Source organism: Colossoma macropomum, unplaced genomic scaffold, assembly GCF_904425465.1.
Source record: "Colossoma macropomum unplaced genomic scaffold, Colossoma_macropomum, whole genome shotgun sequence".
Classification (NCBI taxonomy): Eukaryota; Metazoa; Chordata; class Actinopteri; order Characiformes; family Serrasalmidae; genus Colossoma; species Colossoma macropomum.
Window position 1 is genome coordinate 42,913,311 of NW_023494791.1, and position 64,565 is coordinate 42,977,875.

Below are 64,565 nucleotides of genomic sequence, written 5' to 3' on the forward strand. Positions count from 1 at the left end.
TAATTTTAAAAATAAGGCTGCCAAAAAGGGTTCTTTGGAGCAGATCCATAGAGGAATCACTTTTGGTTCCCTAAAGAGCCTTTCAGTGAAAACATTTTTGTAAATGAGATGTGTAAAGAACCTTTTTTGAGGCATTCCGGCCTAAAATTAGCATTTACCATGTTATTCATCACGTTATGCAGTCTTCTGGAGTGCTTTGTTTCCCTTAGCCTGATCGGTTTGATAGAATTTGTATTCTTTTTGTGTTTTCATTCATTACAGTTCACTCACTACAATACCCAGAATGCTTTTTGAAAATACATCATGCAGTCATCTGCTAGGCACTGACATAGAGGCCAAAACGTCCAAAAAACTCAAACCTGAAAGCGCTTGTAGTTTTTTAAAAGTTACTCCCACCTTCAAGATACATCGTTAGAAGGGGTTTTTAGGCTTTAAACTGGAAAACATTGTTCTAGAGATGATTGTTGCCCCACTGTAAGATGCAAGAAGGCATGTTTTCAACAGATGTAGTGATGGTTACATTTTCACTGCAGCTGGAGTGTCAATGTAAGTTTAACCTCTTATTCACCAAGGTATATTTTGGTTTTTCCATCTGAATTTACAAGAATAAATCGTAAGGCAAATTTATTTATTTATTAATTTATTTTGGTAAAAGCTCCCATCAAATGAACAGTAAATGTGTTTTATGATTATACACATATTGCTATATGCTTACAATTTACTGCTGAAAGCCAAAAATCTTAGATGCTCTTTGTATTATTTTATAAGAATAATTTTTATAGAGCAGATCACTGAAGAGACGCCATCTTGGATCCAGTTTATAGCTCAGATTTGTGGAAAAATGGGTCGACTTTCAGTAGAAAAAAAAATTGAGTTGAGCTTCTTTTATTATAAGGGTTTAAAATTACATCACACATCTATTTGACTGGAAAGAAGACAGTTGCAGCTCTTATATGACACACACCTTTATGAAACATGAAAGTTATGAAGAATATGACGAAGTGCGTTTTGGAACCACCGGTGGTCTCAAGGAGTTGAGAAAGTTAAAGAACATCCACATAATATGAAGGTTAAAGGCTTTTCATAGAATCATACGTCCAAGCCAGGAACCATTAAGCTTTATTTTTAGGCGTATGGAAAATAAAGAACAGCATTACCTTAATTGTAAACGGTCTCTTGGTTTCATGCTATGTAAAACCAACAATTGCATCTTGTTGAAGTCTAATAAAGCAAAGAATATAGCTTAGGCCTTTTGGCAGGACTGGTAGCATGATTTTCCTTAAACATACTGAAACGTCTCTATGACCAGAAATGGAATATTCATTGGGTTAATTAATAATGCGTTCAGATAAAGGGTATTATGCCGTTGCTCTATGAAGATGAGGAAGCATTATGAGTGCGTATTCAGCATATTTGTTCTTGGGAACATTTATTTCATTTAAAGATACCATAGTTTTAATTGGAAGCTCATTTTCTTTTGGTTTTCTACAGTTATTTTTAGAGGGTAATAAGTAGTGCTCTCCAAGTAAAGCACAGTTTTCTATCTCAGCTGATGCAACATGCCCATCAAGCCAGTATATGGTGTACTTTTTAATTATTCTGGAATTGCGCTGAAGTTTCCATGTTTTTAATCAGATCGTGGAACGTGTCGCCTGCTTGACCTCGTTCCTGAAGCTTGGAATAAGTTGGAAGGTTCGAGAAAAACTTTGGAGACAGTTTTAAATACAACTAATTGAAGCAAGATACACTGGGAATTTTGCCTGTCTGATTCTTGGCAACCCGGGTATTGGAATTTATCAAGAGTTCCCCAACTTTAATTAATGAAAATAAATTTGAAATAACATAGGTTCATAATTCGATCTGAAGCATGCCACAGCCCGAGAGACACGCCGTCCCTACTCAAACTGAGCGTGAGACTGAATGAAGAGGTACGGCTGCCGTAGCGTTACTGCTCTACTGTGACATGACTTGTACATTGATTTCTATGTTTAAGCTATGAAAGCTTAGCATGATACAATGATTATGATGAAATTACCAAAATAAACGCAATGTAGATGATATACAGTACTGTGCAGAAGTCTGAAACCCCCCTTCATCTACTTCATTTCCAGTCAAAACAGCCCTTAAGTTCAAGGTATTCATTTTTTCAGTATCTTTCTAAGGAGATTAGATGTAAAATAATGTACTTTCATAAGGAAGGAGAAAGTCAAAAGACAATAAGTGAGAAAAATAGGAGTTTTCAAAACCAGTTCCAAAAATTATTAGTAGATACAGTGAAAATGGGCTCCTAACAACCACCTGGAAGAGCTGCTAGATACCAAAACTGTCCCTATCAGACAAAGAGAACTTAAAGCTTTCCTCTTTGAGAGACAACCTCCGTCATTCTTGCTTCAAATCCACAAGAAAGGGATGTGTAGCTGTCAAAAAGCTGTTACTGAGAAAAGAAAATAAGACAAAATTTTGTAAATCAAACAAAGAAACTGCTGGTGTTCTCAGAACAAGTGACTGACCATCCCAAAGTCCAGACCTCAACATTACTGACTGTGTTTGGGAGTACCTGGATGAGAAGCAGAAGAGAAGCAGAAGGTATAACCAACTTCTAAGACTGAACTTTGGAGGTGCAAAAAATATCCCATCAGATTTCTTTGAAAAACTGAAAGCGAGTCTCTGTATCTTTTCATAACCGAATGTTTTAAAACAGAACAATAAAATAAAAAGCCTGGAGACGAGACGGGGTGTGTGGAGTCAGTACAACTCAGAAAATATGAATTCAGTGGATTACGGTACAGTTATGTTCCCTGACTAAAGGTACTGAGATGTACCCTTGTGGGTCCCACCCCAGTGATAAGAGGGGTGCTGCCCCAGTGACAGTTTACTACCTTTTTTCTAAAAGTGTAATATTTTCTTTTACTCAAAAAAATAAACAAAACGTGTCATTTGACTGAGGTGTACCCAAACTTTTGGATATTAAATAAATGAAGGGTGGTCTTTGACCTTTCCACAGTACTGTACATACACTGTAAATGGAAGACTGGCTTACTCTGGCACAATTTATGGGCATCTTGAACCACAATTTGCCTTAAGTAGTTGGCCAAATAGACCTTTTCCAGGCTGTTTAGATTTTCATATGTAAGTTTTTCAGCAGCCACTTTTCCTCTCCTGAAGCTGGCAACAAATTTGCCACTTTGAAACTGTGCAAGAACCCTCAACAAAAATATTCAAACTCATTTTCCTGAGAGAGTAGAGGTTAATTTTGGTGCTGTAATGAATCTTTTTTTTCTCATCTGATTAACAGTCTTTTTGTCTCGACACATCATTATTTAATGAAGGCGGCGTCAGAATAAATGACATCTTTTGTGTTATTATTCCGCGCATCTTGACAAACAAGGCCCGTGGAGTGACCTGCCGGCCTCTCTCAAGAGCGATGATTACACTAATTAAAGCGGCAAAACATCTGCGCGGGGCCGCGGACGTGGCGGAATTAAGCAGGTCATTAAATCAGGCGAGGAAAATGTCAACATCCTCACAGACGAGCAGCTCCTCTTTTCCTGCCTCGCCACCATATGAATGTAATATTCAGGCCCGACTTTAACCAAAACATACATTATTACCCAGTGGTAGTTTTCCAGGCATGATGGACCATTTCATGTTGAGTGTAACGCTGATGTCATGAGAAAACCTGGCAGCTGAACTACTTTCTTTTTTATTTGAAAACACCGTATTGCGTGATCAGGGCTGCAACTAACTAAAGTGATAAGTCATAAGAGGCCAAGCATTACAGTGATTTTATGATGGGTAAGGGGAGTTCTCTGCTTCGTGTCAGGCCTAAAACCCCTTCACCTGTGTTAAAATCACTGCCTCAAGTGACGTATCACTTTCTGACAATATAAAATATGATAAAATACACACATTTTCAGTAGTTTGTTTTAATTAACAATAATCTGTTCTACATAGAGCTGGGCGATATGGCCAAAAATGTTATCACGATAAACAAAATTCATATTGTTCGATCTCGATACATACCGCGATAAATGTCAATTATTTCTTTCAAGTTTGAAGGCTGATTTTTGGTCCCGGGGGGTTAATTGCTGTTTTAAACTAGCCTTTATGGTCGGAACACGACAAACACTCAGCGGAACATTTCACTAATCTGTCATGGGAGAGTGGGAGAAAGTGTCTGGTGAGCTGTTTTTAAAAGCATGGCTCGGCTACCCCGTTACAAATGACATCACAGTATTCAGACACCAGCTAGCGACGACTGGATTTCTCTATACTATCGTAGTAGTTTAAGGGGTGAACCGCAAAATATCAACACCAGACAGAGTCCTCTTTTTAGGTACGTTTAAACTGAAAGTGGTGCTTTTGTGTCGTGTTTGATGTACAGTATCATCAGTTCTCCGTGTTGTGTGAGTGACAGCACACTGCTTCAAGTTAGCCAGCTGCTAAAAACAGCTAGTCTGGAAAGCTAGTGCTCTCCCGCTCTCCAATGCCTCACAGCTTCCTCAGTTTACTTTCGTTTAAATCAGGGCTGTAATTTACATGAACTCACTTCTTTCTTTCACTTTCGTTGCTTGGGAATGCACTCATACTTAAATATGACTGAGCGCTGTAACAGCGCTGTAGTTGTGAGGATTGTGATTTAACGCTGCTAAAGCTGGTTAGGATGTGAGGAAAGAGGTGAGTTCGCTGTAGGACAGCATAGCTACACCACTGACCTCGTCACTCACGCTCAGTCACAGAGAGCAGATCGCCGGTCGCTCCACTCAAACAGGGAATGTGTAACTCCGTGTTTCAGCCGTTGCTAAAGACTCATCTTACTCGTGGCCCCCTTCCTCTCTAATCATGTAGAAACACTCGGAAGTGCGCCCTCTCCTGGCGACAGCCGAGTAGTGTCGCTTTCCTTGCAGTAGAAAACACCACCAAGGCTTTCGCTGAACGTGGGAGTGTGAGAGTGGTGTATTATATCGAACATTTATCGAACATGTCGTATCGCTCTATCGAGGAAAAGTTATATCGCGACAATTATCGTTATCGTTTTATCGCCCAGCCCTAGTTCTACAGTGAAGAAATCAGTCAATACATTAAGCCTAACAATGAATATTAATGGAGGTGCAGTTTAGCCAGTTAGCTCTTAGCTCTATCTCTTAGCCTGCTTAGTTGTTTAGCCTGATTAGCCTGCTAGCTTTTAGTCTAGTTTAAATAAAGCCAGGTTCTTACTTCATGTATCAGCACTCTGGTGGTCAATGTGAGCAGCCCATCCACAGCACAATGAACTTTGGGGGGGTTAAAAAACTAGCTAGCAGGCTAAGAAGGCTCAAAGGCCAAGCAGGCTAAAAGATAGCTAACAGGCTAAGCATCTCCATTAATATTCACTGTCAGGCTGCTTAGTCTGCTATCTTTTAGTCTAGTTTAAATAAATCCAGGTTCTTTACAGCGGAAAGTTTAAATCTACTAATCTATCAACTGCTATTTAATTAATCAACTAATCAAACCAATGTCTTCTATGGCTTGGCTTTATCATTTCATATCATTTATTCAATGTTTCATCTGTGCAATAAGTAAATTCTTTTATAGTGCAGTGAAATAATACTGGCCATATTGTCTCCAACGCTTCCTGCAGAGTACTGCAATCTGTCGCCATGTAAATTATGAACATTATAGAGCAGAGATCTTCAAATGTGGACTTTGAATCCATTTTTCGATCATGGGTGTTGGCTTGATCACTGGTAGGTAGGACACCAGTTGGCCAATCAGTTACATAAACACTTTTTCTGTTCCATAAGCAACACTGTAGACAACCAACTTTTGGTGACTAAACATTGTGGCCCTTGTGATCATTTCATGATAAATGAAATTTTGAAAAGCAACCATTTTTAACAGACGTTAAGTGATTTTTCATAAATATAAGGTGATGATATGCTGCTTCAAGCTCCAGATGCTTCAAGCTAGATTTGACTTGTCTAACATTTGGAACACATATCTTCTTCTTCAGCTCTGCTGTGGTGATCTCCTCCAGGTTCCTCATGTGTTCAATCCCTTCGGTTGTTCTTTGTCCTCAAGTGACGCAGGTTTCCACTGAAGTAGGATTACAAAGTACATGTGTCCCTGTTTTCCACAGCAAAAAAAAACCCTGCGTTTCCATGCGCTGTGTCCTCGCTCAAGCATTTAATAGGATTGGGTATTGCGGAGGGTGTTTTTTTATGTCATTCTCTTTCTAACAATACCCGCTTTTCCCTTAAGTGCTTCAACATGTGCTCCGGAGAGTTCTGCCTCCGCGCTTCACAACAAATCAACATGGGTCAGGGGGCAAGCCTGGCCTGCAGAAAGAGCGCTACCGAGCGAGCCGTCGCTCCACGCCAAGACGCCACAAAGCGGATTTCCCCGCTTTTAATGGCGCATCCACTGGGCTCCAGGCACTGCACCACGTTCAAAGAGATTAATAAGCCGAGATGCTATTGATAGTGGGGGGGACGGAGTCGTCGGGCGGCGCTCCGAGTGGAAGGACGCCCATGTTCTCTCGAACGTTCTGCAGCTCGTGAAATGGTTTATGTACGCCGCCTGGGAGAGGCTTTCCACATTCCTTCCGGAGAGTTCAGTAAGAGATTACCTCAAATGATGAACAGTTTAGTCTTCAAAAAGGCCAAAAAGCTAAGACAAGTTGGTCAAGGCCTCCGGTGCAGATGATATAAATTACAAAATTCATCAGTGCTGAAAGAAGAAGACAAAATTGTTTACCATGGTGACTATTTCCTCCTTATAACTCATTCCACTGCTGGGTGGTCTGAGCTGCATCGAATAATAAGACCAAGAAAGTAAATCGGATGTCAGCTGGGCAACAAGGCAAAATATTTGGAGGCTGCTGCCCAAGCTGTTGGATTTTTAAAATATGGTAGTGTGGCGGGGCGGTTGATCTTCCGATTGTCCTTTCGCCTTAAATTACACCGGTTGCTGGCAAATGAACAGGCTGATGTTTTTACAGACCAGTTACAAAAGCTTTGCTAATTACAACACACTCTGAAAATCTCCATAATGGAACCAAACAAACTCAGAGGACCGAAATTCTCTTGAGCACTTGCATGTTTAGTGTGGCTCATTTGTTTTACCATTTTTACGCAATTTTCTGTCCATTTCAGTCACGTCCTATTCAACACGCTAGCTAGGTCTCTCCCTATCACACTATGCTACCAAGCTGGGAGGCTGAAGGCTTGCGTCCCCCAAGTCATGTGAAGAGAGCGACTGCATCTTTTCAACCTGCCCCTAACACATCATTGGACAGCTCTACACACTAACTGCCAATTCTGTTACATCAACTAACAGACATTCACATTTGCTAGCATCATGCTAATGAAGTACTGGATGGACATCCCAGCCATGGAGGGCTGTGGCATCACCAGGGATCGAGCTCGCATTCCCACACCTTAACCGTGTTTTGATGAAAGGTGGTTAGTTTTACCACAGTCAAAACACCGCTACAGATATAAGTAGCTATTTTTTACATTTACAGCATTTAGCAGACACTCTTATCCAGAGAGACTTACAACAGTGCTTTGTTGTCAACTCAGAGAAAGTATCTTAGCTAGAACTAATAGGTTAGAGTAAAACCTAGTCCTGAGCTCAGATATTGCTCAGCCGATGTTAATAACTAGAGAAAAAGGAACAGAATTAGACATAGTACAATACATTTCAATAAGTACTTATATTAGTGCTCACTTAAGTGCTGTAAAATGAGATGTGTCTTTAGTCTGCACTGAAGACCGCAAGAGACTCTGCTGTCCGGACAGCCAGTGGGAGTTCGTTCCACCACCTGGGCTCCAGGACAGAGAAGAGTTTTGATGCTTGTCTTCCAAGCATCTTGAAGGATGGCAGGTCAAGCCCAGCTATGTTTGAAGCTCAAAGGCCTCGAGGTACAGTTCAAGTTTTGACCATTGCCATTAGGCAGGGAGGGGCTGGTCCGTTTTTGGCTTTGTAGACAAGCATTAGGGTTTTAAATCTGATGTGTGCAGCTACAGGAAGCCAGTGAAGGGAGCGCAGTAGTGGACTGACATAAGCGACTTTAGGAAGATTGAAGACGAGCCGTGCTGCTGCATTCTGGATGAGTTGCAGAGGCCTGATGGCCCACAAAGAAAGACCAGCCAGTAGCGAGTTGCAGTAGTCAAGCCTTGAGATGACAAGAGACTGAACGAGCACCTCTTTTTTGCCTGTAGTTCTCATTTTCCACTTTAAATGACCTGAAAACAAAGACTGACCCTTATTACCTCGCTAGTGCCTGGTCATATTAAGCTCATTAATCATATCATTGAAGGCACAAAATTCTCATTATGTAATAACTTTTGCTGTCTTCTGATTCTTGACTGTCATTGCGCAGTAGTGGGTGGGCAAAAGCAATATTAACCAATCATATCATGGTTCGCAATCCAACACAACTACCTCCACCTATCATCAGCTAGCTCAGAGACCCTCCCTGACACCATGTGTCACTTCAGTAGAGGGAAAATGAGTCATAATTTCCAATTCACATTGACTATATAATAGTCCAGTGTCACTGGTCACCTATTGAAAACATGCCTCACTGTTGTCAGTTGTGGATGATGTTTATGTCACCTACACAATGGGGTAAAATAGCCTTAATGATGGATTGGGCCAATAACGATATACTGAAATATCCCTTGATCAGTACCGACACTGATCCTTCCAACTGAATTGGTACATCCCTTTTAACTTCGCAGTACCTGTTACCACTTAACGTATCCATCTGGCAGCTCAAGATGACCTCAACACAGTCAATAAAGTCCTGCTTGTGTCCAGAAAGGGGCACTGGGACGTACACACTGAGTGTGCTTGAATAGGTTGGAGCCTTGGTGTTGGAACCAGCACACACTGAGATGTTTGCCTACCACTAACAAGTGACACATTAGCTATGAAAAAACAAACAGTGACTTGCATCCAATGTTATGACAGCACTCGAGATGTGTCATCAAAGTAAAGTCTAAAACAGTGCTAAGCGCTGCCAAATAACCCTCTTATTAAAGAATGCTAAGTGAGTTTAATTACCTCATTTACATAGACTAACTGACAGCCTTTCTAAAGCGGTGGCGTAGATCCATATTAGCCACATTCAAGGCTTTAATCAAAACAAACCATCAGCAGCACTTCTCCAGATTCCCTCTCTCCCAAAGATGCTTCACAAGAGCGAACGGGACACGTCCGCCCGCCGTCCTGCCAACAAGCACCACTCGTCTGATGCGTTGCAGATGGTCTTGATGACAACTGGGTAAAGCTTGGCTCTCTCGCTCGCTCTCTCTTTTACACCCCTTTAGCAAGCTGTCTCTGGAACTGCCAGTAAACAGGCATGCGCCTCCAGGCTAGAGCGGCTAGTTTGTGCCACAGTTGTCAAACGGCTGTTGTCAGGGTGGGTAGTTTAAGGCTCAAAAATTGCTATTTGCAGATAGCTCAGCCTCGGGCCAGCGGAGCATAAATCAGAAGCTCCAGCTCCGTCTGTCTGCATTCTGACTCAAGAGCTGTGAGTGATGACCTCACTCTCGCCGAGACAGAAGATGGTGTTTGGCAACATCTGCGAAAAACACCACAAAACAAATGCAAGCATGTTTTTAAGTAGAGGTGGTGCGATACCACTTTTTCTCTTCTGATACCGATATTGAAATATTATGTTTCGGCCGATACCGATCTGAATTCTTTTCTTTAAAAATACTAAGTTTAAAAATTAAATGTGTAATTGAAGCACTTGATTTTCTAGTTTTCTGCATAATGCAGTGTTAAACAAGGTCATTAAGAGCGGTTTGATGAGAAATGCTCCACTCTAAAAAAACTAGACTGATTTCTTTACAGTGGCAGTGATAGGAACCGGGGTCACAACGGGTGCGTTTACATGCATTCAATAATTCAATCATAAAACATGACCACAAATGGTCATGTAAACACCATACTCCGATCTAGAAATCTGATTAAGAAATCCGATAAAGAGAGCTGGATTGTAGCTCAATAGTCCGATTTCTCAGCGCATGTGAATTCTTACTCTGATTTCTTTCGGATTTCTCAGTCTGTGAATGTGCGGAACAGACTGCAGTACCGCAAATAAGCGAGCAGCGCGGCCGTGAGACGCAGCAGCACATTTTTGAAACAACAGTGAAACCAACTACATTCTTGACCAAACGAAGGTTATAAATATCCTCCGTCTTCTAAATGATGTATGTTCATAATTTCAGGTTAAGTGGCGCAATGTTTTTTTTAAAGTGCCGCAGCATGAAGTTTGAGTTTTACATTACGTTTACATCACATATTCTTCTGTGAGTTTATTGGCTGGTTGCAAAGCAGAAATCTGATTACAGCCTGACTCATGTAGACCTGGAGTTTCCCCATTATCTGATTAATCAAGTGCAGGTAAATGTGCTGATCAGATTACTGACAAAATCTGATTTTCTGCAGTTATCTTTATAGAACCATGAACACTCAAAGAACCTTTTGCATGATTAAAGGGCTCTTTGCATCATTAAAGTTTTCTTTAAATTGCTGGAAAATGTGATTTCGATGGTTCTACATAGAACCTTTTCGAAAAGGGTTCCATATAGCACCAAAAAGGGTTCTTCTATTGTGACAATGTCAAGCTTGCAACAGTGAAAGTTGAGAAGTTTGGGCACCCCAGGCTATTGGCATGTTTTATTGATTTTCTGAGGGAAAATAAGTTTGCTGAACAAATTTGCTGAATTTACTGAAAAATAAAATATAAAATGTAGTCTGTAAAAAGGTTATGGTGCATTTCAAATGTTTTTGTTTTATTTATTTACTTATTAATTGTTTACTTATTTTTTGGGCAATATGTTAAAATCAGCAAATAAATGGAAACTGTGCACTAAAATTAAATTAAAAACAGAAAAATGTCACACTGAAGTTTGTTCCCTGTAGAGGACGTTAACTTATTTTTACTCAACAAAAAGTAATCTGACCAGGGTGTTCAGACTTTTGCACACAACTGTATGTGTTGTTTGGTATGCCGGTCCTCGTCATCAAATGTCCAGCCCTTTTGCCTCAGTTCATAACCCACTTTTTAAATATATTGCATAGAAAAAAAACAGATTTCATGTGTGATCTGGGAAAACCGGAAACAGGATTCCAATAGGAATTTTTTTTGCCCTTGCAATTTAAATATCAGGATCATTTTGTTTACGTTTCAAGATATTTTTGCCCAAAGCCATTGCTAATGTCTGAGGCTGACTGCAGAACAAGCTGCAGAACAAAACACCTGATTTGCTTTTGAGATTTAAAATTTTACATTCAGTTAAAAATTGAGATTTATGCAAATCATGGAGAATGAACGCTCTCAAGCATCCCGAAGTCTCTGATTCAGCTGTCCTTTTTTTTTATTTAATCTTAGGTATCCATTGCATCATGGGTAAAAGGCTAGCTTTATACACACAATCACTATTACACACACACACACATGCTTACACACTCACCCAGCGCTAAAGTCCTCGTTTACGCCTGCTCAAACCTCCTTACAGCCAACAAATTTCATTTTGCTTAGGCAAATCCTATTGCATATTATCCTGTACATTGCATTAGGCCTCTAATCTCTCCTTTCTCTTCCCCTGCTCCATACCTCCATGGAAGAAAGGAGAGGCTGCTGATTAACCCAGTTAATTCTGGGAACTCGACGCAGGCACATGCTAATGTGGACCAGATTTAATTAGCAAGAAAACAGTAGAAGTGAACTCAAAATGAACATCCAAAGGAACAGAAAGGTTAAAGTATTTATTTGAGTAACCAGCAGTCAACACAGTTTTCACTGCCAGTGGTTTGTTAATATTTTCACCAAATATGGACAATTTTGAATAAAAAAAGAAAAAGTAACAAAAAAAAAACAGTAAAAAGCAAACTTTTTACACTGCGAATGGTCATTAGCAGGAATCTTTTCAGTAAAAACGTCACATGTAGCCCATGTTGCTTTTTGTTTCCCACCTTTTCTTTGCTTCAAACCTGAAAAGGAAATGAGAAGAATACAGCATGTAAAACGTCCAAGTTATGTACAGAAAACATTGCGTGAAACGTGAAGTACAAACATGTGGAGCAAGGCTTATGTAGGTCACGCAACAAAACAATTACAACTGCGTGTTGGAAAACGTGGTTAAGCGATAATGCAGTCACAAACCAGAGCAGCCTGTTCACACGGAGAGAAAAGTATGATGAGAGCAGCAGGTCTCAGCAAACTACTCGACAGACTTGGGCCTTTGATGAGAAGTGGTACTTCAAAAGGTCTGTATCTGGACACTCATTACGGCATATAGGATCAGATCCAGGAGAGGATTTCCAGAGAAGAAAGGAGGATGTAAAGTGTGAAATGTAGGACCACATCTTACATTTTATTTCCCCCTGAGGTCCACTTTTGACGTTTGCGTGGGTTTATCCACCAAAAATAGTCATTTCTACATGACCATTTTACATCTGACCTGTTTCCAGGCTGTTTTTTGCTACGGTGACTTTAATACTGATGTACGTAAATGACCTCTGTTCTGATTAGCTGTGCTGTAAAGAGGCTGAAACACTCCTTATAACTTCAGCATGAACCTGAATAGGCAAATGTATGTAAAGTAGGGAGGGGTCAGAACCTTTGAATATTCAAATAGTAAATCAGGATTTCTGATAGGCAAATGAGCTTCTCTCTAATGTTTTACGTTTTCATATTTTAAAGTCATGAGATGTCTGAACTCTGTTCTACACCAGAGGGCAGTGTAGGACTTGTATCTTATGTTTTGGTTAGAGTTTCTTATCTGTTTAAAGAAGGAAACATAGAAAGACTACTGCAGCCGCCTAAAGGCTACCGCACACCTAATGAGAAGCATTGCACCGCCAGAGAATTTAGGAGACAGCACATCCGAAGCAACAACAAACAAGAAGCTCTAGGGGCTCGCGAGTGGCTCTAAGCATTGGTCCTATCAGGAGATCTCGAGCGCTCTCCTTCAAGCATGTTCAGCTGCAGCACTTCGAAAAGATGAGGTGGCTGGCTTCACATGACTCGGAGGAAGTTTTACATGTGGGTGGGATGGGACATGACTAAAATTAGGGAGAAAAATTGGGCAAAAAATTGGGAAAATGCCCAAAGAAAACCAATCAAACAGATTTAATAAAAGATTTTTAAAAACTTTACATTTTGTTTATCATGTTTAGTCAGCTAACTAACTTCACAAACTTGCTGTTTTTAAGCTCAAACAATTCAGCGAGATTAGTCAGGATGTGAGTATGCTTGTAATGTTAGCTGAGATGCTTAGCATTTGTCTGTCTAAGATTTACACCTTTCTCGGGGTGAATTTCAAGCAACATACCTCCTATGGATTGTAAGATGCTGAGTGGCGTCATTGTCATCCAGCATGCGGTAGCCTGTAGCCTTATAGGTCCTTTTTTATTATCATTATTATTATGTTTATTTGAACGTTTTTCAAATAATCCCATACTCATTCAAATATCAAATCTGTCTGAAATGCCCATCACTAGCGTAAATGCAAAAACAATTAATTAAAATCAGCTGTTTTTGCAGCTTCATTTCCATATATGGACTGCCCAGACTTGGTCGAACCTTCTGAAACTTTAATAACGTTTACATACATACATCAAACTTCCAAGAACAGGCAAATTCATTTCCCTGTGTTTCATGCCGTTTAACGAAACTGCAGGAGATAATCCTAAGTGGGAGAAGAGAGAGGGAAATGAGAGAGGGATGGAAATAAACAACAGACCCCCAAGCCACTTGCTTCCTCCTTTTCCTAGCGTCCCGGGAAGCCTCCTCTTCCTGCTTGGTGCGGGTGAAGTCGCGGCAGTCAGCGGCTTCCGCGATTTTCACGGCCAGCTATTGAGAAGGAGACAGAAGATGAGCCCCATTAGCTGTAAAATCGGCCTGCTTGGCAAAACCTCGCCAAAGTGGCGGGGTGGCTTCTCCAAAAGTGCCTGCGGTCCTCTTTTGTTTCACCCCCAAATATGCTGGATCCTATATGGCAGCTGCGCAATTTGTAAATAAAACAATATTACTCATACCACACATAGCAGCACAGCCAAAACGCTCTGTTCACCCATTTGCCACGGATGTGAAAAATTAATGACATTATCTCCTGCAGTTAATCACTTCATCTATGGTAGACCACTACTGCAAATTGCGGTGCGTGCAAATGAAAGGGCTAAAAAGGAGTGAGTGAGAAGCCACCACATTTATATTATATCAGGAGAGACAACGTGTAACACAGAGTAATCCCAAGAGGAGGGAGGGAAAAAAAAAAACAGGGTCTGGAAACAAAAGGAGAATCGTGCCCTCTTGAGATGGGCTTATTATTGAACCATGAGGAACTTTGATAAACACTTCGAATAAATCACAAAACCCTTTTCTCTCTTTCTTTATTTCTCTCTTTTTTTATGGTGCGAGGTGGAGGGCAGGGAGGGGGGTAATTCCTTATAATACTGAAGAACACAATCGGAGAGGAAAAAGGGAAAAAAAAATTAGGTAATGAAGAAATGTGCCACCGTTTCTAGAGTTGAAAAAACCTGGAGAGAGGACGCACGAGAGGAAAAAAAAATGTTTCAATTATAATTAAGTGGGATAAACTTTATTAGAAAGACTGAAACTAAAATATCTCCTAATGCATGCCGGGATTAGGAAGGTCAGAGCGAGCAGGCAGGAGAAATTAAACTCTAAAGGCTTTTTATCACCATATTTCAGGAACCAAGGGTGTAAAATGTTCTAATTTGGGATACATTAAAAGCCATAAAGGTCTTTCAAAAAGATTAATGGTACTTTGCTTGGATTTACGATAAGGCCTTTAGCAGGCTGAGAGAGCGGGGCTCTAGCTGGGCCCTCGAGGCATTCATCTATACAGTCACTTGGAAGATTTGTAAAAAGCGTCTGCATAACCTGAAGCTAACGCACTATGACAGTTTTTTAAATTCCTCGCCATTTTTTTTTCGCTCCCTCTCTCTCTGTCGAGGTTTTAAGAGGCATAAATCATGTTTTCTAGTTGGACGAGCAGAGAAAGGGGAAGTTATAATGGGCGATCATGCTCGTGTTCAGTGGAGATGCAGCCGGAGATAAGTCGCACAGGGGTGGGTTTTGAGAGGCGCTAGGTGCTAAACGTGTCTGGCCCGCTGCGATCCCGCATCACACCTTTATTAAATTGTTGACAAATCTCGGCACGGCTCCGGCTTTCATGTCTGCCAAAAAAAGAGAGGTAAATAAATAAATAAATAAATAAATAAAGTTGTTGGGTAAAAAGGCGGCGTTCTGCGACAGAAAGGAGGGAGGGATAGGGAGATGGAGGGGGGAAAAAAAGGAGGCAAGTGGAGGACACTAAATGGCTTCTTTTGAGGTTTACACCCCGAGATTTATCTGTGTTTCCTCGACACACGGATTACCTACATTAGCCTCCTCTCCTGTGGGGAGAATTTCAAATGCAGAAAGGTCTATCAAACCCGGCCTTACAAAACAACACCCCCCACCCCCCCGCCCTCCTTCTCCCCCACCCGAAAATACCCAAAATTAAAACCCCACCCCCCCCCAGCAATTCCTGTGGACCCCCTCCTATTTCAAACACACACAGCCAAACTGGTCCTATGTTTAAGGCATTAAAGATTTTAATCGGTCCAGTCGACAATCCCTGATTGTCTTTACTGAGGCTCAACATTAATGTCAACCAAGTTACCTAGGAGACGGCGGAGATCAAAGAGAGACAAAGAGAGAGAGAGAAGAAAAAAAAAAGAAGCCCTCAAATGTCTGATTAATCAAGCCTTGCAAACAGCTTATTTCTTTTTAGCCCGCATGCAAGTATGAAAATGAGATTCGGAGAGCAAGTACATTGTGCAGATTTGTTCATTCTTATCGGAACAAAGCCGGCGGCAGCTTATTTCATGGATCACTGGCGCTGTCATCGCTGCGGAGCCGAGCAGGTGTCGGCTCCTCTCTTTCGGCGGGCGAGAGCGAAATTAGCGAGGGGGGGGAAAAAAAAAGTCGCCGCAAATTAGCCTCTCATATTTGCCGTAATGTGACATTATTTTTCATTTACTTTTTTTTTGATCCACTTTTCAGGATTTTTCCTTTTTTTCCCCTTTTTTTTTTTTTTAAATTCCTAACCCCCCCACCCCACCTCACCCCAGAACTGCCGCCACCCCTCCCCTCAATCCGCGACTTACTGCCAAATCCTTTCACATCAGACGCGGGCGCCGAGGGAGAGCGCGGAACGGGCGGGGGGAAAAAATAAATAATTAAATAAATAATACTAACAAAGCGGGCAGAAAAATAATATACATGACACAAAACACTCACGCGCTCTTTGTTCTAGGCAGCCTATCCCGTATTTCTGTAAGAATCACATTCAATGAATGTTCAGCGCAGTGCTGCCTTTATTCTAGCCCCCTTTTTAAGGCATTGTGCAGCGTTTACAGCAAAAATAGAAAAAAAAAGAAAAACATAGCCGCCTTTATTCAGTGCTAGGTTTATTTAGAGGGATTAATGACATGACCTTTGAAAGGTCTGAGAGGAATGTGCTCTCTTCTGCTCTGCAGCTGCAGTCTAACACCACTAGGTGGGTTAAAGCAACCGGGGCTTGGTGCCTTTCCCCCATGTCTTGCTTTGGGATTTGCTGATCTTCTAGGGACCTCCAGCGATGGACAACAAGCACGGTGCTTCTAAAAGTAATTCTTTCCACTTGTTTTAATTTGTGAAGAGAGCTGGACCGTCCTGGAGCGCTGAGCAAAAATGTGGCGTCATTTAGACAACAGTCAATCTGAACTTAAAGCAGCCGCTCTTCTCAAAGAATGTGCTATCCATTCATCATCAAGACCAAAACTAACTACAACTTCTTAAAAGCTGCAAATTTTTTGCACTGTAATAAAAATTTATTTTAATTTTTCTTATTTTGTCCCACGTTTTGGTGAAAACGACACACATGCAAGTGCATCAAACCCTCCAGAATGGCTGTTTTTAAGGGAAAATAGGCTGAAATCCATTCAGAAATTTTCCTCTCTCAGTGAAGCGCCTTCCAATTAAAACGTGTGAGAGGTGGATTAGCAAGGCTAGCATGGCTCTGGATGGCTAAATCACCTCGCTGAGCCGCTCCGCTGCGTTTGACGTGCGAGCGATTAATGACCGGCCTAATTCCCTTATCACACCACCTTAATGCCTAAATAATGTACCCTTAGTCAACTCTGGAAAGCAGGCCCATATACAACCAGCCTGAATATCAGATTGGGGTGGTCCATTTTGCTGTTCCTGGATGATTTGTGGCTTTTTTTTTTTTGGGTCATAATTTGTCTCAATCGTGTTTGAGAATAAAATTAGCCTTATATTTTTCCCCTAAAGTGTTTCATTTACTTTTTTTGAATTATAAACTGACTGGTTCATGTTTTAGTGAGGTCATTAATGAGGCCTAAAAACAGTACTCAATGACTTGGGACATTTCTGTGTGCCAGCTTTTGAGGAAACCAGGCAGTATAAATGGTCACTGTTGTTGTAGGACACATTATCTCAGGCTATATTTGTGCAGTTTGAAATGCAAGTCACATATCATTGACTTTTACAGCTTTTTCCTCGACTGTAACGCAACTACATCTCCATAATTAATCTATTCCACAAACAGTTAGAAATGTCAGGTTTAATTCTGCCCTCACAATCAGAGGTTTTCCATTAGATTTGCAGCAGCGTAAGGCGATTATATAACACATTAAGCTAAACACTGTAAGAAATTGACATCCTAACATTGTGATCTAACCAGGCAGTTTAAATTCAGTACCAGCAGACCATACTGGACAGTTTGCAGTGTCCCACCTTAAGTCCACCCAATTCAAATGGTTTTACAATGAGCAAATTAATTTAAACAACGGTCAGTTCCATGGTTTATTTAAAATTAAATCATAATTAAAGCATAATTAAATTATTAAGATGTAAACAAAGTCATTCAGAGCAGTCTGACGTGAAATGCTCCGAAACAGCATCAAAACTGTTCAAGGTGGTAGAGATAAGAACCAGATGTCTGAAGAGGTAGTGCCACTAGAAGCTCCCTCACAGAAAGTTAATGGAGGAAATGGTCACAAATGCACCATCATATACATAATTTGAGACATAATTTGGTCTAAAATGTCGTTTTAAAATCCATTCTTGGTGGAGAGGTGCATGCAGCGTGTTGTCTTGCAAAATAGTACCTACAGAAAAGTAATATTTTTGGGATTTACCACTATTTTATCATCAACATCTTACTATTTATAATAAATACCTTTATTTAAAAACTCAGAAGACGTGTAGGTTCACTGGTGCTTTTGGATAGTAAATAAAACGGCTATATTTATGTTGTTGATATCATGATGCCTGGCTCTTATCACCACCACTGCAAAGAAATCTGAGTGGGTAAGTTTCCACTCTGAGTGACTTTATTTATGTGTCAGTGACTCAATTATGGAGAAATTTTGGCACCCTTGTCCTACACTTGATCTCCTTCTGGCCTTTAGAGCTCTACTGTATTACTTTGTCCTACATGTCATGACTGCATGTTCATTTTGTTGGTTATTACTAAATATAGAAGACAGCTAATCTCACAGAGAGACAGTGTTAGCTATATCTACTATATACAGTCAATACATTTAACACCCTTTAGTCATTTCATACATTTCATACATTGAGCCATAAAAATACTAACAGCAAAGCGCATGAACTGAAATCACACTTCTTGCAAAAAGACAACCAAAAGACACAATTATATTCTTCATTACTGTGTCTGCTGCGCTGCAATTAAGCAATTCTAACAAACGGCCCTATTCATTAAATGAGCGCTGTAGCATGTTTTGTGCTGAGTGTACTGTATACTGGAAAAGTGTTTCAGTAGAGTACGCCATGACTCTAATAAATTGTACTTCTGTTGTAAATTGCCAAGGTGAAGATAAAGGCAAAACTCCAGATTACGTGGACAGGAACATTTCTGTTCTTTTTTCCCCCCCAATTTAATTGCAGTTGATAATCATAATCACAATGCCGGCCAAAATAATGAAGCAATTATCACTTTTATCAAAATTGTGCAGCATTATTAATCGCCCTAAGCTTACAGCTGTTTTTCTTTTTACTTTTTTCATTGGCTCTGTTCAAATGAGGCACTGCAGTGTTGCTGGTTGGATCAGCTGACATGTCTTTACAAAAATAAAAGATATACAGATTATATATTAAGTTTCGTGACAAGTTATATGGTCAAACGTCATATGACTTATTGCCCATTTTTGCTCTAAAGATCTTGGAAGATCTATGTTATGTTCTAGGTAGTGTATACAGCCTATAAAGTAATATAATATGACATAAATATGAGTATGTTACACACAGAATAGCATGTGGCTTCTATGGTAACACTTCCATGACAGCATCTTCGAAGACAAGTATATCAGTAAATTTCACTGCAAACATCAATCTCAATCAAATAAACGAAGCATCCAAATCTCCCCTGATAACACAATATGACATCTACAATAAAGCATATGTCACAAGCTTTTAGCCAAAACCCCACAAATTGCACGTCTTATGCTTGATTTTCTTGGGCACATTGAAGGATCCAGTTAATGTAGGTTATCAGTCTTGGGGGGGTGGGGGGGGGTGCTTTGGGAGGAAAGACAAGAGATTCCTGTAATCTTGCCACCAACTTGACAAACAGCATTACAAGACAAGCAAAGAGGCAGTCTCTCAGAGGGGGATCTAGTGGAAAAGCCTTTGGTATAATGCTCTTGTCTGTGTTTCAGGCCAATAATCTGATTCCAGATACACAAGACTGTCATCTTCAGGGAACGAGGGAGAAAAGGAAGGAGGGGAAAAAAAAAAAAGAAGTCTGAAAGTTCGTCGGCTTTGTACATGTTCCATTATCTTCCCTCTTCTGAGTAGGCAAGGCTTATTAGCGAGCTTTGAACTCACACTTACAATAATGTGCCATCAACAGTTTTATAAGCTAATTAGAAAAACAGTTTAATTAATGACTGACTGGCAATAAAATGGCAATCAGGAAAAAAGAAACCGAGGGTGCTAAGCTTCCACTACCACCAATTAAGGGCTAATTACAAACAAATTATATATGTGTTTTGCTGTGGGCTTTAATTTAAAAAAAAAAGCTTTAATTAAAAGAGAAAACATGCTAATTAATTAAACAGCACAAAAATCTACATTGAAAAGTATGCTTTGTCTATCAAGTAATTAATGAAATACAATAATCCAAATGAGATTCCCCAGCATTTGATAAAAGCTTAGTGCCCATTTTAAACCCATTTCAAAATTAATGGGCAAAAAAATTTAATGTGAGTCATCCAGAGATATAATAAAAGTTCATTCGGTGATAAATTGCTTATGCTGAAGGAAAAAGGAACAAAGAAGAGACTTTTCCTTAACAGTCTTCATGTCGCCGGAGGGGCCGGCGCAGAAATCAGAGAGGGTCTTGCATTTCTATGTAGGAAAGGGAGGCGGTAAGGGATCTAAAAGAAACTTGATATAACTGCATATGACCAAAAAGCAATATTCAATATTTAATAGCCAAATCCAAAAGGCATATAAATACATGAAACAATACCAACAATATCTTTAATTGACAAACTAGGATGTGATTTAACGAGAGAGAAATACATGGATGTTTTCAGACAGATGTAACATATTAAACGTTAATGTAATGAGATCTGATTCCAAGTAATGCTCAATAATATGGGAATCATATTGGGATCAACAGATAATGGCTTAATAAATAATACATTAAATTGAATAAATAAAAAAAAAAAAATGGACAGACATTTAGATTTGGCCAAAATTTTAACCATTTACCGCATTGTGAAAGCGCACAATGTTTAGGTGAGGCTGGGTTACTAAGCTAAAAATATCTATATTTTATTTATTGAAATGCTGAAATGCTAATCCAGATAGATGTCTAATTTCTAAATATCGCTGCTGTCAGAAAACCTCATATCTCCATTTTTGTCATTTTTCAGGTTTTGACAGAATCTGAAAATACTAGTCCTTTACATTGTGTGTAAATTTCATGAAGAATGGACCAAAAGAAACGGCCCAAAATGATTTCGAAAAAAGTCTGGTTCCATTGACTTACATTAAAATTAAAGTAGGTTTTTTTCCTTCTCCTGTAAAGATAACATTTTAGAGATGAGGTTTTGTTCCGACAACAGCGATATGTTTATGTATCAACAGTGGCAGATATCTACATTAAAAAATATCGGATAAAATTCTGGACCACTTCTATTGGAATGTAAAGGCAGTTGGTGTTTTTTTTAAATAATTAAAACCATGTTAAGAAAAAAGAACAGGAACACTCTTCAGCCTGCTAACAGGTATTACCTTTCTTAAACGGTGAGGAACAGGTGGGAGAGACTCTATTACGCTTTAGACCCCACCACTATCAATATCCTCCAGTTGAAGGGTGAGAACGTGCCAAGAAAAGAGAATGACTTCATATCCATTTGTCATAGCAATCTGTCGTCACTTCTGTCAAAGCTGGGATTCCACTGTCACTAATAGAAAAGGCCACTGATAGGCTAACATGAAAGACAGACAGTCACTCTACACCATCCATCAAGTTTGGGACACCTAGCTAAGGTTTTATTAAATACAACTGAACATGTTGTCTTTGTCAGTTTGCAATTGCTTCACATATTAAAGACAAATCAGGTTTATTTAGAGGATTCTCATAGGTAACTACACAATACGGTCAAAAGTATGTGGACACCTGGCCTTTAAACCATGTGCATTAATATGACGTCCCCCACCCCCTCACAGCTACAACAGCCTTCACTCTTCTGGGAATGCTTTTCACAAGATTTTGGAGTGTGCCTGTAGGATTCTGTGCCCATTCAGTCAAAAGATCATTTACATGGTCAGGCACTGATGTTGGATGAGAGGACCTGGCTCACAATCAACGTTCCAAGTCATCCCAAAGGTGTTCAACAGGGTTGAGGTCAGGGCTCTGCGCAGGCCACTGGAGTTCCTCCACAACAAACTCATCAAACCATGTCTTTATGGAGCTCGCTTTGTGTACATGCTGGAACAGGAACAAGCCTTCCACAAACTGTTGCCACAAAGTTGGAAGCAAGTAGTTGTCTAAAATGTCTTTGTATGCTGTATAGTTAACATTACACTTCACTGGAACCAAGCGGCCCAAAACCCTGAAAAACAGCTCCAGCCCATTATCCCTCCTCCACCAAACTTTACTGTTAGCACTATGCATTCGGGTAAGTAGCGTTCTCCTGGCATCCGCCAAACCCAGATTTGTTTACTGGACTGCCAGATAGTAAAGTGTGATTAATCACTCCAGAGATCACGTTTCCACTGCTCCAGAGTCTTTAACGGTGTGCTTTACACCACAGCAGCTGACCACTGGCACTGCACATAGTGATCTTAGGCTTGTGTGCAGCTGCTCAGCCATGAAAACCCATTTCATGAAGCTCCAGATGCACAGTTTTTGTGCTGATGTTTCTTCCAGACGTAGTTTGGAACTCTGTAGTGAGTGATTCAACAGAAGATAGGCATTAAAAGTCACTGAGCTCTTCTGTACCACCCATTCCACGGCCAGTGATTGGCTTTGGAGGCCGCATAGCTTTGGGCTTGATTTAAGCAATGGGGTTGGCGGAAACACCTGAAGTCAATCATTCGGAGGATACTTACTTTTGGCCACATAGTGTATTTGTGCCAATATTAGTGACGGCGCTATTTTGTAAATAATGACAAAGGCCAAATATTTTATCCTCGTTATGATGTCAGCACTCCTACCTTACCTTTGGGGCAAAGAGTTCCAATGTGTGCTTTTGTAGTAGAAGTTTTTTAAAAGCCACCTTCAGAATAACTCATCAAAATGGGGTTTTCCTAGTCTTTAAACTGGAAAATTTCATTCTGGAGACCACTGCAGACCACTGTAGGATGGGAGTAGTTATGCTTTCAACATATGTAGCGATGGTTACATTTTCAATTGTGGCCAGAAAATTTCCTTTAATTGAAGTAGTGTTGAGACAATTCAAAAGAGAGCAAGGTGGTCCCAGACTTTTATACATGGAGTTGGTGAGATGTGGAAGAAAACTATGCAATACTGTGTGCATTTTTGAATGTCCTCGATGCCCCCTTCTCTTCCAGCCTCCTTTCGCCCCACGCCCTGTTCCTCTTTCTCCATTACGCTTCCCTGTAAGTCTCTGTCTTTAATCATTTTTCATATTCTCTGGCTCCTGGAGCACATGAAATGGACATGACACCCCCCGCGGAGTCACACTAAAGCCTCTGTGTTTTGAAGTGGTAATGTAAGGCTAATAAAGGTGATCACAGCAGAGGCTAACAGTAGGAAATAAAACAGTGTGACAGTGCTTTGTTTAGAGCTGCTTTGTGCTTCTACAGTGCACGCAGCTCACGCAGCACTTCGCATTATTATTCTTTCCATAATGTGAAAAATGAAACCTCTTAGAACGAGTGGACCACTTTCTAAATATGCCATCTTCAAACTTCACAGTAGTTCTGCTCGATTTAGAACTCTTCCCAAGCCATGTTGAGCAGTTTATTACCACAATTGAACTTTGATAAACCTCAGGAAACAACCTGTTCCCATAAAGAGCTCATCTGTGCAAGAATTATGGCATAACTGCATATTAAATGGTCATATTCTTGTATTAAATTTTTTCTTTATGATGTTTTTACGGATTTAGCTAACAAAAAAATCAGAATTCATTTTGACATTAGTATTGTCCAACCTCTCTTAGAAGTAAACAAACTGTTTTGATTTCTGTGCTTTTAATACTGGAAAGTAAATGACTTCTATTATGATTGGCTGCCCTTTATTTTACCTCATTCAAAAAGGGCTGAAGCACCCCTTATAGCTTCAGAGTGAATGGCTGGATCTATAGGCTGCATGTAAATGTGTGGGTTGGTGTGTTTTTATGGCATCACGAAATCTTTCATATATGGACTGTATGGCTGCACAAATGGAAATAAAATGTGATGTTTGATAAAGCTGTTGGGTATCATGATGAGGATATGAGAAGCGGTAAATTATTATTACAATCTCTATTTAAGCAAATAGGAAAAATACAAACTTGAAATACAAACTTTTGCTCTATTCTGCAAAGCAAAAGTAACAAAATACTAATAGCTACTTACATCAGAACTGCAAGCAAATTTTAGTCTAAAACCAGTCAGGATTCCCTAAAGTCCTTAAAAAGCTCCTTATGAAGATTTGTTGTGATAGTAGCTGTTTATGCTCCATACATTTTACTACACAGTCTATCCTTTTTCACACAACACAGAGAGAGAACGGCAGTCATCTTTTTTAGCATTTGTACAGGCTAGTGGTTCAGGATAGACTCATTTTTGAGCTGTGCACGTGCACATAACTGGCTATTTAGCTTAATGGTTAAATCACTCTCCATGTGGGAGAGCCGGGTCCAAGCCTAACGCAGGGAAGCACTTGTTGGGCTTCTAACTCTACGTTCCCATCAATCTGATTGTGTCCCTTTGGCGCTGCACTTGTGAGGTAATGTAGTCCGTGCTGTTACTGCAGTCTTGAACGATGTGTTTATTGCAATAACAATAAAAAAATGATTTATCATGCAGCCCTAATGGACAATATGGACTGGTGGAGAGTATTTTGACACTTTAACCATGTTTATATACAACATCAAACAAAGCAAGGACAATATGGTTTTCCATAATATGGGCCCTTTAACAGATGCTTTCGTAGTCGTAAGACTTTGGCCCAATCCCATTTCACCCCTTGCCCCTACCAATCAGCCCTCCGTTTCACACGTTCCTGTCTAGGGGCAGGGTGTCCCAATTTCTTGACATAGAGGGGTAGGGAGAAACGATGGCTGCACAATGGCTGAGTATTTTCTCCGTTTAAAAAAATTACGATGACCATTGTATTAACTTAATGTCGTTTTAATGTATTATGGTCCTTTTCTTCATAACAAGCCTAAAAAATCGCTAATAGTAAGCTAAATGTCTCGGTAGGTGGCTAGCTAACTTTCCCGTTCCACCTTAAATAGTCCAGCAGTTCTGATGCCTGAAGTGCCAGAATGTAACTGCTGCACTGTTTAAGGTGGAATGCGAAAATTCAAGCAAGAAGTTGGTGAATAGCTGACTTCAGCTTCATATCACTGAATTATGGGTGGGTGATAATAAATAATTGTCATCCCCCTCTTTGAAGGCATATGATTCCCTAAATGTAACTAAAGCCCAGCAGTGAGGAGCTGAACTTTACCCTCCTCTGCTATCACTGCAGACTGTCAGGGTCACCTACAGAGCACCGCTGGTAGCCTGTTAATGAAGTAATGTTCTTTTTTATTCGAGGGTCCCATTTTGTAGGGGAAGATTTTAACCATTGCCCTTTGTAACTCAGTTCCAAGGGGCAAGTTGACACTCGAAAACAAGGGGTAGGGATAAAAATAAGAAATGGGAGTGGGCCTTTTTATACTTACAACAGGCAAATCAGTAAAGTGAACACTTTCAGATACTACTGAGTCAATGAATTGGGTAAAGATGAAGAAATACAAGTTGCACAGCACATTTTAGCCCGAAAATCCACTTCTTTTTAGTAAAGCAGGATCATATGAAATCTCCTGACACTGGGTGAGTCAGTTATATTTAGCAGTCACTTAATGTTATGCTAATTAGTGAAATTAATTACTCCTTATGAAACTTAAAGCTGTGTCAAAGAATGTACAGTAATCAAAGAATGAAGACATGTGTGTTCCTTAATTGGAATGTGCACAGCAGTTAATCTACCAAACTAATATAACAGAGCGCATTAGGGGCTGGAAGCTATTCCCAGTACAGAGAGACTCATGAGGCTTTTGAGAGGGGGGGAAAAAAACAACGTGAGAACTTTCCCCCAGAAATACGGCTCCATCTGCCGAAGAACAACTTTATTAAGTTTAGATTCAAATCACCAAGCTTAACGATGAGGTCACGAACTGCATTTTGAACCTGCAAACATTTGGAGCTTGTAAACATCCGTGGACGCTGTTTCGGTGGGAGTCGACGGCGAACTTCAGCATTAACTTTCAAACGGAACGAGGCATTAAAAGTGCTTTGTAAATCTAAAACAAAAGAGTTAAAGCTCCCGCCGAACATTTGAATACACTTCCACACGCACAATCTCAAAGAAACCGGTATTATCCACAGTTTTGTGTCTTCAATACTTGGACAAAGATGAAAGCCCACGTATCGCCCAATTTGTAGGAAGTCTTCAAACGTGGTTTTACCAAATTGCGTTAACGTACAGATTAAGGGAAGAAAGCGAAACGTTATTAATTGATTAAAGAGGCTAAAACATGAGAGCAACAAACAATCCCTTCATGCGCAAGACGCTTTACATCTCACACAGTGCCTCTTTAAAGTGATATAAGAAATATAGGAGTCTTTGAGGATGAGCAGGTTGCGTCTGAAATTGCACCAGCCTTAATCCATATACTATTCATCCGGGACCAGTCGTATCCTTAACCCAACACTCAGGAGCACACATTAAAATATGAGTGCTCCGAATGTACAAGTCTTCCGCTATCTCATTGTTTCACTCGCAACTAAACACCTTAATTTAACGCTGCGTTAGTATATAAACATATTACAGAATGTATGATATTCCATATGTCCGTAGATACAAACGTTATTAAGACCTTGAAATTGAGGCTTGCCACAGTTGGGATTACTGATTATTTAGCGGCTCGTCGTGCTGCTTTGAAACAGCGGCGTCTCGAGCGCTGTTTAGGCTGGCCGGGGTGCCGGGTGAGTGCAGAGAGAGCTGTGATAATCAGCGCTAGCCGGATTAGAAATTAGGGCGTAAAATGCTGCGCTAACACCCACACTGCCCCCGAGGATTCGTGGTACAGGCAACATGTTTCTCTCTGTTTATCTCCGTCTCGCGGTTGGAGCACTGGCTGCACATCAACGTGATGCTGGACTGAATTGTCACGACTGGAAAAAACAGATGAAGTAGTTAAAGAAGTATTAAAGTATTGGGAAGTACAAAGTATTGGGAACCTAACGGTCATTTACATAAGTCAGAATGTACATGTATGTTATATAATGCAGTAGAGCGCAATATGAAAATTGTCCTTGATATTGATTTTAGGGAGGTTAAAGTTTTGATAACCAATCATTCTGGCTGGTATTATTTTATATGATCAAAAATTAACAGCGAATTGTTAAATATAATCGTATTGGTTTTCATTTGTCAAATTTCTTAGCTGTTTACAGTGTTTCTGTAAACTTTTAATACCTTCTTAATACCTTAACAAAGGAAAAATAAACAAAAATCAATGCACACTAACTCGATTATGGCATGTATTTGATGTCTTCATGTTTCAACCAAATTCTGACTGAAAATTAAACACTGATATATGCTTTCAGATACAGTCTGTAGTCTCAGTTCAAAGAAAAACATTCTTTTTTCAATTTTTACTTTTCTGCATAATTCGGGCACAACAGCTGTCTTTTATAGTATGTGAAAATTTCATGATGATTGAACTAAAAGAAATGCTCTAAAACTGCTTGGAATAAAACCTCTTTACATCAACTTGCATTGGAAGTAAAGGTCGGTTTTTCTTCAAACAGTGACGATATGCAGCTCGTCAGCCCCCCTCTCAATTCCTTATCTAGCTCTGCTCTCCTTTTTTCAGCTTCTGACCACAGGACCACTGTTGGTTGGATATTTTAAGTTTGAAATAGTTTAATTTACAAAATGACTCTTTCAACCCAGTCTTTGGGCACCATTTTAGGAGTTAACACCTCTTTCAGATATTTTCGGACATTTTATGATCTTAAATTTTTAAGATTGATTTTTAAGACTAAAGGATCAGTCAGTACCCTGGTTTAACTGGTTTCTGTTCTTTTTGTTTCAGCAGTTCTCTTCTCATTTAGGTTTTTGTGTTATTTGTTGTCCTCACTCAGCGGTTAATACTGAACGTATTTGACATTTATTGTTACTTTTTTGTTACCATTACACTGTTTGGTATTCATGGTGTTTATGGATGAGCAATATGGCAAAACAATTAACATCCCGATGCTTTGAGACATTTTCACGATACACGATATGCATAACTATGTTTAGTTTTAAAATACATTTGTTTAGTTGAAACGAATACAATGATTTTTCTTTAATGTTTCACATACTGTGCTGCTATAAACCCAAATAAACAGGCCTAATTATGCTCTTTGTAATGAAACCTCCAGCTGTTCAGGGTTCTTCAAGTATTGTCAATATCCACAATATGCTCAGAAAGGCCCATAGTGAAGTAAAATTATGTATTTTATCATGGCAACAATAAATATCACCATACTGCAGATCCCTACACTGTAGTGATGAACATTTATATATGGAGGTCCCAAATTTAAACAAGTGCAATTTTCAATCCAGAGCTGCAGTTTTATTATAGCCTACATTATCAACAATTGTTTTAACAGGTTTTAAGCGTAGAAATTGAACCTAATAACACTGAGCTTGTGAACTACCTGTAGATGAAACCTATTAGAGCAACAAAACACCCATGTGCTGTGGCATCACTGTCAGCCTTAAGCCAGAAAAAAGTGGATATGCTGGTCTTCTTGGCCTATAAAAATGGGCCTGGATCTCAATTTATAGAACACTAAATTTAAATCGCAGTCACAAAATGTGCATATTTGTGCCACTTCATGGCCTGATGTTTACAAAAAGAAATATAAAATAAAAAGCCTGGAGTCAGAACAGCATATATAGAGTCAATTCCACTTAAAATATCTAACTGCAACTGAATATGGTATAATTATGTTGCTAAACTAAAGACATCGCCCTGAGGGTACCACCCTAGAAACAAGTTAGTACCTTTCCTCTGATAGCGTAGTTCAAGTTCACCTGTTTTGTAACAGGTGACTTGAAACTAAGCTCTAATGTGACTCTTCTCACATTAGAGGTGCATGTTTATTACAATATAAAACCAACAGTGAACATCACTGCCTTACTGGTGGGTTTTCTGATACCAATATGTCTGTGTAACCTGAACATGGGCCAATTTTACAGGCCGAACAATACATTGCTTGGGTCCTAGTATATTAAAGTTCTGTTCACAGACCCCTGTGACTCTGTAAAGGACACTATAAGGAAAGCTGACACTTTTATAACTGGCAGAGTCTGTCTATAACAGCATGCCCCTAGCAGAGAGTGCCTAAGGGAGCTAGCAATAACACACTTGTGTGTAGCGGGTGCCAGGCTTCTGTCAGGGCCGGGCCTCAGCTGTCTGGCTGGGAGAGAGCAAGAGAGGGGCAGGTGAGAGAGGGAAGACTCTGCTAAGTCTGCTCAAATCCACTAGTGCTATAAGAAGCTTTCTGAGGCAATGCGGTCCTAGTATGTCAATCAAAGAGAAAAGCCACTCGTTTTGGTTGCCTAACATTTTACTCGCTCATTGTGCCAAGGTACCTCTTGGCATGTGGGGATGCGGGTTTGGTAAGAAAATGGTACATAAAGGTTACTCGGTTGTTCAGTTTAATAAAAGAGACTTAAAACATCAACTAAATTGACAGAGAAACGCAACAAAGCCGTGTTCGCAACGGAATTTTAGGAAATGATTGGGAATATATCACTGGTATGACATTTTTCATTATACATGTCAGAGCTCCCTCCTTCCTGTCAGTGTGGTGGGGTTCGACAATATAAAGCAAACACACTTTTTATATATATATATATAAAATACACACACACACACACATATATATATATACATATATATATACATATATATATATATATATATATATATATAAATATATAGACATAAATATATATATATATATATGTATATTTCCAACAAAACAACATCCAAAGCATTCTGTACATTGCTGTTCTGTACAGGCATGCTTAGAAAGCATCGCAAGATGAAATCTCCCCTTTCTTGGAATGCTTTCTACATAAACTGTCTAGATCTACCTAGAAAAGAAAAGATAAGACCCTTCGAGATGCTCCACAGATAAGCGGAAGTGACAACGGCACGGATTACTGCCATAAAGAGTACCTGAAAGGGAAATTGCCTGAATCATGAGCATGTTGCCTGCATTCTGGAGCTATTTAATGCTTGTTCTCACGGTGGCATGGCTGTTAGGAACATGATTATCACCTCTCTTTGAACAAAAATAAACCTACCCTCAATATTATCACAATGGGAAATTTATTAGTGCAGAGCAAACAGTGGCATTTTCACACTCTTATTGGAGGAAATATGGGCTGTAATTGATTACGGGGGGGGGAACTTACTATTTGAGGTTAACAAGATTACCATTGCTCCACCCAATTAGATGGTTAAATTATTTTGATGGAGCACTTTATGGAAGCGTGACCCGAGATTGCTTCAGCCACAAATTGTAGCAAATTCGGCTTAGTTGAAAATGAATTATTGCTGAAATTGCAACACTGAAAAGCGCATTCAAAATAATCAGCTTGAGAAAGAAATTATGTTTAACACAGCATTACGACACAGTATACTGTGGCAGCTACATGGAGGATCTAGAGGTCCATGAATAACACACAGAGTAGTCTGCAAGTAATTGGACACTGACAATATTTGTTGGTTTGGCAATCTACTCCAGCACATGTGGATCTAATATACAGACACAATGCACATAGACATGAAACCTTGTGTGCAACCCTGGGATCATGCTAATGTAGTCATCTCTTTATAGCAGTCTTTGATACATCTATGCCGACACCCTTGATGGTACTAGATCTGTTGAATATATTTTGTATACATCAGTTTTTCTTGATGAAAAAGTATCCGTTGGCCATCCAGTAATGTGGTCTACAGGGTTTGTTTCTGGTACTTCTGTAAGAACTCTATGGTTCCCTGATATGGGGCACTACCTACAAAAGGGCTGTGATTCCTTTACGTTTTGCCTAATATACAAAAAACTGTAGTGATTTTAATATAAAAACTCTTGTTCATTCTAGAGACAAAATTACAGGGTTAATTGCTGTGAAGTTATTTAGTTCATTGAGTTCAACCACTATGCATATCGCTGCTGTTGGAACAAAACCCTGTATCTCCAAAATGGCAACTTTACAGGAGAAGGAAAAAAACTGCTTTACTTTTAATGTAAGTCAATGGAACCAGAAACATTTTCAAGTAATTCTGGACAATTTCTTTCATCATGAAATTTACACCCAATGTAAAGGACAACAGGTACTTTCAAATTCTGTCAAAAAGTAAAAAATGACAAAAATGGAGATACTATGTTTTGTTCCGACAGCTTTACTTACTATACCAAGATCAAAAGGACAATGTGTATGTGGCAGATATCTCCTTTTGAGACTCCACATCTATTATAAATCAAGGTCATTATAAAAACTTTGCCCATCATTTGTGTTCTCCTGGCTCCACAATGGCACACAATGCTTGGACCCCGATGATTGCCACTGGCAATGTAATTTGTAGACCGTCACTACGCTCTCATAGCAGAGATAAACCACAGAAATAAACACGTTCTAGATCAGTTTCAGACAAAAACTAAATAAAGCAGATTATCTTGGTTTCAAATAATGATAATTTACTCATATTTATTCCGCTCATATTTTCATCTACTGTTCAAAAGCTACTGGAAAAAAAAAGAAACTTGAATTGTGAAAATGAAACAACATTGGTGCTAGCAGGATAAAAACGTACCACAAAGGAATATTCACTGTGCGTTAAACCAGTAGTGTTGGATAAGGTGCCAGAGGCTACCCCTTTAGAAAAGCTAATACGCTAACTCTAACACTAGAGATAACCAGTGAAGGAATTGATGATGATGTGTCACTGGCTTCTACACAAGTTTTTTTTTCTCCTTGGTGGATGATGTGCACACATTTTGGTTTGTTGGAGTAACATTAAGCACATTAAAATTACCTTTTCACTGTTTTTAGTCATCCCTAATGTCAACTATAGTTGTTAGCTTACTTGTTACAGCCACCTTACCTCTACCTTCTCAATCACGCCTTGGAAATATAAGCAAAACTGTCAAACTCTGCAGCCTTGTTAAAGGTTAATGACACTTCACTGAACTACTATTCTCTCCCGGACTTTCAGTTATGCTGCATAACCAATATCCAAACAATGACTTCAGTATTCGAATTCTGGTAAATGGAATAGTTAGCTTAACATTTGACTATCTATGCACCCTCCTAATAGTCATTTGGCACACAGTGCTCATTTACTTAATCTAGGATTAGGTTCATGCTTCCGTTTTCACATTAAACTGTATTTGAACACCAGCTGTTTGGCAGCACTTCTTGATGTCATATGAGAGTGACCACCAAATGTCATTATCATATTTTTGAAATACTCTTGGTTTGAGCTGACTAAAAAGTAAGCGCACATGTTCAGAACTTTGTGAGATTACATTGACCTGACAGTGATTGTCAACGCCACACTGTCAGAACAGTATCAAAGTCTTAACCCTATAATACAGCGACATGCATTTTAGAGGCCGCTGAAGCAAAGTTCTGAGACATAAAAATACCGCTCACTATGATGGCCCCAACTCCAGGAAAGTAGAATGTCTTTTTAACAGCAATTACACGTGTGCGAGTGTTACATTTTCTGCCAAATTAGCTTCAAACCGCTTGATCCCGGGCACCTTCCGAAGATGTGCCGTTTTAAAACTGCAGGCCCTGCGTTTAGGTACGAGCACACATCAAAGGTGCAAACTCGCACCTTGAAAACGTTTTAGCACTTGGCTTGAGAGCATTGTGCCCGTCATTAAAAAGAGGAGCCAAAAGTGCGGTAGACACTGTCTCACTTCAAAACTGTGGGGGAGGGCTTTCCATTAACTCCAATGGAAAAGGCCTGCAGGATGTTCTGCCTATGCTCAATGGGGCACGAACGTTCGGGGCGCGAGAGTGCGTGAGCGCGCGAGTGTCTGTTTGTCGCCTCTGTGTCTTATGTAGGCAAAATGGTCGCAGACCCATTAGCTCAATTTGTCACAGTCGGAGCACCCCCCCAAGATGGCTTATCGGCGTGACATACCTCGCGAGTAGCCAGCCTGTCACTCAGCTCCTCTGCCTTCTCATAGTCCCCTTCAGCGATGGCGCTCTCCATGCTCTTTTCCAGGCCTGACTGGAGATGAGAGGGGGGGAGAAATAAAATGAAGTGATTTTCAAATAGAAATAGAAGGGAAGAAAGAAAGATAGAAAAAAAAATCAAAGAGTAACTTAAAAAGTCCCCCAGGCTCTTGTTTTAATAAGACTGCCATTACAACAAATATGTAGATTTCTTCTCACAAATGAAAACTGTTACTTGATTAAATATTAAACCAAAAAATAATCTTTCCACAATACTGCAGATTACAGAACACAAATGCTAGTTTTAATTACATATTTAGTCCTTTTATTTCCATATTTACAAGCACAGTTGCTGTTCCAATAGGGTTCACTGATAGCTGATGAATTAGGACTTGATCCCAAAATCAAACCACAATACATAGCAAACACAGCACTCTCTATTTGGGGAGGACAAACCAAAAGGCAAAAAAATCTGTAATGAAGCTTTATTTTTAATATTCTAAGCATGACTCATAATTGATCACCAAGCCCCATTCCATACTGCAAATTCAAATTAAAATCTAATATTCATTGTGGTTGGAAGTATGTAAACATTTAAAGCACAAGAACAAAGAACTCAGCCTAATCAGGCTGACTGACAATTTCATTAAAACTTATTTCCTTAATTCATACGCCGAGCCTTTAATAATCATTTGTTTTATTCCAACAAAACAGGCTCGCTCTTTGAAACTGAGGCTAACGCACCTCATAATTGAATGGCGCTACAAGATAAACTGCGCTGAAAATAGCATTTTAAATGTGGATACGGTCAGTAGAATTACTTATAACAAATTACATTTGCCATCATTCTGCTTATGTGACAATTCAGAAATTTAATGTACCAAACTCATACATATGCTAGTGCAAAAATGGCTCCCAGTAAATTAGCTGTTTACCGAGCTTTGCATTGCAGAGAGTTATTTATAGGCAGTTTAATAAGGAACATTTCTCAGTAACTAAACTGAATTATGAAAAGACAAAGTGAGCATATTAAAATATCTACCACCATCACTTTTTTGACTCCTTTTTTATGGCAGTGCCTTCATTTCAGTGGACTTTTTTCACGAACCAACACCAATTTCTAATGTATTTTGCATCTACAAGGTACAGTTTCAAAGGCTGTAAGGCAACAAATGTGTTACTAATTAGTTGGTATTGTCTCCAAGATGGTGCAACATGGCATTTTCCTCATAAGTAAAGCATCTCCACACTTTTTTCAGCCCAAATTGGATATACCCTAACTGAAGCATCTGCAGTGGACTAATTGGGCTTGTTATCACAGACAAAGACTACTTTTAATAAATGTGCAAAATATAATGTGTAAATCTCAAAGGTACAAATAACATATTTAGCTCTAAGTTTGGTAACCTTAAAGTAATTTAAAAACAAAGGAAGTCCTAGAGCACTTGGGCACTGAAGAACACTGAAATCCCAGCTGATATCTCAGAATTCTGGGATGAAGCGCAGCACAGCCCCTTTAAAAATGAATTCCACCGCTTTCTACATAATTCAATTGTGGAGCAAAGTCATGCAAAGTGAACTTCATTCAGTTGCTGTCACCACCACTGTGAACAATTCTGAATCGCTACGTTTCTCTAGAAGGGAGCATTTCACATCAAACTACTCGAAAAAGACTGAATTAGACAAATGTAAAGAAATAAGGAATTCTCCTTCAAAACTTTTCTAAGACAACATGGACAAAAATCAGACTGTAGGATAACAAATGGCTTGTTATATTCTGCTGGACTGTAAATGTAATTGAAATCTACACCTTCCAATATGGACCATTCTTCTGAACTGGTTCAAACTGTGGTCTCATAGAAAAAAGAACTATTTTAAAAACCAATGAAGTCTTAGGAGCTTAAATATTTACAAGGAATATGTTATGATCTGTTTAAACACAAAACATTAACTGAGATAGTAATAAGCTAAATACACACAAAATCATTATTTATAGGATAATTTCTATTCAGAGGTGTTTGTCCCAAACCTTAACCGTGAAACTTGTGAAAATAATACTTACATTTCTTTATGTTTTTTAAAAGGTTATTTTGATTTCTTTTAAAGTGAAGTTGAAAGATTTAGATTTACCATGAGTTTCATTTTTAAATAAAAAAAAAAAAATGCTGTGTCATGTTTTTGTGTTGCTACCAAAACACACAGAGTTTTAGTCCATAGGCAGAGCCTTATTTTAGCCACGCCCCTGCATTTTAGAGCAGGAAGTGAGACTGCATCCCCGTCCCTCATGGCCACATGGTGAGCAGTTAGATCCCACTGTTTTCAAGTAAATGCATCTCAAAGTCTAAAAAAATCAACCTGGAATATTAAAAATTGTCATTACTGGCTAGTGTTTTTGAGTTCTGCTCAAAATGAGCTAAAATTAACATCACTGAAACAGTCACTACCGAAACATTTTGTTCAGATATTCGGTTCAGATTTGATAGTGTTATCATTGCTTTAGTAGTGACAAAATGAAATGCTCACTTGCTCTATTAAAACAAACTTACTTAAGCTACAGGGTCACTCAAAGCAAAAGGATTTTAGTCCAAGTCTGTTAAATGTCCGAAATGTGTTTTCAACTCTGTCTTTGAATCAATTAGGCAGAATGATCTGTATATTAAAAACACATGATCCCTTGCTGTGACTTGGTTAAAGACTGGCCTGTGTTATGTCTGACCAAAAATGTTTATGCTGGTAAGACAATGTGCATATTGTGATTGGTGAGTGAGTTAAAAACACAATGTTTAGCTACCTTGCATAGTGCCACCTTCTGTAACATCAGCACTGCAATAAAACACTGTTAAAATAAAGGTTCTGTGCAGGTATATTTCTGGTTCATCAAGGTACAAACAACGTAAATGTTCCCTCAAAGGTACAACAGTGGTTTTAAGGTCCGACTGTGAACCTTAAATAAGTTTTTCCAGGTTAAAAGTTCGTATTTGTACCTTTTCATAACCGAATGTTAAAACAGAACAATAAAATAAAAAGCCTGGAGACGAGACGGGGTGTGTGGAGTCAGTACAGCTTAGAGAATATCATTTCAGTGGATTATGGTACAGTTATGTTCCCTGACTAAAGGTACTGAGATGTACCATTGAGGGTACCACCCCAGTGACAAGAGGGGGACTGCCCCAGTGACAGTTTAGTACCTTTTTTTTTTCTGAGAGTGTAGTATTCAATAAATGATCAACAGTGTAGCCCTAAATAATCCCTATCAGGAGCGTTTTATCAGTACGTGGCTTACAAATGTTAGGCCAATTAGAAGCTTCCGGTCTCACAGTTCTGAGATGTTTGTGAGAAACAAGGTCCAGATGTCTTACGTGCTATGTGCCCCATTCTCCATCTAGTATCTCACATTCCAGGCATGGAATCTTCTATTCTCCTTCCCATCATCGAATTACAGCATTTTACAAGAGCTATTAACTTTTGTGTGCTGAGGGTTTCCACTACACTCATACCTCCTTTAGAAAAATCCACCTCACGCTCACAATCTTAAAGCTCAACCAGAGAACAGACGGTGCTGCAACATCCCCGTGTCAAGATTAAGGTAATCTCATCATTAAATATAATCATTTCCATTCAGTTCTTCTCAGTGCCACGCTGAAGAAAAGATGCCTCTTCAGACTGTCGCTCACATTTCACATAGAGAACAATTACGTTACACATACAGTAGGCATGCAACAGAGGAGGGTAGGGAGATAAAGATGATTCTGTGGCATCGGGGTGGAATTAGAACACCCACAGAGTGCTACATTAAGATGGCAGAAACCATTGTTACCTTGAGCGGAGGCCTGCTACAGGCAGGAGGCTGAAATCTATCGTTGGCGCCAAAATACTGCGTTAGCTCCTCCCAGTGCTTCGCACGCTCCTCTTCTCGCTTGCTGCAAAAGAGGACCATAGTGACAGCCGTTTGTGTTCATTATCAGTTCAGCGCAAGACCACCTTGAACGCTCTGTTAGATTAGAACATTTCTATATTCGTCCGTTTTCTGACAGAGGCACTACAGAGCTGGGTGGGTAATTCAGTTAACGCACTAACGTATGTGCGCTTCTTTAAACGGAAAGGGGGCATTAAACATTCATCTTTCTATTTCCCTCCCTCTGTCGCCCAGTCAATACCTCTATCTGTTCACCTAAAGGTAACGCAGAGGTGTTTCTTTCATGTGTTCTCATTTGTAGAGTCAGTGATGCCATTACTTCTACACTAAATTGCTAAGCCTAGGAACTAACGTGTACTGTATTTGCTTTGTTTGCATGTACAGGACTGTTAAAAGTCTGGAACCACTGTTTTATGAAATAATAATTATCGGAATAATAAGAAAGCATTTTGGTTTCATATCAGTGGATAACATGAGCTCAGTGGGAGGGTTCTGCGTGATTTCATAGCTTTCAAGTAATCTGTAGGAAGGTCGAAAATGAACTTCAAATAAATCAAACATCCACCTGCCTCTTATTCTGAAACTGATCAGATATTGTGGTAGATAACATGACTAAGAATTACTGTAAATACATAATTACAGCCTATAATTTACAGCATAATTTACACAGGGGTGTCAAACTCAACCACTAACGGGGCCATATTAAAAAATCTCAACAAATCTGTTGGCCAGAGAAAAAATAGTTTTATTTTTATTAATGTTGTGCTGTAACCCAAACCGGCCACTGTTTATTCAAAACACGCAAAAACTTCAACAGTAAAATATAGGCACTTGTAGTAGACCTTGAAATATTACAAGAATACATGAAATATTCAAAATTTAAACGTCCCCAGGAGCTCAGTCTTTTAAACCTACCCATCTGCTTGAACTAGGCCCCTGGCATCCTTTCTTTGCTGCACATCCATTAAGACTTGGGCTCAGTTTCTGAGCTGCTGAGCTGACGTTTGGTGTTTATACTGGTTGAACTGCAGCTCAAATGCAGCTAGTGTGTTTGGTGATATGACAGGTGTTGAATTGTGTAGAATGAGGTGTAACCGCTGTCCCATAGATTGTTGTTGGGGTAGGAGAGTCAGGGCACACATTACACTGATGTGCATGATGGGAACTGTAGTGCAGTGCATTGTGAAACAGGCTAACATTAATATAAACTAAAATACTTTTGCGGGCCGGATAGAATTGTGTCGTGGGCCTGATCTGGCCCGTGGGTCTTGTGTTTGACACATGAGGCATATAATAACATACAGCGAAAATATCTACATTTTTCAATACACAATTCATCTAAAGATTTTGTTTTTCTGAGCCCTGATAAATTGGAACAGTAAAAACAGTAGTATCACTTTTTTATTGTTTATAATCAAGAAGAGGGCTAACTGCACTTTCTTTGTAGTGAAACCCACAGATGATCCGTTTTCTTTTACGTACGGACAACATCCACAATACTATGATGATTCAATTTATCATGATAACAATAAATATCATTTTAATGCCCATCCCTATCCAAAATTTTACTTTATTTTTGGTGTCTAACTTGTAAGATTTTATATCAAAGCTATTCTTGGACATTAAATAATAAAAATTATTAATATAACAAGTGAATCTAAAGATTTTTACAGTAGTGTACTAACAAATATGGACAAATCTCCATATTGCAAATAGATGGCTAGATACTGTGACGGCCAAATGCCTCAAAATATAAAAAAAACACAATGCTGAACTGGTGATGTAACATGAGCAAATGTAATACTGAAAGATTAATAATTTTTATGCCAAAATTACAACCTATTATCAACAATGGTGTCTTACATTTTAATCAGGAAAATACTAAACCAGTAGATGATTTAGACGAATCAGAGGCAACTAAACACCCGTGTGCTGTGACATCATAACCACAACTAACTGGCAGTCCGGCACTACGTTCAGCACTCAAGCCTCAAGCAAGAGAAGTGTCCGATTTACAACCAAGTTACGAGGGGTGTTTCAGCCGAGACTGCTTTTCAATTGTGGTGTATTAGAAGGCAGCCAATCAGAACAGATATCATTTGCATATAAAAACATCAAAGGCAAAGCAACGTAAACAGTCTGTTTAATTCTAAGGGATAAAGAGAGGCTGGAAATGGTCATTTAAAAAGAATTATGATTGATCTTGGGAAATCAATCCACACCACCATCATAAGTGACAAGTTACCTGAATAAAGTAAACAACAAAAAAATGAATAGAATAAAATGCAGGATATGAGCCCTTTAAATCACAGTAATCACAGTCACAACAGCAGTCTGAAAAAACGCAACTGGATATTTTTCCCAAACCGTTCAGCCCTAATCAAATGGCCATTTTGATCAAAATTATTTACATCTTAGATCACTCCATCCAAACAGAAAATCAACACAAACTCTGCTAAAACATCTGAGGGTGGCCAGCACACAATAAAACTATCTGTGATTGGTATAAAGGCTCATTTGCCTCCTGCAGTATCAACACTGCAAAGGGCAGTACCACAATAACAGTTAACAAACAACAGCCCTAGTATTATGGTATAAATGTCTGAGCCAATCCACACCTCCTGTTATTTCTATAAGCCATAATTTAACACTTAAAAGGAGAAGGTGAATCTAACTGTTTAGTCAAATCGTTCACCAGTAACAGAAGTGTAAGCAGACCACGCGTTTATCAGGACAGCATGTGCATTCACTTGGCCACTGTAGCCAGATGGCAGTGTTGCAGGTTTCTCCCACCTCATGTGTCAGCACCTGAGTGGTGTTGCTGAGCTACAGAGGAGAGAAGACACCTCTGTCGCTCCTTCGTGGTGAGAATGTGGCCAGATGTTGAAGACCCTCAAGCAAAGACAGCCATTTAAACCTGAATCCAGCCTGAACAATGAAGCATTGATCTCTGATGATGTGTTTATTTTCCATTCACCAGCACTCTTTAAAGGCCCCATCTTGAGTACTTTAGTGTTGCATGTGAGTGTTTTTTACCTTTTCTCTTCAGAATCACCAGCCTGCTCTTGAGCTCCATCTGTTTGCAGAAGAGAAAAAATATGAAATGCTGTAGGATTATGACATATAAAGCAACAACACAGCTATAAAACAGAGCATGCTAGTCATTGTAGTTATCAGTATAAAAAGAAGATACACATAGTAGAATGACTTGAATGTGGTCTTCATTCTAGACCTGCATACCTTCTCTGTGGCGTCTCTTCCTCCGTTTTTTTCTACGTGGTTGATTCACCGTCTGAACTTCTCTTTCCTTCTGGAGATCTTTAAATTTCTGCAACAACAAATTGAGCCCGTTTACTTGAAAATGATGGTTTTTCAAGGGTTCTTTAATACAGAAAATGGTTCGATATAGAACCATAAATATTCAAAGAACCCTTTCCATGCACTATAAAAGGTTCTTTGCACCATGAAAGGGTTCTTCAGACTGATGGAGAATGTGCTGTAAATGGATTTAGAAACAATCTTTTGGAAAAGGGTTCTATTATAACAAGCCTGACATCGTAACAATAGGAGAACCTTTTTTGGTGCAATATAGAACCATCTACAGAACATCCTCCACTTTTATGATGCATAGAGCCCTTTAATTATGGAAAGGGTTCTTTGAATGTTCATGGTTCAATATAGAACCTTTTTTTTTTTACTAAAGAACCCCTGAGGAACCATCAGTTATAATGCGGATTGTTATAAGCAGATATGTGCTTAAAGAAACATCAGCATCGGACGGATGTTTAGATTTAGCCAGTATTTCAAATCGATATTTAATAATGTACTTACTACTCATAAATAAACGGTTCAGATGTAAACAACGGCATTCAGAGTGGTTTGGTGTGAAAGGCTCTGTTCTAGAGAATCCTGCTGAGTCAGAACTGTCCACAGTGCTGCTGAAAGCTCCCTCACAGAAAGATATTACATGAAATGGTTTGATATATGCTGCCTGTTGTCAGTCACACTGCTTTATGAGAGTTTTGTGATAAATTTTGACTTAAAATGTATGTTAATCCATTTATTTTAACCCATTAATGGGTGGACTACATGCAGGGTGTTATGAGGCAAAATAGTTCCCATAGAAAACTTCCTTTCTTACATTTATGGCTATTTTACCATCATTAACATTACATACAAAAACTCAGAAGACACGTGTAGGTTTACTGGTGGTTTTTGATAGTAAATAAAATGGCTATATTCGTGTTGAACCCCTGGTTCCTATCACCACCACTGTGAAGAGTCTCTACAATGAAGCACTTCACGCCAAACCGCTCTGAATGACTCTGCTTACGTCTCAAGGACTGAATTATTCAGAAAATTTTGAAACATTGGTGGAATTCCCCTTTAACGTATAGCCAAAGCAATGCTTGCGTACTTGCCACAGTTTTAGAGAAACCCCGGGTAAACAGTCGTCAGTGAAGGAGGACTCATTCGGCAAACTAGGCTCGCTCTGACAGCTAACAAACGCGGACTGCTGCTTTGTTTGGCACGCTAACGTCGAGGCTGGAGGAGAGGGCGAGCGCTGCTCCGGCTCGTCGCCGTGTAGGTGAGCCTTGAGCCCGCTGTCCTCGTCCTCCTCACCGTCGCTCACATCAGCCTCGCTGAGCCCTTTCGGCAGAAGTCCGCTGTACATGTCGCTTCTGACAGGCCAAGACAACCTCCTTCACTCTCTTTAGGCTGTTTTGGTGAAGCTACATAATCAGAGAAGCTGTTTTTCGACCTTAAGAAAAAGTTCCTGACCACATTTACAGCGTTACACTTTCCAACGGTCACAGTGGGAACCCACAGCGACGAAGCGGACTGTTGTTGTTGTGGAGGAAAAACGGCGCTTTCTATTGGACGGAAGGGCGCACGCGCTCGGGATGAACGTCGACGCTGATTGGTCGCATGATATGAAGCCTCGCCGTCATTGGCTGTGCGGTGTGGATGCCGTGGCGCCGCTGCTGCTGAACTGAAACCAGTGTTGACATTTTCGCTTAGACCGCTGTAGATTAGTCCGCGGTGAGTAACTGACTCCCAGATCAGCGGTGGAGAGCAATAAACATGTTGGTCAGCCTTTTAGCAGCGATACTAAGGTCAAAATAAAATATAGTCATCGCTTTACATCTGTTATAAACAGGCCTAATCGCCTCATTCATTGGTGCTACTACAGAGCCCTGGTAACATCTCATATAAATAAAAACAGTGTGTGGTCATGGCTTATTAAAGCATGGAACGAGATCCTAATGTGTGGCCACGACTTAGTAAGGCGTGGGAATGAGATAATTAAGTCGTGGCCACGACTTAGTAAGGCGTGGGAAGTGGGAATGTACCGGGCCCCGCTGGTGACATCCTGTATAAATAAAAATAATGTGTGGCCGCGACTTAGTAAGGCGTGGGAATGAGGTGATTAAGTCATGGCCACGACTTAGTAAGGCGTAGGAATGAGATGATTAAGTCGTGGCCACGACATAGTAAGGCGTAGGAATGAGATGATTAAGTCGTGGCCACGACATAGTAAGGCGTAGGAAGTGGGAATGAGATCATGCCTTACTAAACTACGGAGCCCCGCTGGTGACATCCTGTATGAATAAAAATAATGCGTGGCCGCGACTTAGTAAGGCGTGGGAATGAGGTGATTAAGTCATGGCCACGACTTAGTAAAGCATGGGAACGAGATCCTAATGTGTGGCCACGACTTAGTAAGGCATGATCTCGTTCCCACGCCTTACTAAGTCGTGGCCACGACTTAATCATCTCATTCCCACGCCTTACTACATCGTGGCCACGCATTATTTTTATTTATACAGAGTGTCATCATCAGGGCTCCGTACAAAACCGTGGCCACGCATTAGGATCTCGTTCACACTTTAATTATCTTGTTCCCATGCCTTACTAAGTCGTGGCCATGCATTATTTTTATTTATACAGGATGTCACCAGTGGGGCTCCGTATGCTACAATAGTCTCTACAAGGAAATTTCCAGTTTAAAGTCTTGGAAACCCCCCTCTGATGCTGTATTGTGAAGGTGGGAGGAACTTTTGTAAAACTAGCTAGCACCTCCTGACCGATGTTTGAGGGCTGTTTGATTGTTTTCCTACCTAGCTAATGCAGACCGAAGCCACATAGCTAATGTTACTGTTAGGATGCTAAATATCATGTGTGTTTTTATTAGCCTCTACCTCAGTAGGCTAGCAGTCAGGATTTCTTTATCACTGCCAGAGGGATTCCCAGTGGTTGAATGACACTGCACAGTGCACGCTGGGTATTGTAGTGGGAGAACATTACTGGATGAAAACACAAAGAGGATATGAAATGATGAATTCTGCCAAATCAGTGAAGCTGAGGGATGCAGTGCTGCGCTACAGAATACTGCATAGCATAGCAAATAACATTTTTAATGCTAGTTATAGGCCTCAATTCCCTTCTGATTGGGGGTAAGGATTCAAATACAGGAAATGTTCACAGGTTGCATTAAAAGCTTGTGTTAAAGCTGTCACCTGATTTTGAAGTAAGCTGCACGCAGTGTTTTATTAATCACCTATAAAATGTGCACTTTTTATCCTATTAGATGAAATGAAACACTTTTAACACACATACACTGAGGCCTATAGTTGGCTGTGGCCTGGGATTGTGTGCAAAAGTATGACACAGTTATGAATTAACATACAGGCATAATAAAAGCTTCAGATGTCCCCTGTTTTTAGAACTTGGAAGAGGAATTTTTGGTGAAGAAATTCACTTTTTTCTCAGTGAAATGAAATAAAAATAACAATACTTTGAGACCAGCTTGAAAGGCGAGACAGGTAAGCTTTTCCAGATTGTTAAAATCGTCTGCTTTTCTTGGTAGAAACATGATGCTGAATTTTTCCATTCATTTATAATACAAATAAATGAACTAAAGCTCAGCTCCCAGTGTTTGTTCACACTCGATAATTAAGCGCCCCCGTTTCCAAAATGATTGGTTCAATTTATTCAAACAGCTGAGGGCGTCACCTTATCGCTCACGTGATTAGTATGCAAATGTGGCGTAGCCTGTGGCTGCAAACCCCGCTGCTTAACATGCTCATTTAGATCCACTACCATCAGTGTGCTCTAGTATTTATGTGCTTAAATGGGCCGACTGCAAAAGCTATTTACTTCTACCATGTGTTTACCTCACGCTGATACACAGGCAAAATGCTCATGTGCATTGTCTTAATCATCTGAATAATGCCTATGGTTGTCATGTTTTAATTGTATTGAACAATGCATATAAAGAGCTTACTACATGTATAGAGGCACACGTGTATATGTGCATATACATATATATATATATATATATATATATATATATACATATATATATATATATATATATATATATACATGTATATATATGTGTGTGTGTGTGTACATGTATAGATATGTTGATGTATGCATGTGTTTACATATTTCACATGTAATACTAAGCATCACCACACTAATGTACACTGTTTATTTGATGAATTTAACATATTAGGGAAAAGAACCATGTCTGTACAGGAGGTCCAATATGTTAATGTCTAAAATTGTGCACTAAAATTTGCAGAACATTGCCAAATATAAGTTTGTTCTAGGATTTGTAAACTTATTTTTACTTAGAAAATTAACAAAAAATATAATTAGACCAGGGGTGCCCAAACCTTTGCTTGTATCGTCACAATCGAAACAAATATATTACAATCAACACACATTTTCTCTGTTTGGTATTGACATATTTGTTTTGGTATTGACATTCAGTTGTCAATTCATGACGACAGGCTATGTGGCTAAACGCAGAGGACTCCAATATTTGAAAAAAATTGTTTATGTGCAATAAAATCAAACTGACATTGAGAAGATGAAATAAGTGACAAATAAAACAGTCCTCAAAAAAGAGCAAAATATGGCTCAAAGTCATTTTTATTGCTGGTTTTCTGTGATGTTTCCGTACTGAGACAAACTAGGACAAAAGTCTGAAATTAGGAAAATTCTAAAAAAATACATAGATGTCAAAGTATGATCCGTGAATTTGTCAGTTCTAATTATTGTGCAACAGAAAGGTGAAAGAATTTTAAAAGGAGAAAGATCTATCTATCTATCTATCTATCTATCTATCTATCTACCTATCTGTGTGTGTGTGTGTGTGTGTGTTTATATATATAACATATAAAATATATAAAACATGGTATGCAAAAGTTTGAACACCCCTGGTCAAATTACATAGAAAAGAACACAGATAAATTTGGCAATTTTATGCAAATTTAAGTGCTCAGTTTCTATTTATTTGAGTTTAACACAAAAAATAAATCATAAACTATAATATGTGCTGTAACTTTTGCACAGGCCATATTTTATATGTTATTTTTCCCCCAATATGTTCAATTCTGTACTGTATAAACAACAGACCAAAATCTTGTATCTCCATGAAAATTTGCTGCTCTTTACTTTCTGTAAACACTTCATGACCAACAGTCCATCATAAAGCCATGCTATGCATGCATGTGTATATACGTCGGCATGTACGTAGTCAAAAACGCGGCATATATGTACTCACATAGGCTGCAGCATCATTCTGTAACAGTACTATCAGCACAGTATCTACTTCCATCAAAATGTCTTATTACAAGCTATTCTTAACCAGACACTAAATTTAATGACCGAAATGGACAGACCAGGTCCCAGAAGTGCTGGACTGGGCCCTTCAGAGCCTTCCAATTTTCTCTGACCTTGCTAAAGCTTATGTAAATTTCATCCTAAAAAAGATCAATTTCATCTACAATGCCCCGACCTAAACTACATTTGATGCGCTTAAGTCACCCAGATATATTAAAAATGTCAGCAGGATTGTTGCAGCATGTCCCCTGCACTGCAAACCGATAGCCCGCTGCTTCCCCTTATGCTTAATACCAATTTAATTACATATGTGACAACTGAATGGCAGCATGAACTTTTTAAGGTAATTTGGTGACCCAATGTCATTGGGCACGCTACATCAACCACCGCGCCTTTTACGGCCACTTCTAAATTATTTTTCTTATTGATTACCAGACATTGTGTTTCTATTTCACAGTTGAATTATTGTTGTCTCACGGTGGCACTTTTTCTTTGGCTCGGGCTCCAGTTCATTATTTCTGTCATTTCTTGGTAATTTCGAGTTGGCTGTTTAAAACTTGGAGCCCCCTTATTAAGTTTTGGCTATGGCGGATAAGAGGCAGTAAGTGCGGCGAGATAAACTAATCATCTTAAACCCCTAATTATTAGTATCTTAGTGTGACAGGCTGGGTTTTGCCAGCCAGCCGAGCTGAGCTTCAAATGAGAAAAAGCACATCTGAGGAAATGGTAATAATTTTAAGTCATCTGGATCTGGCTTGGGGTGGCAGAATTCATTAGAGCAGATTAGCTGAGTGTGTACAAAGTAAATGAGATATCTAATAGCCAACTCGGAGGTCCGTGGACTCCTCATTTCGCTGGGGACACGATGAACTGCGTCGCCGGCCGATTGTGCGTGGGCCGACTTTTCCCATCAGCCTTGGTCATGTGTCCGGCCTCTTGTTGTTCCCGGTCTTTTAACAACCCTTGACCTTTGCCCCTGGCGTGCACATGCTCCACACGCAGCCAGCTCTGAGGCGGGCCGACGCCCAGATCAGATTATTCAGCGTTAGTCCGACGGGGGCGGCCGGCTGAATTGTTTTCGAGGGAGACGCGAAGGAAGCTAATTATGAGTGTAAGGAGAAGGTTGGGGGAAAGAATAATAAGATTACAAAGAATAATTTGCAGATATAATTACACCAAAATTGGGTACACACAATCGTCAAATACATGTATTGCTTGACCTGGGTGAGCGAGTGAAATAAATCCTCCTTCTATAGCCTTTGTTAATTTGTTTTTATCATCTCCAAGTGGTGTTTGTGCAGGCAGCGCAATTTGCATGTGTAATTCCACTGTGCAAATTGACAACAAGTAGATAATTCTGGGGGAAATAGGCTAGTCGCAATGCCCCAGCTATCTTCCAGAGCCTATTCATTTTGAGGAACTGCTGAGGCATGAAACTCATACATCAACTATTTCCTGACAACGCTCAGACTTATTGTCCCCTAAAATGTCATTACAGCCATTATTTATGGAGCTAATTCATTTATTAAACCATATTTACTCTGACAGAATGTCACATTGTAGCCTGTCGTCCGGAGCCGGCGTCTTTAATGATGATTTTAAGCTGATTTTTTTTCTTCGACGCTCTTTAAGCTAAGGGAAACAAAGGCTTAAATGGCTTTGGATTAACCTTGGGCTGCAGCTACATACAGGCAAGGCTGTTAATGGGTCGCTAATGTTGAATACATACTGGAAATGAGTTAACAATTCAACCCCTAGCGTCATACAGTGCTGTTAATGAGTTGTGAAATTTCAATACATACTGGAACACAAGCATCTGAGAGTGCTGCTAACCCTCATTACATGCTGTGCGTTAGCAGTTGAACCAATAGCATCCCCTGGAATAATACAGTGTCATTAATGGCAAAGTTGGTACATTTAAATACATACTGGAAGAGTGTTAGCAGTTGAATGAACCACAAACGTTGATAGTGAGTTGTGAAATTTTAATACATACTGGATACGTGTTAGCAAGTGGAGCACTATCACCAGCCATACACTCCATATATTATTACACAATGTGCTTAGCACTGCTAACCCTCAACACATACTAAAAAGCGTTAGCAGTTGAACCATTTGCATCCCCTGGAATAACATCCCCTGTTGTTAGTGAGTGAGTTGCTAACATTGAATACATACTGGAAATGTTTTAGCATTTGAACCACCCCTCGAATAAAATAGTGTCAATGGAAGCATTGATAACCCTTTGTATGTACTGGAAGAGTGTTAGCAATTGAACCACTAATACAGTGCTGTTAATGGGTGAGATGGTACAATTCAATACATACTGGAACAGAAGCATCCATCAGAATAATCACAGGAGCACTACTAACCCATACATATGGGAAATGTGTTAGCTATTGATCCACTAGCATCTCTTAGAATAATGCAGTGTTGTAAATGAGTTATTGTACAATACATACTGGAGGAGTGTTAACAAGTAGAACAAGTATCTGCTGGAATTATACACTGGATGTGCTACTAACCCTCAATACATACTGGAGGTGTGCTAGCAAACGAATTACTACCATCCCCTGTATTAATGGGTGAGTTGCTAACATTTCAATACATACTATGATAGCAATATTAATAATTATTGCATCCCCTGGAATAACACGCTGTTGTTACTGAGTAAATTGCCAACATTTAATACATACTGGAAATGTGTTAGCCTTTGAAGCACTACAATTCCCTGGAATAAAACAGTGTTAAGGGAAGCGCTGCTAACCCTTAGTATGTACTGGAAGAGTGTTAGCAGTTGAACCACTAATACGGAGTTGTTAATGGATGAGTCGGTACATTTCAATACATACTGGAACAGTGTTAGCAAGTGGAGCACAAGCGTCCATTGGAATGATACATTTTTGTTCACAGGAGTACTACTAGCCCATATATATGGACATGTGTTAGCAATTGATCCACTAGCATCTCTTAGAATAATGTAGTGTTGTAAATGAGTTCATATGCAATACATACTGGATGTGTGCTAGTAAACGAACCACTACCATCCCCTGAAATAATACGGTGTTGTTAATGGGTGAGTTGGTAACATTGAAGATATGCTGAAAATGTGTTAGCAATTGAGCCGCTACCATGCCCTGGAATTAATAACTGTCGTTAATGGGCGAGTTGTAAAATTTCAATACATACTGTGTTAACAAGTGGAACACAAGCATCTGCTGGAATAATACAGGGTTTTTTAAACAGGAGTGCTACCAGCCCTCAATATATACTGGAAATGTGTTGGCAATTAAACCACTAGCACCCCTGATATGATATGTATTGTTAATGGGTGAGTTGCCGAGTTTCAATACACTGAAGCGTGTTAGCCATTGAGCTACTGGCCTAAACTGGAATAATACAGTGTTGTTAATGGGTTGCTGAGTTTCAATACATTGAAGAGTGTTAGCCATTGAGCTACTGGCCTAAACTGGAGTGCTACTAAATCTCACTACTTACTGGAAGTGTGTTAGTAACTGAACCACTAGCATCCACTAGAATTGTACACGTTTGCTGCTAGCTATAGCCCCATACTTATGTAGCTAAAAAGAAGAATGGATAGGAAATCTGATGTGTAAATGAAGTGGACTGCTTCTGAGGGAACATCTACTTATTCCTTCTTGTATTTATGTGTGTCCAGCTGGTGAAGGCCATGCCTTTTGCCCAGGAACAGCTGAAAGTCTCCGCAGCACCTTCTCATTCTCCAGCTAGCGTATTCCTCTGGCGTTAGAGAGCTGTGGATCTGTCGGTGGAGCGCAGCACTGAACGTGACAGTGTGGCTAATTTGTAATTGTGCGAGAGGAGGCATCTCATGGGGGGTCATACATTTTAATGGTACATGTTCTTGCTGGATAATTCCATCACGGCATTTTCAAGTTTTTATTCAGCGGACTCACCTGTCAGCCAGGACTACTTATCATGGCAGTAATGTTGAGCAGTTTTTGAGCTATTATACGTTAATGGTTTGCCAGCTTGACGATTTAATTCATACATGCTGTTTGAAGTCAACTAGCGGCGTTATTAGGATAAGTAGGCGAGTGTTCGAAGTTGAGGTTACAGGCAAACTAGCACTGACAGATTCACTGAAAGAGAGACACTGAGGATGATCTTGAGGGCAAATACAAGTCAACACAATATATTCCATGATGACACCAGGCATTTATTCATGCCAGTCCATCTGATATCTGTCTTATTCTATGTTCTGAAGATATTTTTAACCCTTTAAACTCACATTTCAATCTTTCTAAGTAACATAAATTACATATTAGCAGCATAGTTCTTACTGAATAATTCATACTGGTTACAGTGTAGTCTTAAAGTGCTTGTATCCCACATATTTCTTATACTTTATTTTTTCCCTGAGGGTTACTTATGACAATTGTGTAGGTTTACATACCAAATCGAGAATTCATGTTTACATTTTTACATCATGTTTACATTTTCCAACCTCCCTTTATTCCTTCTGTTAGTCTTCCTTTAAGACTGATATATGTCAGTGAGCTCTGTTCTCATTGGTTGTCCTTTGTTATTGTGCCTTTAAGACTGATATATGTCAGTGAGCTCTGATCTGATTGGTCGTCCTTCATTAGTCTTCCTTTAAGACTGATATATGTCAGTGAGCTCTGATCTGATTGGTCGTCCTTTCTTACTGTGCCTTTAAGACTGATATATGTCAGTGAGCTCTGTTCTGATTGGTTGTCCTTTGTTATTGTGCCTTTAAGACTGATATATGTCAGTGAGCTCTGTTCTGATTGGTCGTCCTTCGTTATTGTGCCTTTAAGACTGATATATGTCAGTGAGCTCTATTCTGATTGGTCGTCCTTTGTTACTCTGCCTTTAAGACTGACAAATGTCAATGAACTCTGATCTGATTGGTCGTCCTTTGTTACTCTGCCTTTAAGACTCATATATGTCAGTGAGCTCTGTTCTCATTGGTTGTCCTTCGTTATTGTGCCTTTAAGACTGATATATGTCAATGAACTCTGATCTGATTGGTGTCCTTGTTACTGCCTTTAAGACTGATATATGTCAATGAACTCTGATCTGATTGGTTGTCCTTTGTTACTCTGCCTTTAAGACTCATATATGTCAGTGAGCTCTGTTCTGATTGGTTGTCCTTTGTTATTGTGCCTTTAAGACTGATATATGTCAATGAGCTCTGATCTGATTGGTCGTCCTTTCTTACCGTGCCTTTAAGACTGATATATGTCAGTGAGCTCTGATCTGATTGGTCGTCCTTTCTTACTGTGCCTTTAAGACTGATATATGTCAGTGAGCTCTGATCTGATTGGTTGCCCTGTATTGTGCCTCATTCAAAAATTAGTTCACTTCTAATAACTTTACTATGAATGGGCAGCCCTAAACTGCTGTGAGCTGAATAGACAGATACATATGCAAATGTGTTGGTCTTTGTGACATCACAAAAACAACAAATTCATTACAGCTGTATTTGCAGCTTAGTTGCCATATATGGACTATATGTACTTTATGGACTGGTCAGTTTTAATGGTATGTTTACATACTACATTAAACTTTATTTAATTCACAAAAAAAGAATTAAAAAATCTTAAAGCCCTTTGAGATTAATAAGCGAATAATAAGCCTAAAGTGTAAGAAGTTCATGGTGTCATAATAAAATCTGTCGTCTTTTTTTACAGCACTTATACTTTCATGTAAAGAGGGAATCTAGCCGTGTATTTCCAAAATGGAACAAAAATCCCTGTTCGAGTCGAAAGCAAACAATGCCAAGAATGATGAGGAGAGAGCGAGCAAGAGGGAGAGAGAGAGAGAGAGAGAGGAGGTAAATTTGAGACACTCCATTGAACAGCAATAAGCTTTGTAGGCTTAGCAAGCATAAACACATTAAACAGATGAGATTCATCAGCACTCTAGTGTCAAATCCACAGTGCCCATGGGCAAATCTCAACAACAGCTCATGCCAGACGCGCAGCAGCCCGTACCGCACAAATCTGCCGCACGCTCGCGCAAAACACCGCTTTGTTTTTCAGCCATCATTATGCACACGCATCTCATATGGCACTTACCTTTTTGGAGAACGAGTGTCACGTCGAACATCTAAACGTCTTTACGTGGCTTCGCCATTCTATTTGTCGCATATCTTCCAGGCCTGATAAGTCCATGTGTAGGAAATCCTTCCTCCACCCACAGAGGGAAATCCACACATATAGAACAACAGTGACTGAATTCTGTGCACTGTACATCTCTCAGTGTAAGCTTTCCATCCTTAACTCTGAAAGGAAAAGGTTTCAGTGTAAGTGTTCAGTTAAAGCCATGATGGTTTAGGTTTAGCTGACAAGTGCAGTATTTTACATTACAAACACACTGTAGGCCGATAACTGAGCGAACAGTCACAACACTGGACTTTCACCAAAACGGAACATTCACAGTGTTGATACAGTGGAAAAAGTGGTGCACTCAACTTAAATGATTCAAATGTGTCCATCATTTCTACATACTATCAGTATTATGCACCATCAAGCCACTTTGTTAGACAGTCCTACCTCATATTTCCCCTCACTGGTCACTTTATTAGAGACATCCACCCTCTAGCTCCACTACATGTCCACGCCCTGTTTATATTAATGTTTCAACCTTTTTAGTCTTCATTTCTGCCTGCAATACAGGGAAGCGTTGATATAAACAGTGTGTAGTAATTTATTTTCCTCTTTTTTAGTGTTCTGTGTTCTGCACCTGCCCCCAACTGTAGTGGTAGGTGCCCTAATGTCCTTTGGATTCTGTACAGTTTTTAGTAATTTTTTAATTATTTCAAGCTGCTGGTTACACTGCATCAAAAGTGGACGTACAAGGTAGGTGTTTCTAATAAAGTGGCCAGTGAGTGGGCGTGCAAGGTGTGTGTTTCTAACAAAGTCGCCAGTGAGTGGACATACAAGGTAGGTGTTTTCAATAAAGTGGCCAGTGAGTGGACATACAAGATAGGTGTTTCCAATAAACTGGCCAGTGAGTGGATATACACGATAGGTGTTTCCAATAAAGTGGCCAGTGAGTGGATGTACAAGCTGGCTGTTTCTAATAAAGTGGCCAGTGAGTGGACATACAAGGTGGATGTTTCTAGTAAAGTGGTCAGTGAGTGGACGTACAAGATAAGTGCTTCTATATGTTTTCTGCAAGGCACTTAAACTGTCATTTTAAAAAGTCATTGAGGACAGAGTCTATTTATACAGTGCATATACAGTATATAGTATTATAGCACAGCTTGTGTGGCCCTTGTGCTTTGCTATCATTCATGTGTAAGTGGTCTAATCGCGGAGAACCACAGCGGGATCACATTCTGATAAAATCATACATTTAAATTGAAACATTTATTCCCTTTTTGGAACGCGGGCCTTCCACAATTATCTGTTTTCTGTTTCTTTATGTGAATCGTGTTCATTTCGCCCGTCGGAAACCCTCTCGTAGATTAGTGTGAAATTTTTAGCTCGGGCCTGAATCTCTTCCACGCTCCGATCAGACGGGAGCAGATTTAATCGGAGCGAAGAAAGGCGCTATGGCCGCTGGAGAGGGGCTGCCCAGATGAAACTCCACTTACATGCCTGATTTTAAACCAGGTGATAGGAGGTAGGCATTCTTTTAGTTTTTTTTTCCTCTCTTTCTTCACACAGTTTTCTTTCCCTTCATATGAAAAATTTTAAATATTAATTCCAACAGCCCCCCTAACACTTTTCCTTCATGGCTCGAAAATCAAAATATGAACAGGAGGGAGATATGTATCATTAAAGATGAAAGAGAATCACAAATTGAATTGGCCTCCGAGACTTGTTAGTATATATTGTGGCGATTTTTCGCGCCAACCGTTCCAAGACTTTAAAAGGAGTTTAAAAGAAAAAAGAGGGAGAAAAAAAATGAATTAATTCTGAGCTGCTCGTGCTATCGCTTTCACAGGGAGGACGTTTCGCGTTTTTTTCCGCCGCTAATTTGTGTGCATGGCCCTGTAATCATTCCATTACCTTCTCTGACATAAAATAATGCCTTTGAATAATGGGAAATATTACCTGATGAATTCATTTAGGAGATAAGATCGGGGGTAAGAGGCTTAAATGCCATCTTAAATTACATGCAGGCGCTAGCAAAACTTTCAACTTGTCTCATTTGCATGAAGCTAGCGCTGGGTTCTCCTCCCGCCCCGCACGCTCCCTCTAATTGACGAAATAATCGTAATGTGCCATAAACTGCGCAATTAGAAGGCGTTCACACCCACCTCTACCAAAAAAATAAATAAACAAATATATCACAAAATTCACTAACCTCTTCTATGACTGTCCTGAAACATTGCTCAGTTACTCGTCTTCACTTTATCTTATTTCACTTTGGCTATAATTGGCTCAGACTCTTTGCTCCAGTAATCCAGAGCTCCATTATACTGTGTGAGATGGAAGCAAACCTTTAATAAAATAACTAGCCAGTGATCAGTGGAGGTGGAATGGAGATGGCCTTTAAAACACAGCTCATATATATATATATATATATATATATATATATATATATATATATATATATAGGCCTCAATGTATGTTAAATGGGAATTCAAATTCTTAATGTCTTCACAGTGGTGGTGATAGGAACCAGGTGTCGTGAGATCTACTAACACATTTAGCCATTTTATTTACTCTTCAAAATGGCCAGTAAACTGGTCTGAGCTTTTATGTGTAATGTTGATGATCAGAAAATAGTAGAAAATCTGAAAAAAAAATATATATATATATTTTTGCCTCACAGCACCATGCATATACCTCACCATGATTGGATCTTAAAAATTCTCAAAACTATCATAAAACAACATTTCAGGCATTAGGCAGTGTATTCATAACCGTTTCATGTAATAACTTTCTGTGATGTAGCTTGTAGAGACATTAAACTTTTAAACAGACGTCTGGTTCCTATCACCACCACTGTGAACAACTGTGACTAACCTAGAATAGCGCTTTTCACATCTCAGTCCTCTCTGACTGATTACTTACGTCTAAATGGATTAATTTAGCAGAAATAAAAAAAAATCATGATTTTTTTTCTTTAATAATCATATCACCCCACCCCATGTTAAAGGGAAATCCTACCGTTTAAAGATATCACAGTGGTGGTGATAGGAACCAGGGGTCATTACACAAATACAACACAAATATAGCCATTTTATTTACCATCTAAAACCACCAGTGAACCTACACATGTCTTCTTTTTATAAGTTGTTATATGTAATGTGGTAAAATAGTGCTACATCTGAAAAAAATTCTTTTGGGACTATTTTGCCTGATCTGTTTTTTCTAGTATTTACTGCATTACATTTTTCAATATATTAAGTAGAATTATTTAATTTTCTTTGCTGAGTTTTTCTGCTTGTGTTTTGTTGGTTGATTCTGCCGTCATGCACTCAGTTGTGTAGACTATTTCTTTGGACCTCCCACTGCTTTGATTGCCTTTTCAGGTCAGTGTGCAATTGCCTTTGTTGGCGGATAAAATGGCAAACACTTTTAACTCGGTTCGCATTTTCCATGTGGTCAAAACAGAGTGACTTTTGAAAAAAGGTGAAATGAGTGGACTCCAGTAATGGGCTCTTGTTCATTAACATGTTTTAATTAGATTCAACGGCCAATCCAATAATTAGTGTCAGGAAACAGAAATGAATTGGCTAATGGGCTGCTTTGCGTGCGTTTTATCTGCATTGCTTCTGATGAACAACAGGAGCTAAAACGCTTCCACTGCTGTTCTGCTGTTAGTTACCCAAAGACGGTGTAATTCATTCCTAATCTGGCCAAATTTAGGAGTCCACGTTTGCTGGCATTGTTTAGCTTCAGCTTCTGCCGTCAGTACTTCTCAACCAGCCAAGTTTCTCAAGCTCAGTAGATGGTCTGATGTTAGTTTGTGGAGGGCACTGTTTGGGGGGGGAAGAGGGGCTAACTAATAACAGTGATAATAATCTGATCATAATCAGATTTCTGTAGTTATCTGATTATTCAAATGGTCATGTAAACAGCACACTCCAATTTCTTAGATCAGATTAAGGTCTAGAAATCTGATTAAGTAATCAGATGAAGAGAGCTGGGTTTTAGCTCAGTAATCAGATTTCTGAGTGCGTGTAAACTCTTACTCTGATTTCTTTCAGATTCTCACTCTGCGCATGTGCGAAAACAGACGGCAGCACCGGACAATAAGTGAGCAGCGTTACTGTGAGATGGCAGCAAAACACTTCTGGAGCGATGCTGAAACCAAACACGTGCTTGAGGAAATGAAAGATTTAAATATTCTTCATCCTCTAGATGATATATGTTCATATTTTCAGATGAATTGGCATGATGTTTTTTTTTGTTAAGCCACGGCATGAAGTCTGAGGTTTACGTTACGTTTACGTCACGTCTTCTTCTGTACATTTCTATTGGCTGGTTGCAAAGAAATCTGATCACTGCCTGACTCATGAGGACCTGGAGTTTTCGCATTACCTGATTACTCAAGTGCAGGTAAATGTGTTGATCGGATTACTGACGAAATCTAATTTTCTGCAGTCATCAGATTATTGAATAAACGCACTCAATGACTACTACAAGCTATGCACTTCTTAACTGAATAATTGTGGCTATTTATCGTGTATGATTGGATTCTTATTGGGGTTCTAATAAGTAACGGATTACATTACAGACAACCTTCTGAACACTGTGGATCCAGGGGTCTGTCTCACGACAGCTTAAAGCTTAGTTTTAACTTTAAACTTGGACAAAGTGCTGCTTTGTGTTTTGTTATAAATGCTTTACTTTCTACATATGTAGGTAATATGATTTCTTTTTCCTTATTTGACCACTCCTCCTCATGTCACACAAATGGCTGTTCATCATAAATATCATGCTTTCATATGAATGATGATTAATCACAGCCTGAGTATCTAAACCTGGATTAACAGAGAAGGTTGTTAAATACTGAGTTAAATGTGTCTGTGTTTTGTAAAGCTGAAAGTCTGTCTAAGCTGAACCTTCATGATTAGACAGACTTCAGATCGACTTCTTCTTCTTGTCAAACTACAAGACGAAACAAATAGCATAACATTAGTACCACAAAAATAGCCTTATCTTTAGGCCATTTCTTCTTTTTTATTATTCTTGCTCCAGATGAGGACATTCTCTTTTTTAAAACATATTTTTTCCCCCTCACTCATGCATCATAGACAACATAATGGTACAGTAGTACCCCAGAAGTTGTTAGCAGGCCCGCTGCTGGCTGCAGGGCCCTAAGCAGCTGCTTATTTCGCTTACTAGGTAGAGCCGGCACTGACTTTAACTATATTTATATGTGATCACAGTCAATGAAATTTAATCATATGTAAAGGCCCAGTCTCACTTGCATTTACCAGCCCTTTGGAAAAGGTCCAGAGCCCACCCCAAGTCAAGTTACAGAATGTTCTTTCATGCATTGTGTGTAATTACACATTTTCACTAGAGACGTCTCCATTATATACATAGTGTGGCTTTAAAATAAACAAGATAATCTTAGACTTACAGTGTTTTGTAAGACAAGTAGTCTTGTCGGAGGAAAAAATCTGCCTTGAGATAATTTCACTTGCTAAGTGCAACGCGATGAAAGCCCAGTTAGCTCTGAAACCATTTAGGCCCGCATTGTTTCCTATAGAAAATGACTGAACAACAACATGCATCATGATTCACGCTATGAGATCTGATGATTTTAAGTCCCATTAATAAAATACTCATTCATCTCTGCTCAATTAAATTTATTACTCTGGCAGCAAATTAATCATTTCACTTTTTTTTAATGCCATAAAAGATTCAGCGGCTAATTGAACATGTCTGCTGCGAAATAAGCCAGGTAAGCTCTACATCATAGTTCAGAAAGCAGGGAGAAAAAGGGACTCCCAAATTGTGGAAAATCTCATGCCTAGAGAGAGAGAGAGAAAGAGAGAGAGAGAGAGAGAGAGAGAGAGAGATGCCTTCCTCATTACACTGCTGTCATTTACTCTTCATCCCTCGTCCTCTTTAGTGGCATTAAGACGGGATGTAAATTTGACAGTTAACGCTGTTAGAAAATGGCTAGTTCAAGAAGGGCAGGAATTAGAGATGGGCATTAGGCTCTGATAAGCTCCTTTCCTCCGCTGCGGCGGCTGCTTAACATTCATGGGAAAGTCATCATCAAACAACGTTATCGCGGCTCTGTTGACGGCTGAGGAACATCATCACTATGATAATTTTTTTTATAGCTGTGAGCCAAAAAAGCCCTCTTTTATTTCAGCGGTGTGTTAATGAGATAGGGCCTTGTTGGTATGGGCAATGCAAACTTGCCACTCTCCACCATTTGTTTGAGTCCCTTCTGCCTCCAACGCTAACGCCCCCCTCCTTCATTCCCTCGCTCTCTCCCTCTCTCTCCTTCCCTCTTTCATGTTGCAGGGCAGAGTATTTTATATGCTGAAATGGGTTAGCTTCAGTGGAGGCTCCTGAAGGAGCACCTTTATGTCCGTCTTCCGCACGGTGCGTAAACACACACGGCGATATCACCTTTCAGCCGAAATCGCTCTTCCGTCAATCATACTCTGTGGTGTCACTCCAACCTGGTGGTCTTTACATCTTTAGTTCCGCTATTGAGTGGTCATTTAAGCTACGTCTACATCATGGGGCGCCAAAACTTTCGTCATGGGGAGCCAAAGTGTAATATTTGTGGAGAGATGAGGGCCAAAAAGACAAAACAGCTTATATGTTGTAAATAGGGATGCACAATAATATTGGATTTATATCGGCATCAGGAGATATTTCATTTAAAAATATATTGTGTAGATTTGGCCAATATTTCAAACTCAATATTTCAAATTTGATGGCATATTTATTATACTCCACAAGAGCAGAATGTTTAGATGACGCTAAAATCTCTGCATTTGATTCATTTTAATGATTTATAATCCTAATAAATGAATAATAATAAATAAATGTTATATTTCTCTGTAATGCTAGTCCAGGTGGAGTATACAGTCTACAACAGCCCATTACATTTCCCATTGCAGTAGCACTAAATGTGGCCAGTATGCTGAAGAAAGTCACAACAAACCTGCAGTGAGAATGGCAGTGGCAGCAAATGATTCAGAATTATGTGGCCTGACATGCCAAGCTAATCATCTGAGCTATTTTTATTTCCTTCCTGAAGCTGAAACCATTTTAGGTGAAACCATATAGAAGACACTCATGGCTCAATGTAAAGACTATTATACAGACTTGTAGCCAAACTTTATCTGGGTTTCTGCATTTGATAATAAACATTTTAATTGATATCTAACAATAAATAACACAGAATGTTAGGATCAGTTAGCTAACTGAGTTAGCTTTTCTGCTGCTTGGTTTAGCTTAGCTGCTGAGAGTTAGCTTGATAAGTAAGTAGACTAAATGGGACTGGGGGTGTAAAGATAAATATAAATGCACTAGTATAATTCCTCTTTATGGTTTCGATGAAGTTTGCTGAAAGATCTCAATGAGCCATCATCAGCATCTAAAATTGCTCTGACTAGCTCTTGTGTTAGCTTTAGCACTGAGCTATTCCAAAGGGGCAGTTTTCTTAGCTTAAACCTCTTTCTTTTCAGACATCGCTTTATCGTCCAGCTGCTGAAAGATTCCCTGGTTTGATTAATGCAAATGTGGTGTCCAGAATCTTAAAACCCTTTTTTGCTAAAAAAGATATTGTTCTCATTCATGTATGTCGCTCTGAGCATGTTAAGCAAGTTTATTTTTTAATAATAGCACATTTTCAGAGGTACTCCACAGTTTTCTTTGTGATACTGACGTTTTTTGCCTGTTAGCACAAGTGCTACGGATGTTACCAGGTAGCCTGTACTGAAAATTTGATGAAAATAGTGACAATAACTAAAAGCGGCAGGACTTCAGCAATGGAACAAGCAGTCAACATGGAAAATGTGTACATGTGACAGAGACGTGTTCACATTAGACATATGGGTCACTTACAGACACTAATATGAATCATCAATACATAAAGATCAGCATTGAAGGTTTGTAATTGAAGGTTTATAATGAGAAATCAGCTTTAGATTGGCCTCAGGTTGTTGTAAGATATGTCAAAACGCTGTATTGTTAATGTTTGCTTAGTGGATGGCTGGTGCCTGGACCCCTTTTCTAATTTTTCCTTACATTTTAATTTAGCTCACGGTTCTGAAAGCGGTTCGGGCTGCCCGCTAATCACGTCAGATCGCTTTAACCCACTTACCCAGGCAGTCTGAGGGAAAAGCAGGCCACTCTGAGCGGCTACTGGCCCATAGTTCCTTAGATCCAGACAGACAGACAGAAGCAGCCAGCACACAATGAGGCCTTGTCTGGAGTGGGGTACATGTGCTGCCGACTGCAGATACCAAAATCAGATTTAGGATTTATTACTTAGCTTTTGTTTGCCCAGTGGTTTGGGAGGGATTTAGGCACTCCAGATCTTCCTGAAATCTCTGTCAGGGGAGACTACAATGCATGTAGAATTTCCAGAGGCTTTAATGAGTTTTTAAACTTCGCAAAACTGCTCGGCTTTTTGTGGCTAAACGTCTGATTAGCTTGGAGAGAAAGAGAGAGAGAGGAAGGGAAGAGTTTCCGGAAGGATCCGGAGTCATTTTGTTGGGGCCATAGTACAGGGGTGCTGATAAAACTCTAGCACTTTTGACACTGACAAGCATAATACTGAGATTTGACTGCTGTGACACAGGATTTGAGCGACGTGGAAAACAACATCAAAGACTTAAGGCTGAGGATCAAATTCAGAGAGGTGAGTTTAGCTAAAAGTATCTCCTTCAGTGGCCAGAGCAGCACATACTTTACAGCGAATTTAATCCTCATGAGTCGCAAGTAGTGATGTTTGGTCATTGGAACAATGACATCACATTCTCCTCGTGGCTAAAAAGCCCATATAAAGTAAGCTAACATGCCATGTTCCACCTCCTTAGCCTCAGTCCTGGCCAAAGCATCTCAAAGCGGAAAATGGCTAAGCTGTGCAAGGGCGTAAGCTCGCACAACAATATGCCACAATGGCGGACCAAATCTACCCCCCAACAGACACAATTTATGTGAGCTGGCCTCCGTTCTGAAGCCACCCATGTCAACTGCAGCCACAAAGGAAAAGCGGACACTAGTTTAAGGAATAAAGCAGTGCTGTATAGTGGGTGATGCGTGATATAGCATTCATCTTAATCCTCGAGAATACAGCAAATATCAGGCGCATATTTTACTGATTGCTTAATGCATGCTTTATTCTAATGTTGTCAGTTTGTATTCAGCGCCGTGCCCAAATTAGGATCTCCGGGAATCTAAGCTTCTTCTATGGGAAAAATGAATAGCATTTTCGGACACCGCCACTATCTATCATCACGGGATCCTCTGAATTGTGAAGTCATTAAGGTGTCCACATAAAAATGCTGCCACATGCAAGCTAACACTGCTTTGCCTTGAATTGATATCATAAGACTGGAAACCTCATGAAAATACCCCACACAAACCAACGAGCTTCGCTAAATGTGGTGGTTAGTCTGTTCTGGCTTCAGTAGTGTACAGTTTGAGCGGCTGCTGTTGTCATATAATAGTGATCAAGTTTAATAGTGGCCTTGTAGCATGTATGTAACATTATTTGCATTTGGACTGCTAAATGACCTCAAAGATCCAGTGACGTTTGGGAGAAATACTGTACACGTACACGAATCAAAACCTATAGTCTTTGGGGCATTTGTTGTTTACCATAGGGTGTGATAGCAGCAACTTTTTCAAAAATGCTATTCATTTTCCCCATAAGCAAAACCAGCTTAGACCCCAAAAATTCCATGTATGGCCATTACATCAGAACCTATTTTACAACTGTTTTCTAAAAAAGTTGGGACGCTGTGCGAAATATAAAAAAAAACAGAATATCATGATTTGCAAATCATTTAAACCCTATATATAATTGTAAATAGTACAAAGACAACATATCAAATGTTGAAACAGAAATTTTATAGTTTTTTGAAAAAAATGTCCATTTTGAATTTGTTTCCAGCAACAAGTTTCAAAAAAGTTGTGACAGGAGCAACAAAAGACTGGTAAAGTTGTACAATGCAAAATAAAACACCTGGTGGAACATCTCACAACTAATTAGCTTAATTGGTAACAGGTTGGTTTTATGCCTATGATTGGGTATAAATGAGCATCTCAGAGAGGCTGAGTCTTTCAGAAGTAAGGATGGGGAGGGGTTCACCACTTTCAGAAAGACTACACAGACAAATAGTGCAAACAGTGCAACAATTCAAGAATAACGTTTCTCAACGTAAAACAGCAAAGATTCAGAGAATCCAGAGAAAACTTTGTGTAATATAAGGGACAAGACCGAAAAGCAATATTGGATGGACCAATGGCCCTCAGCCAGCACTGCATTAAAAATAGATACAGTTCTGTAGTGGAAATCACTGCATGAGCTCAGCAACACTTCCGAAAACCACTGTCTGTGAACATAGTTTGTCGCTGCCATTTATAACCGTGTATAAACAGGATCCAGAAACACTGCTGCCTTCTCTGGGCCCAAGCTCATTTAAGAAGGACTGAGGCAAAGTGGAAAAGTGAACGACCTCACAAATGTTTACAATCTTCAAAATATCAAAGAAACAGTGAATCGAGTATTCATTCTTGAAAAGACAGAGAATCAGTTCCTGTACTTTCTGGTTTGGACAGTGCCCCCTAGTGTACATGTTAAGTATGTTTGCAAACTCCTATGGGAATGTCAGCATATGACGACCATATATTTTCTCAGAAACTTAAATGCAGAAGCATAAATCAACCTCTAGCTCTTTTCACCATTTTTTAGCCAGATAAATCTGACTAATTTACTGCCACTGCTGTTCTCACTACAGGTTTAGGAGTTTTACCTTCACTTGACTAAAAAAGTAGTGCTTAGAGAAGATTCTGATTGGCTGAGAGGTGTGTCAATCATTATTTTTGATTCTGTGATGAAAACTGACCCATTTTCATGATGTAATATTGGCTGAGAATTTTGAACGTTCTCCCTAAATAAACAAGTCATGACATCATATAATGCACATCATTTATCTCCTAGAATGTTAAATGGTCCGGATGGAGGGGAAACATCTTTGTGACTGTTCAGAATAAATGTAAACAAACAGTCTCCGAGCATCCATTACCCAAACTACTTCACCTCATCAGTCCTGCGTTGCGTAATCCTGAAGTGGATGTGGAACATATGCTAAACATTGCGGCGGCACGCAGATTTGTTGGAGGATGAGAAACAAAAAGCAAACAATTGCAGTGGCACTTACAGGCTTTGATCTCTCTGGCAACTGCATAAGTGATCGTCCTGCTCACGGCACTTGTTTGTTTTTTTCATCTCTTTCCACCCGCACCTTATTTCTGCTTGTGGCGCCATCTTTTTCTTTCAACATTTGCTTTTTCTTTTTATTAATGGTATCCCTGACCTCAGGCTGGACAACAGAAGGCCCACAGCCCTCTGTATTGGTCTCCGAAGCTACTTAAGGGTGCAAACATGAAACGGCCGTCTCTCGGCTTTTGTAAATGAAGTTTATTCCTCCACATTTCCTGATGAAGCGAAAGCAGCACCTCTAAGCCATGGAAAAGAACTGGATTAATGCTGTACTTTTGTTCAGAGTGCGCATTTTCAACAAAGTGTGTTGTGTAAGTTGTCGCCTTTTTGCAGGAGAGCAAACAAGACCCCAAAGGAGGAAACTTTTAAAAGAGTGTGCAAGTAAAGAGGGGGCTAGCTGTATGAGAACACAATCCTGGTTTCCAAAAGAAGGCTATAAAAATACAGTGTAGCTAAGAAGCAATTGTTTAAACAGTTTGTTCTAACAGATCAGTAATGACTTGCTAGTAAAGACATGTTAGCATTTTCCAGAACCTAATATTTCCTCTATGTAGTGCTTGAAGTGAAAAAAAGTCCAATTGCTTCCACTCTGTGGCGTGTTTATCTTGTAGCCAAGGCAGGCTAACATTGTGAGAGATGTGCTAAGTACCATTGAGCAGGCTACCCGCTAAAAGAAAAAGAAAACAAGACAGGAAAAAGATAAATGGTTAACAAACCACTCAAGGAAAGTGTGATTTGTCAGAGAATTTAATTTGACTGGGGTAAAGCAGAGCCCCAGGAAACGTGGCAGCATGCAAGAAAAAGTCACGGTACTCTACGGCACTGCAGCACACCATGTTAGCTTACTTTAAGCTACTGCTCCAGTGGAGCATAATACAAGGATGTAAGTGTCCCATGAAGCCTTATATAGCTTTATAAAAGTTTTTTCTTTGACATAAATACAGATTATGGGTTTTCTGTTTTTGTTTTCTAGAGAGACCACCTGTAATTTATTAATTTAATACAGTCTGTGTAACATCCTGTCTTGACCTGTCTTTGTCTTTCTCTGTTTCAGCCTTTGTTTTCTTGCATCATGTACTTTTGTTGTTGTTTGTCTTTGTCTCCTGCTTGGTCCTGCCTTCTTGTTATTTGTCTCACCTGTCTGTCATTCACTGCCTCATTATTCCCAGGTGTTTTTTAGCCCTGTTCCATGTGTATTTTACCCCTGCTTGTGTGCTTTGTGTTTGCTTGTTGTTTTGTCCTCTCAGGCCCTGTTTTGGTTATCTCTTGTTTGTTTTCTAGTTTCTTCTTGTCCGCCTGTCTTTGTTTTTTTTTTATTTTGTTCAGTAATGTTCTGTCTTTGTTTTGTTACTTTTGCGGATAGCTTTGTGTCATGTTTTTAATAAACCCGTGGACTTGCTTTTGCATCCTAGCTCTTCATCTGTCCCAATGTTACATTCTGTCAATTGAAATATATAATAAAACACTTAGAGTCCATAACGTATAGTGAACTGTGACTTATTGTTTCTTATGACACCGACATGTGTGTAAGCTTTTGAGGGTCATCACTTACTTGCATAAATAAACGTTGTCAAGTA

The 64,565-nt window shown here is 39.5% G+C and overlaps 1 protein-coding gene across 1 annotated transcript; it reads right to left on the reverse strand.

Annotated features, from left to right (window-relative positions):
• Nucleotides 1-11,751: 11,751 nt before the first annotated feature.
• On the reverse strand, nucleotides 11,752-41,801 carry fam204a (family with sequence similarity 204 member A). The gene is made up of 7 exons (XM_036575119.1): nucleotides 41,369-41,801; nucleotides 40,192-40,279; nucleotides 39,988-40,027; nucleotides 36,853-36,955; nucleotides 33,001-33,090; nucleotides 13,746-13,855; nucleotides 11,752-11,991 (listed from the first exon to the last, which is right to left on the reverse strand). The coding sequence occupies exons 1-7, from the start codon at nucleotides 41,624-41,626 to the stop codon at nucleotides 11,940-11,942; spliced, it is 741 nt and encodes a 246-aa protein (XP_036431012.1). The 5' UTR covers nucleotides 41,627-41,801; the 3' UTR covers nucleotides 11,752-11,939.
• Between the last annotated feature and the right edge of the window lie 22,764 nt (nucleotides 41,802-64,565).

Excerpts from the sequence above, each read along its gene's own strand:
- fam204a (XM_036575119.1), bottom strand. The coding sequence starts at position 41,626 with ATGTACAGCGGACTTCTGCCGAAAGGGCTCAGCGAGGCTGATGTGAGC. Across the intron at positions 40,028-40,191 it reads GAAGAGACGCCACAGAGAAG|ATGGAGCTCAAGAGCAGGCT; the intron begins GTATGCAGGTCT and ends TTCTGCAAACAG. Across the intron at positions 36,956-39,987 it reads GGTGATTCTGAAGAGAAAAG|CAAGCGAGAAGAGGAGCGTG; the intron begins GTAAAAAACACT and ends CCTCTTTTGCAG.